This window comes from Eptatretus burgeri, chromosome 9 (assembly GCF_056783735.1).
Source record: "Eptatretus burgeri isolate ZD-2024b chromosome 9, Ebu_testis_v1, whole genome shotgun sequence".
NCBI classification, from domain to species: Eukaryota; Metazoa; Chordata; class Myxini; order Myxiniformes; family Myxinidae; genus Eptatretus; species Eptatretus burgeri.
Genome location: NC_140969.1, coordinates 27067243 through 27131951, shown reverse-complemented (window position 1 = coordinate 27131951; position 64709 = coordinate 27067243). Strand labels below are relative to the sequence as shown.

The following is a 64709-nucleotide window of genomic DNA, read 5'->3' as shown; positions in this document are numbered from 1 at the left end:
TGTTACATTGTATACTATACACAAGGAATCTGGATGAAGGAGGAGGCCATTCGACATATCGTGCCTGTGCCACATTAACACAGGAACAATTTATATAAAAAAGAAAAATGCAAAAAACAATTTTTTTTTGTACTTTTTCCTTTTTGGGGGGTGGGCAGTGGGCAAAGGCGGTTCGTCGGTGACAAACACGTAACATCAACCACACACCACCCCTTGATGAGACCGCCACAAACAACACTGCCAGATGCACACAATCACCCATCCATGCTCGAACTACCAAAAAGTCCTGCTAACAACCCTATACCCCTCTATCTCCATAACTTCCAGGTACCTATCTAATTCCAATTTAAACTTATTTACTGTTTCTGCTACCACTACCTTTCCAGTGAGTAAAAGACCCCTGTCTTATACCATCTTAACTCTCCTCTTCCTTACTCTCAGGTTACAGACCCTGGTCCTATCACTGTCTACTCTGCCTAATGATTAATCTGCATTTATTTTATCGATACCCTTCATTATCAAAAACATCTCTATCATACCACCTCGTAACCGCCCCCTTTCTCGTGTATAAAGCCCTGTCTCCTTCAACCACTCATCATAGCTGAGTCGAGCTAGGCCCAAAATCAATCTATATGGCATCTATGTCCTTCTGTAACTGTGGTACCCAAAACTGCACACAATATTTTAGATGTGCCCCTCATTAAATTCCTGTACAATGTTAACACCACCTCTTTTGATTTATAATTTATCACCCAACGATTACAAGCGAAATCCATATTTGCTTTACCTATAGCTGCCTGGCACTGTGCTGCCTGCTTACCTCCCATATCTATGACTACCCCCAGATCCTTCTCGTGTGTGACACGCTCCAAAATTACCCCTTGCATCATGTTATCTCTATTTTCATTTTTGTTACACATCCCCAACACCTTACACTTGCTCAGGTTAAACTGTATGTGCCAATCTTTTGCCCAATCTATGCAAGTATCAATACTTTCCTGAATTTGATCACCACCCCCTCTGCTATCCACCTTACCTCCAAGCTTTGTGTCACTTGCAAATTTGGAAAGCTTACTCTTCACCACACTTTCCAAATCGTTTTTGTAAATGATGAATAATAATGGTCCGAGTACTGATCCCTGAGGTGCCCCACTACTTACATACTCCCAGCAAGACATCCTCCCACTCACAGCCACTCTTTGCTTCCTATCACTAAGCCAGTTTGCAATCCAATTAGCTACCTGACCAGCAACTCCACAAACCCTCACTTTGGCTAACAACCTCCGATGTGGTACCTTATCAAATGCCTTCTTGAAGTCTAGATATACTATGTCTACTGCCATTCCCTCATCCACCCAATCAGAAACTGCTTTATAGAACTCTAAAATATTTGTTAGACAAGACATACATTTGGTAAATCCACACTACCTTTAATTTGTTTAAATGCTTCCTCATCTGGTCCTTAATTAATGGCTCCAACATCTTCTCCACAACTGAAGTCAAACTAACAGGTTTATAGTTTCCCAATTAATTTCTGGAGTTTTTCTTAAATAATGGTGTTACATTTGTTACTCTGCAATCCTCCAGTACCTGTCCTAACTCAAATTAAGGATTAAAAATATCCGTTAACATACCTGCTCGCTTACCTGCTCAGCCACCTTCCTCAATACTCTCAGGTGCTGTTATTATCTGGCCCTGGAGCCTTATCTACTCTTGGATTTCCTTGCTGACTGTTCTTGTGTGTAAAAGTTGAAGCAAAATACCTGTTTAATAAGCCCGCCATTTTACTTTCCTCACTAATCACTCTCCTGGTGCTATTCCTCAATGGGCCCACACTTATCCGAATCTGTTCTTTTCCCCTGATATATTTTATAGAATGCCTTGCTATTATCAATACAAACTAGTGTGGGCCCGTACGTGTGTGCCCATACGTGCGTGGCCGTACGTGCAAAAAAAGGAAAGAAAAAAGAATTGTGACGTCAATTGTGACGTCATAGCACCATGCACTGTCATTAGTTTGGTAAATAAATGGCCATAACTTGGGAACCACTTGTCCGATTAATATCAAACCTTGAAAAGGCACATCCACAGGGCCCCAGCAATATACCTGGCAAGTTTCAATTCGATCGGACCAGGGGTTGTCGAGAAACAGCTGTCGCAGACACACACACACACACACACACACACACACACACACACACACACACACACACACACACACACACACACACACACACACACACACACACACACACACACACACACACACACACACACACGCATTGCTGGAATTATAGATAGATAAATGGCTGTCTGTGTGTCCTCCATAACTCCAAAACCATAAAATCTAACATCCTGAAACTTTGCACGCATGCTCAGGGAACTCCAAGGAAGTCCATTTGTGAAAATTTGGTGTTTGGGTTCATTTAAACACTCCTTTTTGAAGATAATTAATGGCGTTATTTAGTTATATCCTTTATCAGGCACATCCTCGGCCACCTTACTATTTGGGGTGTTAAGCTGTCTCCTGGGTAACCACCTCGGGATGTGAAACCGCCATGCGTTTTTTGCCTGCTCAACCATGCCTTGACTTGGAACAGGCCACAACGATTTCTTAATGATAAAAAATGTTTTTTTTCACTTTCCTCACTCATATTATCGAATGCCTGTTCATCAAAGCCATGACTCGCTGTATACAACACGATTGTAAGTGCTGTAGTTTTCAAATGAGCAGCTTGGAACGATTTCATGCATTATATGATACGATTTTCCACGATCTACTCTCAGGAACAAATTAAAGTATATCATCGAAATATAATTTCGGTTTTGAGGATCGGATATCGTCCGGACTAAACAAGTGTCGAAATCTGGAGTGAAATCTGATAATTTAATGAAAGAACGAGTCTTATAACTCAGCCTTGACATACCTATTTACTTGAAGCAAGTAAGGCTGTGTTCCTTCCTCCTCCAGACATACACAAGAAAATGTGAAATTTCCAAATCATTAAACTTGTCTTTATCTACTGTTTGGAGAATTATATTGAGTGAACAAAAAATTTATGAATGTGCCAAAATTAAGCAGCTTCATTGAGCTATATGAATTAATGCATTCACTGCTAGACCTTGCCCCCTGTCCCCTAGAGGGACTGTTTCGTGCTCCTTCATCCTGAGCAAGTGCTTCGTGCTCCGTCATCTTGAGCGAGTGCTTCGTGCTCCGTCATCCTGAGCGAGTGCTTCGTGCTCCGCCATCCTGAGCGAGTGCTTCGTGCTCCGCCATCCTGAGCGAGTGCTTCGTGCTCCGTTTGGGTACTTGAATCACATAGGTTGTTTGTTACCTGAGTTACTAAGTACTGCATGGATTGTAACCTTTCCAATGAGTATAATCATGAATTTAAGAGTACATTTTGTGCCGAGGTTTCTAAATGAGAACAGAAGAGACGCCTGGATACACAGAAATGATATGGACTTGAGGAGTGCCATCTTTGCCCAAACTCTTGGTCACAATAAACATGTTTCAGATGTGAGCTGAATACCAGACAGGTGGCAGCTTAATAGGGAGGGATAAGGCCTATGGAATCAGTACTCGGACCATATAAGGGAAGCTTCGCTTAATTTCTTGAGCACGATTTATTCAAATGCTCGATGCCAGGCACCATTGGTTTGCATCAAAGCATGGATGTGCTATCAGTGCAGCCACAGCATGGCAGAAAAGCCACTTGTGCTCATTCTTGGTCAGATTTACTCCCGATGCTAATTGTTCATACTACTAACTTTGAAGAGCCACAGAACTCTCTTGACTTGGGCTCAATTGCCTTTTCACACTCTTCACACAAGCCTTCATGCTCTACTTCCCTCTGCTTGGTCTCTTTCTGTGCATGCTTTAACGTGGACTTGTATTGTAGATTCACTTTCTCAAGTCAACACTGCCTCAATATCCTGCCAGGAGGTCATCTTCATGCAGCTTTGCATGGACCGGGAGCAGCATGATGAAAAATTGAAGGTCTTTCACCTCTTCCTCCAGCTCTGATTGTAACTTCATCAGTTTCTTAACAATGGACCGACATATGAAACGATGTGAATGAAGGTAAAGATCAGAACAACGCTCCTTCCCTCATGCCGGGGTTGGGTGTGTCGCTTTGTTTCCCCACGTATGAACGTAGCAACATCTACTAACATCTGCATCTGTCATAATGCACTTTGATTAGACTTTTAAAAATAACAATATCTGTAGAGTATTTGTTCCAGCAGTGATGGTCTAAAACAATGGCTGGTCTTCAGTTGGTTGTGCAGTGAGCAATGGCACAAACTGTAAACTTAAGAACTTTCTGGGGTTGGTGCTGGGGAGGCATGATTGGTGACATGGCATCTTCCTATACCAAAGTTCCTTGCGTGTGTAACTTCATCTAGTTAAAATAATTCCTGCAAAACGGCACTGACAATTATCAGATTCATTTCCTCTGCCACCGAAGGTGGACGGAGGTTATGTTTTCACCCCTGTTTGTCTGTTTGTGAGCAGGATATCTCAAAAAGTTAGGGATGGATTTGGACAAAACTTTGTGAACAGGTTGGATGTGTGACAAGGACCAACTCGTTCGATTTTGGTGAGGATCCTGATGCAGGTTCGAGAATTTTAAAATTATTTTTAGTGATTCTTTACCATTGAGAGTTAGGGCCAAAAACAATATTTCTATAGCACGATGTTTCAAAAAGTTGTGGAAGGATCATGACAAAACTTGGTAGATGAGTTGGGGAGGTGACAAGAACAAGCTGATTAGATTTTGGTTCAGGTCAGCAGATCCAGCCTATCAGTGAGATCCAAAACGTAAACTGTTCAGCCTGGCAGAGGTATACGCTCTTCTGCGTGCCGTTCTAGTTTAACCATGTAATTTACTCATACAGTTATATTACAAAAAGAATCATACAGGCATATCACTCCATGAACCTCCCAAGCTCGTAACCACACTCGCGGCAAAGGGATTGAGCCAGGATACTTATTATATTTTTGTATATTTTATACCATTAATATTTTTATTTTATGGCTTCTGATATATCAACATTCTTTACAGTGAACTTGTTTTTAAAGCTTCGACTTTGGAGGAAGTTTCTGGCGCAGGAGGTGGCCTTTTGGGGCCAAGAAGCACGATGTTTTGCTAATGCCAACGCACTGAGTACATGGCAAGAAGCATGACCACAAAGGCCAAGATATGGCACTGAAAAAGGAACACATCTGTGTTTGCACAGCACCATTTGTTTAGACGACTTTGTTGAACTGCTGTCAGGTGAACTCCAGGAGCACTTCAGCAAACCGTATGTGGCGGCCGGGTATAAGGTAGCAAGCTAAAGCGGCTAAATATCTGGAAGTTGGCCAAATGGAGTTCTTATGTGTCTTTTACTTCACCGTCCATCAATTGAAAGCATCCAGGGAATGCTTAATATTGTATTTTATTATAAAAGAGAAAATCTTTCAGTAACTTTCAATATGAAACCCTTTTTTCATGGTCCAAGAAAAAGATATATATATATATATATATATATATATATATATATATATATATATATATACATATATATATATATATATATATATATATATATATATATATATATATACATATATATATATATATATATATATACATATATATATATATATATATATATATACATATATATATATATATATATATATATATATATATATATATATATATATATATATATATATATATATATACATATATATATATATATATATATATATATATATATATATATATATATATATATATACACTTATTAAATAAAAAGCTCATCACGTGTCAGAAAGAATATAATGAGAGGATACTACACTGTGGCCTACAGCACGTCTGTTTATCTCTGTACTTCTCTGTTCCTCACTTTCCATTTATCTTTTCTTTTCTCCTATAAATATCACTTGAATACATTCTGGGTAAGAACACATACAAACTCACACAGGTGCATGTCTGGACCTTTTAGAGTGGTTTGCATGTGCTGTTTTTTAGCCCCCGTTGGACTTAGTCTGAACCCGGGGCTTATGGATTTGGTCTCAATTTTCACAGGTGTGCGTCTGCAACCATATCTCGGACGTATATGGACCGATTTTATTTCTACTTGACACAAAGACAAAACATGATGGTATGTCATGCCATTTTCATTGTCACATGTCATTTTGTTTTGACACCAGATCCATGATGGCCGACCGGCAGCCATTTAAGTTGTAAAAAACAACTGGTGTCGAACACGTCCTCAAACATTTCTCGGACATGCATTTATCGATGTCATTCAAACTTGGCACACATAGAATGAATGATGGCTTACATAAGAACGTCATTTTTTTTTCTAGATCAGATCCAAGATGGCCAACTGACGGCTACTTTGTAACTTAAACATGTCCGGCCCCAACCATTTCTCTGACATGCATGGTGCGATTTTGTTCAAACTTGGCACAAGTACAGTACACAATGGCATACACTTGCACCTAACTTTATTTTGTGATCTGATCAAAGATGGCCGACTGGTAGACTGGCGGCCATTTTAGTTGTAAATAAATATGGGCTAGCCCTTTAACTCCATACAGCAAAATTACTAAAACACCAGGAGCTATGACATTTTATGACTTTTTTTTACTTGTTTATTTGATTTCTTGCTTTACCTTTTCTAAATATCATGGCTTATCGAAGAACATAATGGCAGGGGGCAATGGATTGACAGGAAAAATGTGGAAGTTGTTGGACAGCAAAACCAGTGGGACAACAACAAACGGATGCTGAGATGCATGAAGAAGGATGGAACATCTCAGCAAGCTCAACTGAGCAAAAGCTCAGTGGTGGGAATGAGAGAGACCATGAGTTGACCGTGCATATCAGACATGAAATCCTGGATGGAAGAGGTCGAGAAAACAGTCAGGAAGACCATCTAACATTCTAACAGAAGAGACAAGTCGTATGAAAGAAATGGATGTGTGTTGGGTTTATACTTCTTGGTAGAGCAAGAAGCTTTCAAGAATATTTCTAGAGAATAAAGCATGTTTTTTTCTTGGAAAAAACCCTTCCTTGAAAAACAGGCAAAACATGCTTCTTCTGAAGAAATGTGTTGAAACCGTGTCAAATCAAGAAGGTTCAGAGCAATTATGTTTGAAGAAAATTCACTTGATACGAATTTTAGGAATCCTACTAAATTAAACAAGAGCAAGAATTGCTTTGAAAACACGTCCCCTTCTGGTCCCAAGGAACGTTCGTTTATTTGGGTGGTGGATAATGGTGCATCCGATGCCACGAATAATAAAAAATAAACCGATGTACAACATGAAGCAAAAACATGCATACGGTTTATGTGTATCTATACGAATAAGTGTGTGTGTGTGTGTGTGTGTGTGTGTGTGTGTGTGTGTGTGTGTGTGTGTGTCTGTGTGTGTGTGTGTGTGTGTGTGTGTGTGTCCTCCGTAACTCCATAACCATGAAACCTCGCAGTCTGAAACATTGCATACATACTAAGGGAACTCCAAGGTAGTGCATGAATGAAAATTGGGTGTTTAGGTAAATTTGGACACCCCTTTTGAAGATAATTAACGGCCTTATTTAATTATAGTTTAGCAAGGCGTCATCCTTGGTCGTCCCTCTGTCAGCTTGCTGGGTCTTACTTCACTATTTTGTTCGAGCTATTCAAACATGCCTTGATTTTGAAACACAATCTACTCTCATGGACTAACTAAAGTATGTGATCAAAATTTTATATCAGATTTGAGAATCGGATCATGTGGACTAAATAACTTTCGAAATCTGGAGTAAAATCTGAAAATTTCAACAAATCAGCGATTTTTATAACATAGTGTATTTATTTAAGCAAAGCATTATGCTTATTTTTTTACTTCACCTGGAACATAGTTCCGGGGAGCTTATTGGATGGCATGTCGTCTGTCCATCCTGTCCATCCATAAACACTTGCAACTTCTTCGCTGAAACTCCACACACACACACACACACACACACACACACACACACACACACACACACACACACACACACACACACACACACACACACACACACACACACACACACACACACACACACACACACACACACACTTTCAATGAAAATTGACCACAACCTTCATCACCCAGTGTGTACCAAAGTTTGTGTTCACGGCATTAAAGAAAAAAAATTGGGGTCTGAGGGGGTCGAGAAACTAAGTTCCCTTCCCTCTCCACATACTGCCTTCCCTTCCCCTTCCCTCACGTTTTACTCCTCCCAAACACCCTCCACCACCATACAACTCTCACAACAGTCGAGGAGAGGAAACGGTATCAAAGAATGTGCTAATTAGAGGCACCAGTAGAGTCTCAAGAGTCCACGAACAGAGAACCAGGAGAAGCTCGTGTGAAGATGACGACAGGAGGAAGAAGCCTCGTGTAAAATCGATCCAAACTGGCATCACCCTGTGTTTTTAAGAGCCTGGAGGAAGGAGATGGAGGCTAGACCAGGAGGTCTCATCTAAAAAGGACAAAGGGGGGGGGGGCAGTTGGCCTGGTTGAAGGCCTACCCATCACTGGCTCTGTTCCTTACTGGATCTTGTATTGCAGCTCGTCTCTGAAGCAGACACCATCGAGTCCTGCATCCACCCTGCACATCAGATAAAAAGGAAGTCCTGCTTGCATTATTGTGTTGTATAAATGTGATCCGTGGTGCCTTGTGGGTTATGATGTGAGCTTTTATTTCTCATCATTGTATATAAGTTTTGCATATCCCCATTCCCCTCCTTGTGTCTTTTGACTCGCTTGGTTTGTTTGGTTTATGAGAGCATCTTGTCAACCCTTTTCCATATACTTTGCTTTTTATAATAATTCCTTTAAAAGGTAAGAAAGCATATTTCAGCCATCTGCTAAGCCTGGTGTTGGCTTGGCGGTTAGGATAGCTGGCTTGGGATCTTAGGAATCTGAGTTTGAGCCGCTGTTGGCCATTGAATTAACACCACATGGGGTTCACTCAGCCTGTCATCCTTCTGATGTCAGTAAAATGAGTACCAGCATACTTGTAAAGGGGCACAACATCAGTGGCACAGCCACGCTTCCAATAAATGATCGCTACCCAGCAGCCAAGTTGCCATACACAAGAACGGAGAACCAACTCCAGATGTGACAAAAACCTGGTGGCACCTTGTCAAGCCTATCTCTGGTGTATGCTTTCCTTCCATCCCTTCCTTCACTTCAAATGGCACTACAGCCAACTCAGCTCGTGAGAAGGCCAAATGCCTCAATTCTCTGTTTGCTTGAAAATCTTGTGTCCCTAACCTGTCTCTGTCTCTCTGTCTCTCTGTCTCTCTGTCTCTCTGTCTCTCTGTCTCTCTGTCTCTCTGTCTCTCTGTCTCTCTCTCTCTCTCTCTCTCTGTCTCTCTCTCTCTCTCTCTCTCTCTCTCTCTCTCTCTCTCTCTCTCTCTACTCACCCTTCCCAGTCATACCCAACTGCTGCTGAATTTTGTCTTTTGCACCTGAAACGGTGGAAAAGTTTCTCACAACCCTCGACTGTGACTCTGCAACCAGACCGGACGGCATCAGCTCATATGTCCCAAACACCTGCTCTGCTTCTCTTATACTTCCTCTCTCTGCCATTTTCATCCTGTCATTTGGCATAGGTCATCTTCCATCTGCTTGGAAATCGGCCAACATTGCAGCATTGCATACAAAGGTGCAAAAACTGATCACCTTAGCTGCAGATCAATTAGCTTACTTCCAATCATCAGCAAGGTCAGGAATCCATCATTGCAGTTGACATAAAATCATTCCTTTTCTCCAATAGCCTCATCTCAGATCATCAATTTGGATTCAGACCTGGTCACTCTACCTTGGACATGGTACTTCTACTCTCCCAACAATGGATGGAGGCCCTCAATATCAGACATGAGATCAGGGCTGTCTCTCTGGACATATCACGAGCTTTTGATTCAGTCTGGCATCCTGCCTTGATCTCCAAACTGTCTGCCTATGGAATCCAAGTCCAACGCCACTCATGGATTACTGACTCCCTCCACTATCGTAAACAACAGGTCACTCTCATCGGAACCTTTTCTTCTCCTCTCCCTGTCAAGGCTGGAGTACCACAGGCAGTGTCCTTAGCCCCAACTTATTCCTAATCTTCATCAATGATCTCACTGACACTATGGGAAAATCCTGTTTATCTTTGATGATGACTTCACTCTCTGTTGTGACGTTCCTCATCCCTTTGACAGACAGGCAGCAAAGCTGCCTCTTTCTTCTCCTCAGACTTTGACAAAATCACAAACTGGTTAAGCACTTGGAAAATGTATTTCAATCCTGAGAAATCCCTCACACTCACTCTCTTTCTCCGAAAGGACTGTACTGCAAACCCTTCCATCTACTTTCTCAACAACCCCCTCAAAGAGGTTCAGTCACTCAAACTCTTGGATCTCACTCTCAACCATGATTTCTGTTGGACAAACCACATTTCAAAATTGGCCTCCAAAGCCTGACACTGATTTGGCATCCTCCATCGTGTAAAGTCTTTCCTTGGCACAGTTGAGCTCATATCTACCTACAAGGCTTTCATCTATAGCTTTATGAATACATGCTGCTCTCCCCTCTGGGCTGGCACCCCTGCCTCAAATCTTGCACAGCTTGATGCCCTTTAAACATAGGCCTTCGATATCATTGGAATCTCTTCCTCTTATGTGGCGACTTCAATTGTCATCATGCCAGTTGGCTAGGTGTGGGTACCTCTCTCAGCTGTCATGGCACCTCAGCAAAAGCTTTCTGTGACTCATTGGGACTGACTCAATCGGTCAACTTCCCGACCCGGATCTCAACCAATGGGCCTCTGTCTCTTCTGGATCTGATTTTGACAAATTTCCCTGACAATATCTGCTGCTCTTCCTTCGCTCCAATCGGATCTTCTGACCACGTCCTTGTCAAAGTGGACATCTCTCTGGCTGTTATCAGAGAACCACCTCACCGCCGTCGAGTCTGGCATTTCACTCAAGCCGACTGGCAGGGTCTCCGAGCAGCCATCAAACTTACAGACTGGTCTCCTATCACTACTTTCTGAAACATCAACTCATCCTGGGAATTCTTTCAAAGAAACTTGCTCTGCCTCATGCACAAATCTATCCCCTCTCGTGTTCAGTTGCCCTACCCTTCCTCCCGCCCTTGGTTTACTGAAGCTTGTTGTGAGGCAGTTGTCCTGAAACAACTTGCCTTTGCCTCATGGAAAGCAAACCCAACTGAGGGCAATCTCAGTTCCTTCCAGAAAGCTCGGAACAAGTGTGTATCTACCCTCAGGAGAGCCAGAAAACAACATCTTTCTCATCTCAAGTCTGAACTCTCAAACCTCTCTCCCTCCTCAAAATCCTGGTGGCGTTTAATCAAACCTGTTTCTGGTGTATGTTCCCCCTCCACCCCCTCCCTTACCTCAAATGGCCGCACTGCTGATACCGCACGTGAAAAAGCTGAATGTCTAAACTCGGTGTTTGCAGCTAAATCTTGTGTCCAAAACCCATCACTCTCTCTACCCACCTTACCCAGTCTCACCCAACTGTCCGTGAACTCTGTGTCCTTTTCTCCTGACAAGGTGGAGAGATTGCTGTCAAACCTCGACTCAGATTCTACAACCGGTCCAGACGGCATCAGCCCACGTGTCCTCAAAGCCTGCTCTTCTGCTCTTGCTCACCCTCTCTCTGTTCTATTCACCCTCTCATTTGCTCAAGGTCATCTGCCATCTGCTTGGAAATCTGCTAACATCACTGCCCTGCATAAAAAGGTGCAAAAACAGATCCCTGCAACTACAGACCAATCAGCCTTCTCCCAATCATCAGCAAGGTTATGGAATCCATCATCGCTTCAGACATGAAATCCTTCCTCTTCTCCAATGGCTTGATTTCCGATCATCAATTTGGTTTCAGACCAGGTCACTCTACCCTGGATATGCTGCTTCTGCTCTTCCATCAATGGATGGAGGTCCTCAATGCCAGACAGGAAATCCGAGCCGTATCCCTGGACATATCACGTGCTTTTGACACAGTCTGGCACCCTGCACTACTCACCAAACTCTCTGCCCATGGTATTCAAGGCCATCTCCACTCATGGCTCGCAGAATTCCTCTCCTGTCGCAGTCAACGTGTGGCCCTAAATGGAGTTCTTTCATCCCCTCTTCCTGTGCAGGCTGGAGTTCCTCAAGGTAGCGTTCTAGGCCCTGTTCTTTTTTGGTTTTCATCAATGATCTCTCCAACTCTCTGGAAAATCCTCTATTTCTCTTTGCCGACGACTCCACCCTCTGCCGTACCATCTGTCATCCCTCAGACCGGCAAGCAGCAGCTTCTTCGCTCACTGCAGATCTGGATAAAATCACAAACTGGTCCAACACGTGGAACATGTCTTTCAATTCAAACAAATCTCACACTCTCACTATGTCTCTTCGAAAGGACCGTTTAGAAAACCCCCCCATCCACTTTCTCAACAATCCTCTGGAAGAAGTCTTTTCTGTCAAGCTTCTGGGTCTCACTATCTGCCATGACCTTTCCTGGGAAAGTCACATTTCCAACCTCGCCTCAAAAGCCAGTCGCCGACTGGGAATCCTCCGTCGTGCAAAGTCCTTCCTCGGCCCTCTTGAGCTCCTGACCACTTACAAAGCTTTTGTCCGTAGCCCGATGGAGTACTGCTCTCCCCTCTGGGCTGGTGCTCCTGCGTCCCACCTTTCTCGGCTCCACGCTGTCGAAACCAGAGCATTTAGGATCATCGGCATCTCCCGCAATGGAGCTGAGTCTTTGGGCCTCTCACTCAATCACCGCAGGTTGGTCGGTGGTCTTTGTCTTCTACCGACTCCTCTCCAGCCTTGCCCCCCCTGCTCTCTCTGCGATTTGTCCCCACCCCATTTCCACAGGGCGCTCAAGGTCTGCCAACAACCCCCTTCTGGTAAAACTACCAAAATCACGAATCACTGCTCATCTTCACTCTTTCATTCCTCTTTTTTCCCGCCTTTGGAATAAACTTCTTCACTCTATTCATTCCCATTCTTCCCTCCAGGCTTTCAAAACAGCTGTTCACCACCACCTCTTATCATCCCCCATCCAAATCCTCGATCTTTTCTACCCCCGATAATCCACCCAAGCCCACTTCCTTCAATTCCCCTGCTTTCCTTCCTGAAAGTCCCTGTAATGTCCATCTTCTCTTCACCATGTTCCCCGTCCCATCCCCATCCCTCTCCCTTCCACAGTTCACCGAATGTGTCTGTTCCCCACTGTTTTGTCCCTTCCACTCTCGCCCCTCTTGTCTCATGCCCCCTTGCTGTGAGTTGTGTGTGAGCTCTCATATGAGCCTTGACAAGGTATACAAAAAAAAAATGTCACAATGAAGCTGAGTCGATGGGCCTGTCACTTCACCATCCCCGACTCTGTCTTCTTCCGCCTCATTTCTGGACTTGCACACTCTGCCCTCTCCATGTTTTGTCACCCCCCCCCAGGTATCTACAGGATGCACGTGGTCGACCAGCAACCCCCTCTTGGTGAAACTGCCTAAAATCATCACTGCTCACTTCCACTCATCTATTCCTCTGTTCCCCTCCTGTGGGACCACCTTCCAAACTATCTTCAATCTCATTCTTCCCTCCAGGTCTTCAAGACAGCTGTTCCCCACCATTTCAAGTCACCCATCCCCTCCCCATCCAAAGTCATGATCTTTTCTACAGCCATTAAACCATGCGTGACCATATTCCGAGCCTCGAGAGACCTAAGTGCCAAACGGACGGCATCCTACTTTGGAGGTGATGTGTTTGCATAATTGATGTGCATGACGTCGGTGTCATGTTACATTTCAGGTCAGTGTGCTTCTTTCGATATGAACATATCTTTCGATATGTTCTTTCGATACTAATAGGACTCTGACCTGTAATTTACTTTCATTCTTATTTTAAGTAGTGAGTTTGTTGGATGCTATGATTTAAAAAATATATTTGCTCATCGTTTTCCATGGTCTCTTTTCTGACTTTATTCCACCCCCACTTTATTCCCTCTATCAATATGTAGAGCTTCCCCCCCCCTCCCACACACATTTCCCCACAACACACCCCAGATGTCACACTGTTTCAGAAACTCACACCCACTTTCCCTCCCAAATTAAAAGCTCAATGCTCACCACATTCATCTTGTCTTTGGAACAGATCCCCTTGCACCCATTACTTTGTGCCACCCCCTCCAGTCTGTGAAGAGTGCTACCCAGGATCATCTCACACTCTTCCCTATACCGATCCCTGCTTTCTTATAGTCTTACTGAGCCCCTCCACCTCTTAAGTTCCCCCCTTTAATATAGTTTTATGATATTATTGATCTATTATTTTCTTATCTCTTGCTTTTCCTGCCACTCAATGATCGTATTGTATTTTTGTCTCCCTGTTCCCCTTTTTCCTCCCGTAAAGTTGTTGCCCCCCTATCATTTCACTCCACAGTGAGCCAGGATTAAAAACAAACTCCAAGATTCTGGTCAGTTTTCCTTTTAAGTGCTGTAATTGTTTAAAATAACCTTTCTTGAGCAATAAGTAAGTCACTGTAGAGGGCTTCGAGAAGCTACAAATGAACTTTTCCATCAGACCTGGAAAAAAAAAAGGTCATTGATGAAAATCTTTCCACAAATTCAAACTCTCAGCGGATTGGAGATGAAGTTGATAGGCAAAGTTGTTTTATTTTTCCACTCATCCTTCAAAGAAAATATAAGTAACGTCCAAGCAATGAGGAAGTCACTTTGCATCATATGAAGCAAATTTAGGTCAGACATAGTTCCGAGGACAATGAAATAAAGAAAGCTTCACGTGGTGACGGAAAGTTTAATATATATATATATATATATATATATATATATATATATATATATATATATATATATACATGCATACATATACAATCACACACACAAACACAGTGTAGAAATTCTACTAAAGCCATTATCAAGTTAACAAGTAAGTCCTCAACACTGCGCAGATGGTTACTCCCCTAAATGTGACTTTCAAGCACGGAAACAAAACTGTCGCAAGTGCAATGTAACTGATGCCTCATGTCTCACAAGCCAGATTAGTGTCATCAAGTACAATGTCTAAAAAAGAATGACTCCAGAGACAGCAAGGTGAAAAGCTGTATGAGTTATACTTACTCCAGAATATTTATAACTTCCCTGAAATCAAAAACTTCAAAGTAATTTTTTGTTTCAGTTCCAAAAATGTAATGGAAAAAAAATTTCGGGAATCTTTCAACATGACCACAATAGAAAATTTCACTCGAAACCATGAGAAAGTGAGAATATATTTGAGTTGATGTAGTCTTCATTTGTGGAACATATAATATCATCATCGGCAGTTTGTTCAAGACATATGTTAATATGTCCTTCACCTGGCCCACCCAAAGGGATTCTTCCCTTCCCGGATTATGAGGAGCATTGAGAAATTTTGAAGAAGATACTCACAATTGTCCAAAAAACGTCATCGGCATTTTTTGTTGTTGTTGTTAATATGTAAGTGTACTATATAATTTAATAAAACGAAATATTTACATCTACCCTACCTCCCAAACCTCAAGTCCTCAACTCTTCCCCTCCCCCTCCCAACCACAGGGTGTAAGGTTCCCAAAGATTTGGAACACCTCTTCATGCAAGGCCATCTACTTGTATATTTAACAATGAAAAAGCAAGCATGCCTCAAATTATTGAATGTCATGCTCATTCGTAGAACCTTTTGATCTAAAGACATTTTGACAGCAATTGTTTGCTTTGTCATGCCAAGAGTGAGGGATGATTGGGTCAATGATCAAAACAAATCTCCAATTATTTCACTCGATTCACTTTTCACAAGGATTGTGAGAAAGCACTATGAAGATATCAACAGTATTCAATCATGCGCATCTCTTTAAGAATCCAGAACTTTGTTCTTAATCAGAATGTTTCCAGTTTATTCAACAGCCTTTTAGCCTGGAAGTTACGTAAGTGGGTTTTCAGTATGGCATGCACAGATGGAACGCATCAAGGAAACAATTACTCCTCAACAAGTGGTCCCAGATGCACAGACGAAAATGCAACTGAGAGAGAGGGAAGATGGTGAGAGTAGAAGAAAGAGAGAGACAGGAATGATTAAAGATAGAAAAGGAGACAAAAGAAGGGCATAAGAAGTGTGAAGAAAGAGATGAGAGAAGGAAAGGAGTGACCAGTGAAGCGAACAGTGAGGGTATGAAAGAATTAGAGTTTGGAGAAGAAAAAAAATATGAAAGAATACAATGATATCAACAGGTTGATCATATACAACACAGTTCACATCAATATACTAACTCATTAAAACAGTTTCTTCAAACTTTTAACAGAACATTATGTTACACCACAGACATCACACTTTGTCCGTATGCTCAATGGAGTGTGGTACCCTCCCATCAGGGCTGGGGCACCAGCATGACATCTCTCCTGGATTCTGTGGAATTTAAAGGTTTCCAACATTAATGGAATCTCCCACGATGATCCCAAGCCGGTCTGTTTCAGTGGCCTTTCTGTTTTTCTGCCTTTCCTCCAGTCTCGATCCCCCTGTCCTATCAACCCTCCCTAATCCCTCTCCCCTGAACCTCCCCAGCTACTTCAACACAGACATGTTCGATCAGCAACCCCCTCTCCGTGTAACTTCCAAAATTCAGGTTAACTGCACACCTCAAATATTTTGTTTCTATTTTCTACCTTTTGTAGAATTACCTTCCAGAGGCTGTTCAGTTACATTTTCCCCTTTTGGATGACAAGTAAACTGTGCACCACCATCGTGTGCATTCTCCATCCCTACCAGTGATCTTTTGTACTTCTGTTCACCACACATAGTGCAACCCTTAACTTGCAGGTTACTTCATTCTCCTTCCTCCAATATCTCTTTCTCTCTCACACTCTCTCACTCTCTCACTCTCTCTCTCTCTCTCTCTCTCTCTCTCTCTCTCTCTCTCTCTCTCTCTCTCTCTCTCTCTCTCTCTCTCTCTCTCTCTCTCTCTCTCTGTCTCATCTTTCCTATTCTTTTATTCCCTTGCTTGTTGTATCCAACTATGGCTCCAATCTCAGTTCATCACATTGTTCTTCTGATAATGTGGAATAACCGATATTGAACTCCAAACACAGGTCTTATAGACCGTGAGTAGCTCTAATTTTTCATGTAAATACCTGGATCAACAGAGGATGCCCTGTCTGCGGCTTTCTTTGGAGGTCAGCTTTGTGCAGTATGTGGTTCGCCCAGGAGAGGTCATGGCTGATGGGGACTCCGAGAAGTTCAAGAGACTGAAGCTCTTCCAGTAATTGACTATGAAAATAGATAGATGGGTTAGTTTTATAATCTTTCCACAGTGACAAGGTGAGACTGTGAGATTTTCCAACATTGAAAGTTTCCATTTATCAGAACAGCATCGAATCATTTCCAGATATGCAGTGAGTTAAGTACGTAGCTCGTCAGTCAGTGGGACGGTGTAACACAATGTGGAATTGTCTGCAAAAATGAAGAGAAGGTTTTCCAGAGTATCGGAGAGGTTGTTTATGTAGATGAGGAACGAGACTGGGTTAACTATGCATTGACTACATGAGAGAAGGGAGCCAGAAATCCAGGAATGAAAGTGGCCTTGTACGCCACAGGCAGCGGGATTGGCAAGCAAAGCAGGATGCCAAGCTTTATGGAATGCCTGAGATATGTCTATGGAGATGGTCCTGACCTTTTAATTTGTATAAAAAGATTTCCTATTAGAAGGTTTAAAGAAAAACATACATTTTTATCTCGAGGATGTCTATTTCTGCTCTACCATTGAATTCATCAGGTTAGATTTGTTTTAATTGATTTAAAAGGAAATTTTATTCTCTACAGTTTACATGGTCTCAACTTGAGAAGCTTTAAAGAAACCCCATTTTGGAGAATGTCTCTTTCTTCTACATAGGGTATTCAAAATGTTCTCGAAACCATAATACTCCCGATAGGTTTTTCTTTTCTTTTCTTTTCCAATAAAGCACACAGATTAATTAAAACGGCACACAATAGAGCACACACTTCCACCAGCCTGAACAGTTTACGTTTTGCATCCCACTGATAGGCGAGATCTGCATCCGGACCTGAAACAAAATTGAATCAATTCATCCTTGTCACGCACACACAACCTCTCCACAAAGTTTCAGCTGATCCGTCCACAACTTTTTGAGATATTGTGCTATTTATTATTTTTGGCTCTATGTCTCAATGGTGAAGAATCACTCATCGTTTTTTGGCCCCATCTCTCAATGGTGAAGAACCACTTGAAGAATTCTTGGATAAGGATTTGGATCTTCACCGAAATCGAATCAGTTGGTCCTTGTCACACACACAACCTGTCCACCAAGGTTCTTCCGAATCCGTCCATAACTTTTTGAGATATCGTGTTCACAGACAAGCAGACAGGGGAGAAAACATAACCTCTGTCCACCTTTGGTGGTGGAGGTAATTAAAACTTATTAAGAAGTACACATCATGAAATATTGGGGAATGCAGAGTTGAGCATTGTTGAATGATTGTGAGTACTGCAATTCGTTCTGCATATGTTTTGAATGCCACACACAGTGTTATGTTGGAGAATCATTGTTTATGCTCATTTCGGTCCATTTATCTGTGCCATAAATGCTTCTAATAATCATGACGATGGTATTAAAGAGATGCTAATGAAGGCAATTTTAGTAAAAGCATAATTTGCTATAACTAATGGTGAAAATTGTCAGTCTCTTTTTCAGCTCATACCTGAGCCAGGAAATAAACAAGATTGAGAGCAAATAATGTTCAGGTCGCTCTGCTCACCGTAGGTCACATGACACAAGAAAATGGACAAATAAATGGAGTGTTTCACAGAATATTGCCGTGGTAAAAATTGATATATTCAGCTGTGCACGGCAAGCCTTTCATTTCAATTTGAGCAGCAGCCGTGGAAGGTCATGCAGTGAAGATTGTGACCTTTTCTTCTATGTTTGACATGTTTTTGTGGTGCTTTGATCTTTTCTGTACGGATGGTGTACTGTGGTAAACGGTGTACTGTATATAAATATTTAGTACTTTCTAGATGCGGTGGAAAGCTGAAATGCAACTCGAAGTCAACATCCCAGGAAAAAAAAAAAACACAAAACAGTCTGAAAATATCCATCAACAAAAATATCCATGAATAATATTTGGCTGGTGCAGATTTACTCTGCTCATGGCAGGTCACGTGACCCAAGACAATGGAGCTCACAATCGAACTGGTTGCTAGGCAATGCTAACGCTCGACTCTTCTGCCTCTTATTTTATAACTTTTGCTGTATTTACATTAAAAATTACCATAACTCTAAACGTTTAAATTAAGAGCTCATTCTAATCATTAATTTATTGATTGACTTGAGTTGTATATCTGCTTGCAAAATGCAAGCACAATACATTTTCATGAAATATATAAAGTTTATCTTTTTTATGTACTTACAGCAGCGGTACCCGGTGTTTCCCAATGGGGGCCGAAACACTTCCCTACACCCACATCGGAATGGGGTCAGGTACCATTTAATATTACCTGTCACATCGTTACAAAGGTGTAGGCACAAAAGAAAGATAAAAAAAAATCCAAACAAAATCCAACTTTTTTTTTCAAAAATTAAAAAAACAACATTTTTTGGGGGTCTAAAACATTCCCCGACACTCACTGATAAACCTCTGAAAGTTATGATTTCCATTCAGCCATCTCTGAGAAAAATAGCGACATGCATAGACACACAAACGGCTCTCTAATAGTACATTAGATTCACGTCGGATTCACCCGAGCATTTGATTGCGGTGTGCAAGCATGCCACAATCGTATAATATAAGCATCGATATTTACTCTGATTTTGACTTCAAAAATGCCTTTTGCAATCGAATAATGTCAGAGGCAAAATATCTAAACAAGCAGGTACTGGTTTTTGTGCTCATTAGTGGAGTGTGAGTAGATACACAGACAACTCTGATAAAGGGTGCCGCTCGGCTAGAATTAGTTCCATCTATCTTCAGATGTTGATATTTGCTGAATAACCAAACGAAATCCCTTTCTCTGGCTAATAAAAGCACCTGATATGATATCTGATATGTTTGTTATACCCATGCCTTTTGAAAAAAAAAAAAAAACGGGGGAATATTGTAATCGGCTCCATCTGTCTGTCTGTCCGTCCGTCACACTATCTCCTCCTAAACGGTTGGGCAGAAATTCACCAAACTTGGTAGTTATGATCACAACATGGCAGGTGCAAGAGCAGTATCACTTTTGGCCCTTTCCCTCTTGAGTGGGGTCAAAAGGTCAAATCCCCAAAAATGCAATTACGGGCACATTTTAAAAAATTTTAAATGGAAACTTTGTATATGCAATCAACACTGGGTGATACATGAAATATGTTAAGATATTTTTGGATTTGACCCCTGCTTCATGCCCCAAAGGGGCATGGGTGAACTTAGAGTCACAGTGGTGAAAATGGGGGAAAAATTAACTCAATATTTGAGATCAACTCAAAAGGTTTCACCAGGTTATCCCTGGTGTAACCTTTTGCCATCTTTCAACATTGCTTGAGGTGGGAAGCGTGGGAATTTGCGATAGCATGCCATCGACTTCACTCTTGTACTTTAGTTCGAATTTTGATGCATTGAATCTTTGCCTATAGGTTACTTTGATATAAACTTATTGATAATACTACCCTCTCATATATATTTCATGTTCCACAATCTTTAACAGATAATTGGTGCTTCTGAAGCAGCTTATTGGTTAGGATTATGTGAGATGGTTTTCCATTGCCTTTCCATCAGTCATTCAGGGCAGGAATTTGCAATTTGTTCATTGTGCTGGTGATAACTAACTTACTATTCATGAAAGTCACTGTGGGCTCTTTAAGGTCCACTAACTAAAGAAGGCAGACACAACTCCCAGTTTAACATTGATCCGAGGGACGTTGCACGCATTGATACCTTGCCCTACATGTGAAATGCCAGGATAAAAGTATACAGCTGGGTCAGGATTTGAGCCCAGGCTAGACAGCTCAGAAGGGATCACTCTATGCTATCCTGTCAACCTTTTAATTTTTGCTCCACCATTTTCTGCAGTCCTTGAAGCTTTTGAAGGAAGATGTGGACAGGACCTCAATAGACATTAGTGTAGTTTAACATGAATTTCAAGGACATTGGCATCAATCATTGTACTTTAACATTAATTACAAGGGTATTCGTAGATTAAGAATAAATCAACACAGTAAATGGTGTTTGAACTCTGGATCCCAGCATCATGAGTGATGTTGAGATGGCATTACGAAACATTCCATTCCAGTTTTCTTCAAAATATCTAATGAAATGACAATATATTTCTCAAACTACCAATATATTATTCTAACAAAAACAAGTATTCACCAGACTCAGTGGTGTAATTTGTTACAGTGTCCACCTTAAGTCAGGGAGATCAGCAGTTTGAATCCCAGGAAAGTCATGCCAAAGCCTTTTTTTTTTAAATGGTACATGCTGCTTCCTTGCTTTATGCTCAGCATTTAACCTCATCTACATAAATAAAGAAACACATGGGAACAAATAATCTTTCAAGGAATGATGGATAAGCACAGAATATATAGGACTTCATAGAGGACAGGAAAGAGCTTCATCAAACGAAGCTGCAAGAAACAACAGATGAAGACACTCAAACATTAGCAGAGATATTTTTTTAAAAAACAACAACAATGCAGTAAAGTGCAGTACCAGGAGAGATAAGTGACAACAGTATGGTAAAAAAGCTGAAGAAGTGGAAACTGCTGCAAAGAAGGATGAGACAAAAATTGTCAAATGTTGAGAGATTTTGTAAATTGAAGTGTCATCTCAGCCCACCACCTCAATTAAAGCTTACGATGGAACCATCTTGGCAACAGAGGAGGAGAAAAGTAGGAGATTGAAGGAACCTTTTTAGAAATCGTTGACTAGATCCCTCCGCAACAAATACTGGATATTGACCCAGCTGCATTGCTCAATGTAAATGGCGAGATGTTTTGTCCAAGAGAAGTGGAGCAAGCAATCAAAAAACTGAAGGTTGAGAAATCACCAAGAGTTGACAAGACCATTGCAGATATGCTGAAAGCTGGTGGTACAACGGATGCTTGCAAATTGTTGAAGATATGCAACAATGCATGGATGGCAGAACATTGGCCACATGAATGGAAACAATCAAACAAAGAAAGGAAATCTCACAGACTGCAATAAATTGGTGGGGCATGACGTTGCTTGCAATTCCATGCAAAGCATTCTGTATTATCATCTTAATCTGTATTCGCTATAATGTAGACAACCAGTTTAGGGAGGAACAAGTGGGTCCTGCGGATCCTGCAGAAGTTTGTGCTCAGGGTGCAATAAAGCTCAGGCAGAGATAGGTTTTGTTTTGTGTCGCTCGACTTTCCCATCCTCTGGGAATCCATGGTTGGAACAGCATTGAACAAGGCAAAGCATTTTAAAGAGAAAGCACAATTAAGCCAGATGGACAGGTTGAAAAACAGAACACAAAACCAGAGAATTCTTAGAACACAATACTCCATGCTGTTGTGAGAAACAAGGACAGGAGCAGGGTCGACGAGTGGCAAATTTGATTTATCGTGATGATGTAAAATGTTGTAATAATTTGTATAAGTACTGCTAAACAGAAGGGTTTTGAAAGTCCTAAAAAGGCGATTTGTGTTCTACATTGTTCAAGCATATAATTAAATTTAAACAAATTAAAGATTTTTAAAGGTTGAAGAAAAAAATTGATTTACCGCCGCTGTGATGCATCATATTTTACATCACCTTATGTAACACATTACATAAATATTCATGCCTGTTGTTTGTGTCCTTTATGACATCCGTAAAAACAGTAAGTTTCCTGTTTGGAACATTTTAAAATTTTATTTGATTTTCAGACAGGCAGAGAAAGTAAAATAATTCCCTCTCCTTTTTGATCATGCGCAATTGGGTTGAATTCAGAGACAAAGTACAGTCAAACTGCAAGTTTGTTTTCTGGTTCATGTTCCGATTCGTGTTCAAAATATAACATTCAATTTAAATCAAGTTGTTCCTCGATCATAAACTGACGTTTGTCGACAGAAGAACAGACAAACAGACAGATAGAAGTGAACCAATTGCTTAACCCCACTTTATGCTATGCATGCGTAAGGTAATAAAATATCGACAAAAAAATAATCATCAAAGTAAAACGAAGGTACCTTGTGGTGAAATATGACAAAGTGCATCATTTTTGGTGCAAATTTCTTGGAAACTTTGTAATAGTTGAACAAAATTGCGACTCCTTAAATTCTGGAATGATACGTGAACGTAGTAAAGCTTTCAGGCATGCAAAACGATGTTGCACTGCATTATTTTCAATCTTTGCCTTTCTGGTTTTGTATGTTGCAAGTTTTTGCAGATGCCAAAATAAACTTTGCAAGGAGATACTGTGATTTATCTTCTTTCTTTATGAGGTGTCCAAAAATCAAACATGTTGGAGAAAAATGAAGCCAGAAACGTAATTGCAGAATTCTCACCAGCAAAAAAAAAAATGGATGATGAGGATGGGAATGCATATTTTTGTGAAAGACTGTTTCCATTTCACCACCATAGACAGTTTGTGAAATGTTGACAACAGAGCCCTAGAACTTGGTGCCCCATGAAGCAACCTCCAGCTTAGTCACCCACCAATCTTGGTATTGGGTAGAGATTAATAAAGAAGACTCCCACTGTGGATGGGCCGGCAAGGGGGAGGGGGTGGAACAAAATCACACCAGGGAGCGTCGAGCTGATCTGCAATTGCAATAAAATGGAGTGAATGGACAACTTGCAAGTATATGTCCTTCCTTGATAGTCCACAGAGAATACTCCAGCTGCACTAGGGACCTTTCTCATATTGTGCGTAGGTGGTGGCTGGGAGATATAGCAACCTTGTTGTTTGATTGTAAAAGCCATGAAAGTATTGGGGCAATCCTGAACAGTTTCATCACCATCACAAGGATTCTCCAGATTAGCCAAACAATCAGGAAGCAATGAGTTCTTAACATCCTTGAGTATCCTAAAAGGAACTCAGGTCATCTGTAGGCCTAATTTTACTGCAAGTTCCTCAGGTGAGAGAATGCCATTCTTCCCATCCTTCAAGAGATCTCTCTAACGGTGGATATACCCCTTTGGCAAGAGTTTCCTCCTTATGGTAAGGGAAGCGATCATTGTTGCCTATAGAAATGAATTGAGGAAAAGTGGCTCTTCTAGCAGGTCTTACCTGGGTGAGGACCATTTGTTCTTTTATCATCAAACTCCTGCTTTCCAGACCTTCAGCATTTCCTGATAAAAAAATAAGGCAATGGGACACTGCCGAGGCTTTTGGTGATGATGGTGAATATATGCCTTTTGTACCCTTGACTGAGCACTTTACTGAAGAAGGATGATGCCAGCATGCACCATCCATTGAGGTATTGGGTTCACATAAAAGAAATGCTGAATGGTTTCTGTAGCTTGAAGGCATAAAACATGGCTATGAAGGCAGGGAAAACCCTGTCCACCTTCAGCCAGAAGGAAACTCAAGATTCTGAAGGATACCCAATGCTTTCTATTCCAAAAGGAGTCCAACAACCTCCTTTGCATATTAGCCAGAAACTCATCTGGAATACTTATGCAAGAAAACTTGCACAACTACTTTGGAATGACAAATTGCTTAATGAAAACAGTTCTCCCATACAGAGACGGGATCCTCAGTAGCCCACTCCATTCTTTCAGCCGAACCAGTATTTTGTCCCCGAGAGTGCTCCAGTTGTGAATTTATGAGCATTTACGAGAGATGGACAAATAGACCCCCAAATATTTAAGTTCATCTCACTTGATCTTACTGGATATAGAGACATGAAGTGATGCTTATTTTCCACTCGTTACTCCGCTGTATCCTCATTGATAGGGTTGTATTTCAATGGATTGATGACCCAGTGCTGACTTGAATTGGTTGATGGATATTGCTTTAATGGCATCGTCAAGAAGCCCATTCCAATTGTTCATGCTCCTGACAGAGAAAGTATTTTGCCTGATTTTTTAATTATTTATCTCTTTCGTTATCTATCGATCGAAAGAGGAGTGAATTCTTACAGATATTATTCTGTAAGGCTCACATGGCTGCGCCTGGATAGGATCGATGGTTGTGGAGTAGCAGCTGAAACCCAAATCCTATCCAGTTTCCTCCTGATGACTCCATCTTTGCTCTTTACTTCTTCGGGTTCCTTCTTAGTCTTCTATTTGATTTAGTTCTGCAATGTTTCTCCCTCACTTTCTTGACATGGCCTCTTGTTCTTGAGTTCTCGTTCATTTCAAATCATTGTTGGGCATTAAGTTGACCAATTTCTTCCATTATCTTGAATATCCGGATGAGCTCCGCTGATTGCCTTCTGCAGACCAGTGTAGATAATTCAGTGCTCTCAGTCTGTCAGGATAGGATACTCTCAGCATATGAAATCTGTAATCTGCCTTGTTGCCCTCTATTGGACTTTCTCAAGTCGGTCTTCAGCATGTATATATACATATATATACATATATATATATATATATGTATATATATATTATATATACACACACACACACACACACACACACACACACACACACACACACACACACACACACACACACACACACACACACACACACACACACACACACACACACACACACACGTAGCACCACCAATATTCAAGAGTTGGTCTCACTATCATGGAATACGATTGATTGTATTATATATGTGGAGATCCATCCATTGGGACCATACCCCGTGCAGAGCGTTGATGATGCCTAAGCAGTCTCCTTGGCTATTGGACACAATCCTGGATGGGTTGCCACTCCGACAGAGATCCATCCATTATGTGGAGATGGCATAAGAAAAATGGCCGTCCATTCAAATGTGTACAAAATGGTACGCTTAACAACTTTTTTTGTTGTATACACTGTTGCGGCTCATATGAGAGCTAAACACAGAACATACAACAAGGGGAGCAGGAGGCAACGTACAACGAGGGTGGGAGAGGGAAGGAAAAAACAGTGTGGAACAGAGACATGAGGCGATGTGTTGGATGGAGAGGGATTGGGTGAGGTCAACAGGGTAAACAAGATGGACACTACAGGGACTTTCAGGAAGGAAAGCAGGGAATTTGGAGGAGGTGGGTTTGGGGTAGATTAGCGGAGGTAGAAAAGATCATGGTTTTGGATGGGAGAAGATAAGAGATGGTGGTGAACAGCTGTTTTGAAGACCTTGAGGGAAGAGTGGGATTGAAGAGAGTGTGGGACTTTGTTCCAAAGGTGCGAAACAAGAGCAATGAAAGAGTGAAAGTGAGCAGTGATTCTTTATTTTGGTAGTTTTACCAGAAGGGGGTTGCTGGCGGATCCTTAGTGTCTTGCAGAAATATGGGGGGACATATCTCAGACAAAGCATGGGGGCGAGGCCGAAGAGGAGATGGTAGAAGACAACAAAGACCATCGACCTGCCTGTGGTGAGAGAGCGAGAGTCCCAAAGACTCAGCCTCATCGTGGAAGATACCAATGATTCTAAATGCCTTGATTTCCAGAGTGTGAAGCCAAGAAAGGTGAGGCAGGAGCATCAGCCCAAAGGGGAGAGCAATACTCCATCAGGCTGTGGATGAAAGCTTTGTATGAAGTCATAAGCTACTGTAGAAACTACTATAGAATGAAGTCATAAGCATTTGAAAGGCACACATTTTATTCTCAAACGTTTTCATAACTAACAGGAATGAGTAATATGCTAAAATACATCACTAAAGCACTCTATCAAGAGATAGCAAAATCACCAATTTGTTAATCCTCAAAATGTTGATCAATGTCACTGTGCCGAGCACAATTATGGCTGAAGCAATTTCAATGATTCCAACTGAACAAAACGACATCCTCTCTTCGGTGTTGCACCCATATTGTAGCATGACATCTCAAAAAATTCATTTGATTCAAAAATTAATACACCACAAAAACGCACCGAAGCGATGACGTCACATAGGCATGACAACGCACGACCCGGATGTACTCCCCTAGAATTATGCGTGGAGGACGGGGGGGGGGGGACATGTCTCCCCACTTTTTTGCTGGAATATGACATAAAATACATTGCTCTGTGCAATCCACACAGGCCCGAATGCAGGATGTCCCCAAATCAATGCATCTTAACTTTACCCAAATATGTTGTTCTCCCTTTATAAATCCACACTGTGCTGGTGGGCAGTATTTAATCACAGAGACTGGTATCGGCTTCTACATGTCCTGGATTTCATTAGTTGGAGTAAGCATGTACTGCATGATGCGCATGCACAGAGAAGGTACACATTCTCGTTTCATTGCCAACTTTCGTTGTGGCGAGAGGTTTTGCATGTTTGTAGATCTTGAAGAATTGGGATGAAAAGTAGAAGTAACAATAAAAGTATGAAATGCATGCTTACGTCTGGTTTTTGAGCACAATAATGAATGTTGGCTCCAAAAAAAAAGCTCAAAATTAAAAGCACCCACTTTTATTAGTTAAATTTTTCAAAAAAAATATATAGCAAAGGTGGTCGGATTAAATGCTCACAATCCACCACAGCAAAGAGCGTCTCACATCAACAATGTGCAGGGGCTAGACTTGCTGGTCATCACTAATGGCTTCGCGATTTGCACTTGCAATGATGTCCCCAACGTTTAAGTCGCTGTTGACACTCATCCATAGGATATGGCCACTGTAGCTTTGTGAAGATGGTGCCGAAGGTGAAGGAGGTTATGTTTTCACCCCTTTCTGTCTTTGTCTGTGTTCAGGATATCTCAAAATGTTGTGGATGGATCCAGATGAAATTTTGTGGGCAGGTTGGGTGTGTGACAAGGACAAAGTGATTAGGTTTTGGTGAAGATCCTGATCTGAGAATTTTTAAAGTGATTCTTCACCTTTGAGAGATAGGGCTAAACTCATATATCGCATGACATCTCAAAAAAGTTGTTGACGGATTCTGATGAAACTTGGTGGACATGTTGGGTGTGCGACAAGGAAGAATTCTTTCAATTTTTGTGAAGATCTGGGATCCGGATCTGATATTTTTTTTCAGTGATTCTTCACCATTGAGAGATAGGAATAAACTAATATATAGCACGATATCTCAAAAAGTTGAAGACGAATTTGGATGAAACTTGGTGGACAGGTTGGGTGTTTGACCTCGACGAATTGATTCGATTTTGGTGAAGATCCGAATCCGGATTCGACTACGAGAATGTTTTAAGTGATTCTTTACCACGGAAAGATGGGCTCAAAAACGATATATAGCACGATATTTCAAAAATGTATTGGGCCAGATAAGTTATCGTGAATCAGGAATTACGGGGCAGAAGTATGTGCTCTACTGAGTGTCCTTCTAGTCCAGATTGCAATCACCAAATGGAGAGCCATAACTGCAGCATATATCGTTTTCCGAACGAACCGAGTGTTTATCAATGGTGGGTTGAACAAATGATGTGATTTATCACTTTTATTCTTCATCTTCCATCTCTTCAATTTATAATGTCACTTCCGGTTCTGGGTTTGGAGCGACGAGACGTCTCCTTCGGGGCTCTCTGCTGACGTCCTCAAAGTTAAGTTTCCGGTCGTTATTTGTCCCGTTTTAACTGTTTAATTTTCTCACCTACATGTTACTGTGTGTTCCTAGTTCGGTTTTGTTTCAAAAATCGTGCTATTTTGTGAGTTTTTGTCGACGTTCTTTTCGGGTGTTTGAGGCCTAGGCCTTGGCCTAGGCTTGAGGCCTACCGGTTCCCCTCGGTGTTCGATCGTTTCTTTTTCTCCCCATTACCTTAAATTTCGATCCTCCCCATTACCTTCAATTTCTATCCTCCCCACTTTCCTATTTCCCCCATTCTCCCAACTAATCTTTATTTCTTATCTCAAAAAAAAAAAAACAACAACAATACGCTCACCTCCTTCTCCTTCTCCTTCTTCCTCTTCCTCTTCCTCTTCCTCTTCCTCTTCCTCTTCCTCCTCCTAATCTGTTGAAAACTCTCTCAAACATGAATAATAATAACAAAAACGATCTTATAATGTTTCATCTTCCTCTCTCACACATGTGGTACTCTTTACTGTTTCATAATGCACTACTCTTCTACTATTTAAACAGACTGCTCTCAATTCGACCTTTCCTTCATACCTTGCCTAAAAAATCCAACTGTTACAGCGTTTCTTCTCTCCATTCTCCGAATTCGCCTTTATTGCATCACTCAAGAATTGTGTTAAATCGCATCTCTGAACTAAAACTTTTAAAACCCCAGTTTGCTATGAATGTTCGCTTTCCATCAACCATTCTTTTTTTCCAACTTCAGTGCCAACTCACCCCCCTCACCCCTCACTCTCAAAGCACCCATCCCACTCTTCTCCCTCCAAACCTCCCTCTCACCTCTCTCAAAGATTCGGCCCTCACCTTTCTCTCACCTTTCATACCCCTCAGTCATCCTTCTCAAAGTTTCCCCCCCTATCATCCACCAAGCTGCCTCCCTCCACTGCCCTCTCACCTCCATCTCTTCACTCCACCTCCTCAAATCCTCAACTGCCTTCTTCCCCCTCTCTTGTCCCCCCTCTCGCCCAGCACCACAGAGCCTTTTCTCCTCATCCGGCCCCCTCCCCTAGCTATTCTGCAATCCCCCACACATTTTCAACAACCCTCCTTACCTCCCCCCTCGTCCCTTGTCCTACCCTCCCCCTCCCCCCTACCTCTTCATTAAAAGTGTGGACCTCAAATATCCAGGGCCTTCGTCAAACCTTTCAGATCTTTCCATACAGGCTGCCACTGACAAACCAGACATAATCTGCCTAACAGAAACTTTCCTCCCCCAAGACGTGTCTGACTCCCAAGTGTCTCTCCCTGGTTACTCCCTCCTACGGTATGACAGACCTGAGCCTCGTCCTGGTGGAGGTGTTGCTCTCTTCATTAAAGACTCTATTCCTCACTCTCCATGCACTGCTCTCACTACCCCACACCCCCAGGAATACCTCTGGCTTCGGCTTCCCCTCCACTCCCACATCATGTTTATATGTGTACTGTACCGTCCACCTAACAGTGATGACTCCATTTACACCTTACTATCGAAAGCATTGACCATCTTCTATCTTCTCATCCAAACTCTCTCTTCCTCTTATGTGGCGACTTCAATTGTCATCATGCCAGTTGGCTAGGTGTGGGTACCTCTCTCACCTGTCATGGCACCTCAGCAAAAGCTTTCTGTGACTCATTTGGACTGACTCAATCGGTCAACTTCCCGACCCGGATCTCAACCAATGGTGCTCCATCTCTTCTGGATCTGATTTTGACAAATTTCCCTGACAATATCTGCTGTTCTTCCCTCGCTCCAATCGGTTCTTCTGACCACGTCCTTGTCAAAGTGGACATCTCTCTGGCTGTTATCAGAGAACCACCTCACCGCCGTCGAGTCTGGCATTTCACTCAAGCCGACTGGCAGGGTCTCCAAGTAGCCCTCAAACTTATAGACTGGTCTCCTATCTCTACTTTCTCAAACATCAACTCATCCTGGGAATTCTTTCGAAGAAACTTGCTCTCCCTCATGCACAGATTTATCCCCTCTCGTATTCAGTTGTCCTTCCCTTCCTCCCGCCATTGGTTTACTGAAGCTTGTGGCGAGGCAGTTGTCCTGAAACAACTTGCCTTTGCCTCATGGAAAGCAAACCCAACTGAGGGTAATCTCAGTTCCTTCCACAAAGCTCGGAACAAATGTGTATCTACCCTCAGGAGAGCCAGAAAACAACATCTTTCTCATCTCAAGTCTGAACTCTCAAACCTCTCTCCCTCCTCAAAATCCTGGTGGCGTTTAATCAAATCTCTTTCTGCTGTATGTCCCCCCTCCATCCCTTCCCTTACCTCAAATGGCCGCACTGCTGATACCGCACGTAAAAAAGCTGAATGCCTAAACTCGGTGTTTGCAGCTAAATCTTGTGTCCAAAACCCATCACTTTCTCTACCCACCTTACCCAGTCGCACCCAACTGTCCCTGGACTCTGTATCCTTTTCTCCTGACAAGGTGGAGAGCTTGCTTTCAAACCTCGACTCGGATTCTGCAACCGGTCCAGATGGCATCAGCCCACGTGTCCTCAAAGCCTGCTCTTCTGCTCTTGCTCACCCTCTCTCTGTTCTATTCACCCTCTCATTTGCTCAAGGTCATCTGCCATCTGCTTGGAAGTCTGCTAACATCACTGCCCTGCATAAAAAAGGTGCAAAAACAGATCCCTGCAACTACAGACCAATCAGCCTTCTCCCAATCATCAGCAAGGTTATGGAATCCATCATCGCTTCAGACATTAAATTCTTCCTCTTCTTCAATGGCTTGATGTCCAATCATCAATTTGGTTTCAGACCAGGTCACTCTACCCTGGATATGCTGCTTCTGCTCTCACATCAATGGATGGAGGTCCTCAATGCCAGACAGGAAATCTGAGCCGTATCCCTGGACATATCACGTGCTTTTGACACAGTCTGGCACCCTGCCCTGCTCACCAAACTCTCTTCCCATGGTATCCAAGGCCATCTCCACTCATGGCTCGCAGACTTCCTCTCCTGTCGCAGTCAACGTGTGGCCCTAAATGGAGTTCTTTCATCCGCTCTTCCTGTCCAGGCTGGAGTTCCTCAAGGTAGCATTCTGGGCCCTGTTCTTTTTCTGGTTTTCATCAATGATCTCTCCGACTTTCTGGAAAATCCTCTTTATCTCTTTGCTGATGACTCCACCCTCTGCCGTACCATCTGTCATCCCTCAGACCGGCAAGCAGCAGCTTCTTCGCTCACTGCAGATCTGGATAAAATCACAAACTGGTCCAACACGTGGAACATGTCTTTCAATCCAGACAAATCTCACACTCTCACTATGTCTCTTCGAAAGGACCGTTTAGAACCCCCCCCCCATCCACTTTCTCAACAACCCTCTGGAAGAAGTCTTTTCTTTCAAGCTTCTGGGTCTCACTATCTGCCATGATCTTTCCTGGGAAAGCCACATTTCCAACCTGGCCTCCAATGCCAGTCGCCGACTGGGAATCCTCCGTCGTGCAAAGTCCTTCCTCGGCCCAATTGAGCTCCTGACCACTTACAAATCTTTTGTCCGTAGCATGATGGAGTACTGCTCTCCCCTCTGGGCTGGTGCTCCTGCCTCCCACCTTTCTCGGCTTCACTCTGTCGAAACCAGGGCATTTAGGATCATCGGCATCTCCCGCAATGAAGCTGAGTCTTTGGGCCTTTCACTCAATCACCGCAGGTTGGTCGGTGGTCTTTCTGTCTTCTACCGTCTCCTCTCCAGCCTTGCCCCCATGCTCTCTCTGCGATTTGTCCGCACCACATTTCCACAGGGCGCTCAAGGTCCGCCAACAACCCCCTTCTGGTAAAACTACCAAAATCACGAATCACTGGTCACCTTCACTCTTTCATTCCTCTTTTTTCCCGCCTTTGGAATAAACTCCCTCACCCTATTCTTTCCCATTCTTCCCTCCAGGCTTTCAAAACAGCTGTTCACCACCACCTCTTATCATCCCCCATCCAAATCCTCGATCTTTTCTACCCCCGATAATCCACCCAAGCCCACTTCCTACAATTCCCCTGCTTTCCTTCCTGAAAGTCCCTGTAATGTCCATCTTCTCTTCCCCATGTTCCCTGTCCCATCCCTCTCCCTTCCACAGATCTCCTAATGTGTCTGATGGCCCCTGGCTGTGCGTTGTGTTTTAGCTCTCATACGAGCCTCGACAAGGTATACAAAAACAAAAATATAAAAAAGGAGTGAGATCCAACAGTACCAACCTTCTGCCCTGCATTGACCACGATACTCCTCCACTTACTCCTGTCATCAGTCAACTCTGTCCACTCTCAAACCACCCTCACCTTATTGATGTCACTCCTCACACAGTCTTCCCATCTCAACCACGATCTACCTCTTTTTACTCCTCCCTTGCTCCCTCAACCTATCCACTCTCTTTGCCATTCTCTCTTCCTCCATCTGCACCAAGTGTCCAGCCCACTTCAGTCGGCTTTTTATCAACCTCCATATCAAGCTCATCTGCACACTAATCTCTTCCCTCAGTTCATCTATGGACCGTTCGCTTTACTCCCGCAATCCTCCACAAACAGTTGCTCTCGCAGACCTGCAACCTCTATTGTTCTCTCTTTGTGCCACTGTTTCGAGACCATAAAGGTAGGCCGGCATCACACAAGAACCAAAACTTTCCCTTTCAATCACCCTGATATCTTTATGTCTGCTAATATTATTCCATCAAAACAAATTCAAAATTAGTGCGAAAAATTGACGTCGCAGAAGTTTCTAATCTTTTTACCACTACTAAGCCAAAGTAATTCCCGTTCTACATTAAAAATAAAAAAACAATGTCACCCGCAGGGTGACCTGTATCTTGCCAAAAGGTGACCACGTGTGACTTAAGGTCACACTGAGGTGAACAGAGCTGCTATCCACCAGGGGCGATTCCTTGAGGAATATCTGCCTACGAGAGATTCCGATGAGAATCGTTCTACAGAGTAACCATGAAAAATATGCGTTTGCCTCATAACGTCACCAAATGACGTCATAATGTCTCAAGCGTGACATATCTAGAAAGCACTCATCGAGGTGTTCAATTTTGAGGTACTACACGATATGGTTCCTAAAACTTGAAAATTTGACCTTGGGGTCAAATATGTTTGACCTCAGGTGCTAACCATGAAGGTCAAGGACAATCGCCATCAAAAATTAATCAGCTGAGTGCCAGACCATGAACTATATTCCCATGAAGTTTGAAGACGATCCCATCAAAATTATTCAAAAAATAAGGGTTTCGTCGACTCCCCTGATTTGCGACAGTGACCTTGACCTTTGACCTTGACCTTCAAAATTTTGTTCACTGAAAGGGACCTCTATAGGCCTCTGATATGCGAAGTTACAAAAATTTCCAATGATAACTGTGCTCTGCAGGATTTTTTATGTGATTACAGACAAAAAAAAAAAACATACAAACTGACTAACATATCTTGCAAAAACTTCGTTTTGGCAAGATAATGATACAAGTAGCGGTACATTCAAAGTACACCATCCCCACGCCAAATAAATAAATAACAAAGTAAGTTTAACCCTTACCAATTAACTGATGCTTTTTTTTTTGATGATGCTTTCATTGAGGTTCACATATCAGTTCTTAAAAACAGCATTCTAAAGTCACATTTCCATATACCATATGCGTACTATTGTTCAGGCAAATTGTGCAGGCGCTCTTCCTTGTATAAATATATGTGACCATGTGACCCCTTTATAAGGAATCTATTTATTGTACTTTCACAGGGTAGGGATGGAAGAAATTAGAAATGCCAATATTGAGTCAAGTAACAGAAGGGAAGAGGATAGGAATGGAGGTATCTCTATATTGTGTACTTATAGATCGGGGGTAAATTTAGAAAAAGAAGAGAATGTATGATGGTCAGAGAAAGAAAGTAGCTGAGTGGAGTTTGGGAGAGGAGGGATGAAAGATTGGGGATGATATAGGAGTAGGGGACAGAATAGAAGGGAAGGAGCAGGGAAAGGAAAGTAAAGAAAATTCTGTTATGTTGGCATACAAAATAAATAGATGACTCCAAAATTGAAGTCCAACAAGGTCGCAGAGTGTCTGAGTGGAGACAGAATGGATGGGAATATTGAACGGGACATTAAGGGAAGAGACTTGTATGAGATACTAGTGGGGTATGCTTACACAACGTAAGCAATAATGAACCGTGCTTCGTACATAGGTACATAATTAATAGAAGCTATATGATTATAGCTGAGCATCATTCACCTCCTGCTAGATATCAATTGAGATTTATATTTCACTGTTTGCAGTTACATAAATTACAATACAGTTAAAAGTTAAAGAAATTAGAATTTTGAAATGCTAGATATCAACTGATGATTGTATTTCACAGTTTACAGTTATAGAAATGTACAAACTAACATTTTAATTAAAGTATACACATTGTAAGCAATAACGAACCGTGCTTCCCCATTGTCTCGGGTCACTCACATGCAGTGAGCACAACAAGGCTACACATATTTTTGGATATTTTAATTTACGAATGCTTTCCCATGGTTCTGTGATTTTTGCCGGTGTATCTGCTTCAATGTCCTATGGTACGTACAATTTCAGCTTTCTACGTCACTCGGAAGAATGATGCCGAACATTAATATCAGTGAGTGAGTGAGAGTGGTTAGAATGAACTTTATGTATTAGATATCGCTGAGAGGATGTGGGGTCAGAGGGTTCCCCATGTAGACGCCCCTCAAAATAATTTAATATATGATGACATCATTGGTGCCCAGATTGTTAAACAAGGTAGGAGAAACATTTTATAAAAATGGAAAAACATGTAGGGATGGAATCTCCAGAAAACAACCAAACAAGGTAGGAAAGAATGACAAGGTAATGTATCTAACATGTGAAAAGCAACACCATAATCCTTTTTTTGGATTGCCATCGTGATATCTTTTGACATTTTTGTTAAAGACAGCAATAGTAACAATTGTATGAAGATGTCTATGTTATAGGCAGCTGTAGCTTTATAGTGTGGGTTGGTGTAATTGTGCATTTTATTTGTTATGGGAGACGGAAAAAATGTCAAAAGATGGCGTGATGGTAATCCGTAAAAGGATCGTGGTGTTGCATTGCGGTGTCACTCATACCTTGTGAATTTGGTGATTTGGGGGGGGGGATTCTATCCCTACAGGGTTTTTAATTTTTATAAAATGTTTTTTTCTAACTTGTAGTTTTATTCAACTTGAGCAGCCCTTTCTTCCCCAATGCTGAGAATGATCTTTTGATGATTCCAACTTTAACATTCACTCTCCTCATTACATCTGCAGCATTAGAGCTGAATGACAAATTTGTGTCACACAAAACACCCATGTCTCTTTCTTCATTCTTGTATTTTATTTCACCTCTGCCTGAATCACTTTCTATGGTGTATGCAAACTGATGGTTTCTCCTCCCATATTGGACCACTTTGCATTTGTTCTCATTGAATGGAACCTGTCATTTTCGGGACCACTGTGTAACTGCATTCACAACTTCTTGCAGGTCTCTGCTTCAGCCTGGGTATCAACGGCCCGAAACGTCAGCTTTTTGAAAAATTCACGGTGGATCAATTACCTTTTAAAGTATTGTATTTCCTATTTGTTTTGAATGAAAGGAGGCATATATCAGATAAGGTGTGGTGCTGGCTCAATAGTGAGTGTGGTGGACTTGGGATCATTGGGTCCTGAGTTCAAATCCACTTACCCATTTAATTAATACCAGGTGGGGTTGACTCAGCCTGTCATCCTTCGGAGGTCGGCAAAATGAGTGCCAGTTTGCTGGTATCCTGGGTCAGAGTGACAACCTGTCCAGGATTGTGCCCAATAGCCAAGGAGACTGCTTAGGCAGCACCAACGCTCTGCACAGAGTATTGTCCCGATGGATGGATGTATGGATGGCTGGTTTAAGATCCAAGGGTCTATTGAATAACACCAGGTAGGGTTGATCCTATTAAGATCCTATTGAATAACACCAGGTAGCCAGGTAGGATTGACTCAGCCTGTTATCCTTATACATACCAGCTGACTGGGGTAATAACCATTTGTGGTTACCTGTGTTGGAATGGTGAACTCCTTGGCATCTCTATGTGCCTTACAATGTGAAGGAATGGAATTGTTATTATTAGTAGATATTATAATCTATGTCGCAAGGCTTGAAAGTGGCTCTACTTGTACAAATAACCCTCTGACAACAATGCTATTCTAAATCATCTTATTTGCTGCAGCCTCGGATTTAAGGAAGAACAGCTATGCTGTACATCTTCGAGGCTACAATTATTGCTGGTGAACCAACAAACTTAGCCATTGCACTCACATATGCTTGCATTTGGGTAGTTTGGCCCAATGTGCATTTCACACCATGTTTCTTTGTCAAGGACTGAAATGGGTGCACGATGCTGCTCAAGCCGCTGTCACACCTTGACGTTTAAGCCAGCGTATGGCAAGGTATCAAAATGTATGTAAAACGCTGGCGTACGCTGAACTATTCATGTTTTTTTTTTTCCAGTTTTTGACTTTTCATAACGAGTTGGACATATGCATAACGTATTAGTTACGTACATAGAACGCTTCAATCACATATAGATAACTTATACCAACGAATGCTGAGCGTGTTGTCGGCATTCACAACCTATGCCCAACGATAGTCTAACTTATGCATAGCGCGGCAGCGTATCGCCGACAATCACGAGGCATAGCCATTAAAAGGCTGCGGCTCGACGATTCAAATCATAACCGCAGTAGACATTGAAGTGTCAAGCCGCTGTCACACCTTGACGATTTAGCCAGCGTATGCCGACGTATGAAAAATTTGTCTAAAACGCTGGCACACGTAGAATACGTTATGGGTAAGTTTTGTATATGTTAAGAGCACACTGGCATACGTCGTAGTACGCTGACATACGTCGTAGTACGCCAAGTACGTCGACAAATTTTCAGTATGTTGAAAATTTCTCGACGTACTCGGCGTATGACACACGTTCCGCATACGCTGGCATAAGTTGTAGGCACGCTACGCGATCGTTGACACACATTGACACATGTTACTTTTAAGTTATTCATAAGTCGAAACACATCGAGGTAATGTTTAGCATACCCGAAACTTATTTCTAACCTATGAGTAACGTGTTGTAGGCACATTACGCGATCATTGACACACGTCGACACACGTTACTTGTACGGTACTCATAAGTCGAAACACGTCAAGGTAATGTTTAGTGTCAGTGTTCCAGACTCCCTGGGTTTTATTTTTATGATCTTGCCAAAACGAAGTTTTTGCAAGATATGTTAGTCAGCTTGTATGTTTTTTTTGTTTGTTTGTTTGTCTGTAATCACATATAAAAATTCTGCAGAGCACAGTTAGCATTGGAAATTTTTGTAACTTCGCATATCAGAGGCCGATAGAGGTCCCTTTCAGCGCACAAAATTTTGAAGGTCAAAAGTCAAGGTCACTTTGTCGCAAATCAGGGGAGTCGACGAAACCCTTATTTTTTGAGTAATTTTGATCGGATCGTCTTCAAACTTCATGGGAATATAGTTCATGGTCTGGCGCTCAGCTGATTAATTTTTGGTGGCGATTGGCCTTGACCTTCATGGTTAGCGCCTAAGGTCAAACATATTTGACCCCAAGGTCAAATTTTCAAGTTTTAGGAACCATATCATGTAGTACCTCAAATTGAACACCTCTATGAGTGCTTTCTAGATATGTCAAGCTTGAGACATTATGACGTCATTTGGTGACGTTATGAGGCAAAAGCATATTTTTCATGGTTACTCTGTAGAACGATTCTCATTGGAATCTCTCGTAGGCAGATATTCCTCAAGGAGTCGCTCCTTGTGGATAGCAGCTCTGTTCACCTCAGTGTGACCTTAAAGAAGTCACACGTGGTCACCTTTTGGCAAGATACGGGTCACCCTGCGGGTGACATTGGTTTATTTTTTTCTTCGGTATGACCGTGATGTTGACACTTCGATTTCTAGTGCGGTTATGATTTAAATCGTTGAGCGGCAGCCTATTAATTATATTATATTATAACCGCACTAGAAATCGAAGTGTCAACATCAACGTCATACCGAAGAAAAAAAACCAAAAAAAAACGGAGTCTGGAACACTGACGCTAAACATTACCTTGACGTGTTTCGACTTATGAGTAACTTACAAGTAACGTGTGTCGACGTGTGTCAACGATCGCGTAACGTGCCTTCAACTTATGGCCAGCGTTATGCAGAACATATGAGTCATACGCCGAGTACGTCGAGAAATTTTCAACATACTGAAAATTTGTCTAACAGCTCGGCGTACTATGACGTATGCCAGCGTACTATGACGTATGGCAGCGTACTATGACGTATGGCAGCGTACTATGACGTATGCCAGCATACTCTTAACGTACACAAAACTTACCCATACGTATTCGACGTGTGCCAGCGTTTTTGACAAATTTTTCATACGTCGGCATACGCTGGTTAAATCGTCAAGGTTTGAAAGGGCCTTCACACCTGCACCAGAAATGGCAGCAACGACATTAGTCATTCATGATTCAGAGACATGATTCGAAAATAATTACCGGTATACAGCACCTCATGCCTGGTGTTGACTTAGTGATTAAGGTTGCTGGCTTGGGATCTTAGGATCTTGAGTTCAAGCCCCTGTCGGCTGTTGAATTAACACCAGGTGGGGTTGACTCAGCCTGTCATCCGTTTGAGGTCTGTGAAATGAGTACCAGCACACTGGGGTAATAACCATTTGGGGTAACCTGCGTTGGAGTGGTGACCTGTCCAGGATGGTACTCTTTGCCAATGAAACTGCCTTGGCACTCATATGTGCCTTTACAGCACGAAAGGAATGGTATTATTATTAGTAGTATTATTAGTGTTATTATTAATACGAATGCATGCCCATACGTGTGTGGCCGTACGTGCGTGGCCGTATCTGCAAAAAAAAAAAAAAATTCAAACTGCGTGCCAGAAACAACTACACAGGCTGTTCCTTCGCTCTCGCATGCCCGTACGTGCGTGGCCGTACATGCAAAAAAAATTTTAAAAACAAAAAATCTTTCAAACCACCACTCAGGCCGTTCCTTTGCTGTCGTAAACGATGACTGGATTGGGGCATTGTGTTTATCTATAAATGCGCATAAGAAATCGAGAAATTATTAGAATACACTATCCGGAAGTCTGTACATTGTAACCCCTAATGGGGAACGCGGCTGAGAATCTCTTCCCCATTGGCCACGCCGACGCAGCAACGTGTCCTGTCATTGGTTGGTAAATAAATGGCCATAACTTGAGAAGCACTTGTCTGATTAATATCAAACCTTGAAAAGGCACATCCACAGGGCCCCTGCAATATACCTGGCAAGTTTCAATTAGATCGGACCAGTGGTTGTCGAGAAACAGTGGTCACACACACACACACACACACACACACACACACACACACACACACACACACACACACACACACACACACACACACACACACACACACACAGATTGCTGGAATTATAGATAGACTAGTATGTGCCTGTACGTGCAAAAAAACAAACAAACAAACAAATTCAAACCATGAGCCAGAAACAACTACACAGGCCGTTCCTTTGCTCTCGCGTGCCTGTACGTGCATGGCCGTACGTGCGTGCCTGTATGTGTGTGGCCATACGTGCAAACCAAAATATAAAAAAAGAACTTTCAAACCGCGAGCCAGAAACAACAACCACACAGGCCGTTCCTTTGCTCTTGCATGCCCGTACGTGCAACCCCCCCCCCCCCCAAGAAAAAAAACAAAAAATATTTCAAACAACCACACAGGCCGTTCCTTCGCTATCGTAAACGACGACTGGATTGGGACATTGTGTTAATCTATAAATGCGCATAAGAAATCGAGAAATTATTTGAATACATTAAGTCATCACTATCCGGAAGTGGTGCGTGCCTGTATGGAATGTTCACATCATTCCACGAATTATCGCTTGTATTGAAGTAACAACTGCTGTGATATTTACACACACAGAGTTAATTAAAATCAAGTTTACCAAGCTGTCTTTGCTCGCCTTGACATTCGCTGCCATTGACCATTGCCACTCCTACGCCACGGTAACTAAGGCGCCGATCCCCATCAAAACCGGCACGGCACATGACGTCATCGTCGGTCGGCTGCGCAGCGACGCCGACGCAGCAACGTGTCCTGTGATTGGTAACTAAATGGCGCATCAGCCACGCCTACGCATCAACGTGTCCTGTCATTGGTTGGTAAATAAATGGCCATAACTTGGGAAGCACTTGTTCGATTAATATCAAACCTTGAAAAGGCACAAACTCAGGTATCCAGCAATATACCTGGCAAGTTTTAATTAGATCGGACCAGTGGTTGTCGAGAAACAGCGGTCACACACACACACACACACACACACACACACACACACACACACACACACACACACACACACACACACACACACACACACACACACACACACACACACACACACACTGCTGGAATTATAGATAGATACAGTACCTCTTGTGGACAAAAAGTACAAAACCATGTTATTAACAAAAGAAATACTCTCACTCGTTCACCAAATTTTGCTAATTTAGCAGAGGAGAGGGTATGTCGTCAAAAAGATTAGAATCTCCAAGTATATTAGCAATAACACCACAGTCGGGCATGACTCGTCCCATGATCCAGCCAGTATCACGGCTCGACCTGAACACAAAAAACACCAATCAAGTCTAACAGAATGTGAAAATAAAATAACCACATGAACCAACTTGGTTAAATTACACTGGAAGTAGTAGTAGTAGTGGTAGTAGTGGTAGTGGTAGTAGTAGTCAGACTGAACAAAAGTCAGTTTTGCTTCTTTGGATTTCTTTCTGATGAAAGAAATAAATGTTTACATTTCTTTGACGACTCTTAGTGAGTGTGTCATCATGATCCGATAAATTATGAACGACCCTCGTATTTCTGTTATGTAGCAAATGTAATTCCTGATCAGATCATTCAACCCCCCGAATCAAAACACACACTCTTCGAGAGCATTGAACAGGCTGCTCAATTCGAATACAAAGAGAAATATTTGTCTTTTTGGGTTCACCATCACTCAAAGTCAAACCATTGCCCCCTTTTCAGCAGAGTTGAACAGTTCAGTTCAACTTATCTTCAAGAAGGAATAAAAAAAAACCACTGTCAGACTGATTTGCAGACAGAACAGCCACTTGATTAGACAGTAAGAAACGAGCCTGTTCCGCTCAGTGTAATTTGAAATATCATCCACTTGGTGATAAAACAAATGAAGTTTCCTTCTCTGAACCATTTTTCTGAGTAAGCGAACACCAGCCAGATGTGTGGCAAACGGTACTAGCCAAAGGGAATGCGTCAAAGCCCTCAATCCTTCAAGATGCTGGTCCCCAGACACCTGCTGTCTTGCTCCCGAAGTGATGAACAGCCACACAAGGGGGGTGGAAGGAGGTGTTGGAGAGGGACAGGCAGATTACATCAGTACTTTAACGGGATGCCTGATGGGCGTCGATACAGCAGTGGAGAGCAGCCATACCTGGTTGTGGCTTTGAATGGAAGATTCTTATGAAGATGTGCACTGACAGATTTACCTTCAGCTCTTCAATTTCATGTGAACCAGAGCTGTGGCCCGAAATCATTTGGTGTTCACTGGAGGAGTACTGTCTGTACAAAACAAGTTCATTACACACTCCATGATTATTACCTCCATCACTGAAGGTGGACGGAGGTTATGTATTCACCCCTCTCTGTCTGTCTGTTTGTTTCTTTTATCTGTCTGTGAACTGGATATCTCAAAAAAGTTGTGGATGGTTTTGGACAAAATTTGGTGGACATGTTGAGTGTGTGACAAGGACGAATTGATTCTATTTTGGTGAAGATCCGAATCTGGATGCAAGGATTTTTAAATGGATTCTTCACCATTGAGAGATAGGGCCAAAAACGATATGTAGCATCATATCTCCAAAAGTTGTTGATGTATTATTATAAAACTTGGTGGATGAGTTGGAAAGGTGACATGAACAAGTCGATTCGATTTTGGTTCAGGTCAGCAGATCTGGCCTATCAATGGGATCCAAAACGTAAACGGGTCAGCCTGGTGGAGATTTGCGCTCTACTGAGTGTCATTGAAGTAATGCAAATGGTTTTTTTTGGCTGCTCTTCATTTTTTTGGGGCTTTTTTTGACTTCATCCAAATCCAACCTCAGTGCATGAGATTTCTATGCACCTTTGGAATCTGCACCATACCTTCTATTTACATGTACACACCATTATATGTGGACAAGCGACTTGTTGGTGAGCTCGTGATGTTGATGCATTACAAGTTCAAATGTCAAATACTGCACCAATTGATTCTCCACTTGTAATTATGTTCTACTTGTGATTCAATTTCAGAGCTCAATGATGTCTTCCTCGTGTCTTTGTCCCATTTGTGATGTGTGTAAGGCCGTGATGAGGATGGGATACCTTGATGAAGCTGAGACTTTTGTACATACAAGCTACTCAGATGAATAATGAGATTTGTGAGATGCGTAATAATAATAATAATTTTTTGAAACCCCACTTATCTCCCTATCCAACTGTTGCATCGACAATTTCATTTATTTTGATTATTTTTATTGTCAACATGAAACATGGACATTTTGCATCCACTAGCAATTCAATTCAAACGAGAATGGCACTCGGAAGGGCGCATACCTCCAAGGCTGAACAGTTTACTTTTTGGATCGCACAGCTTGGTCTTGTCATCCAACAAATTCAAGCACTAAGTTTTGTAATAATCTGTCCACAACTTTTTGAAATATCATGCTATACTCAATATCTTTTTTGGCCCTTTCTCTCAATGGTGAAGAATCACATAAAAAAAAAAATCCTCGCATCCAGATTCGGAACTTCACCGAAATCGAATCGATTATTTTGTCACACACCCAACCTGTCCACCAAGTTTCGTCCATACCCATCCACAACTTTTTGAGATATCGTGCTATGTATAGTTTTTGGCCCTATCTGTCAATGATGAAGAATCAATTAAAAAATTCCATTGATTTGTCCTTGTCACACGCCCAACCTAGCCACCAAATTTCATCCAAATCCATCCATAAGTTTTTGTATTGAGAAATTCTACTCACAGACAAATAGACAGACGGGAGTGAAAACATAACCTCTGTCTGCCATCGCAGACGATGACGCAACTATATAATGACATCACACTTGTCTACAAGCTTCTGAACTTCATAAACATTTCCATGGTTATCATTCATTCTGAACCCACTAATTAGTGTATAGTGTATCATCAGCATGTTTGATAACACTACAATTAGGACTTGAACAGCTCCAGCTTCTCGTATATAAAGAAATCAAAATGGGGGGGGAGGGGGGGGAGACAACACAACATTGTGGTGTGCCTCGGTTCCTTGACCCATTATGGCCCACACAGATTCCTACGTGTTTCCTGCCTTCTGGGTGATGCTTTCCTTTGAAAGACTTCACATTAACACCTTTTTGTACTTGGCAGGACAAGTCAGAACCTCAGTGCAAACAAGCGAAGCTGTGAGGCAGCTGTCTGCATGTCCATGTGTCATTGTTAAAACGTGGAATCGTCTGCTCCAAGTCTGCCTGCAGCATTCCAATCATGAAGTCAGCCATTGATGTGCAACAACAGAATGAATTTAAGGAACTGGAGATTGAACATAGTTTTTTTTCCTGCCTGAGGGAATTTGCTCATGTTTATAATTGTAGCACAACATGCAAACGTTTAAGTATGCCCAGAAATAGATTTTGAAGTCCATTTGGGACAAGTCATTCAATGCAGGAACTCACAGTCTGGAGGAGTAGGTAGGTTCATAGCAATGGGTCTTGACACGCATAAGCATTCACGGTGAATTGCACCTCATTTCGGTTAAAAATAATCTCTCAAAGTAAAACTATGCTGAACAGATGCTGTCGAACACTCAAACCAAAGGCTCATACTTCAAAGAGGAGCTATATTTATCGCGTAGTACATGGAGGGGGTGGTGGAGGAGTATGTGTCCCTGGGAATAGAGATGATTCCAGCTGCAGGATACGTCAGCGATGAAAGTAATGGTGAGCTATCCCATTGACCGTTAACAATCAGTTCTATTCCAACCCCAGACCAAGTCAAGGAAATTTACAAGAAAAAGGAGTAGAGCAGCCGAGAAAACGGATTCGAGATAGTGACGAGGAGCAGGGAGACGACGGCCATGAGCCAGAAGACCGATGCTGAGCATCAGCAGGTGTTGATGAATCCTCCCAAGAAGGCTGGTGGATTGAACCACTGGTCTCCAGGCTATGGTTTCTGTGTAGCTTGTTGGCCCGGCCGTAGCACAAACCCAGCAGCTCTGAGCGCGTTTGTCTCTGGAGGCCAAGGGCTCCCGTTAAATACTCTGTACTATGAAATTGAATTCTTTGTTCTCTCTGCCAACTCTTCGCAGCGTCTACCTCATCCTACCCAGAAAGCCATGGCCAGGAAGCTTTACTCTTATGTGGAGAGATTGAGGCCGAAATTGCTCTCATTCGTTTACAGTATACTGATGTGTACACCCAAAAGAGAATGTCTGAGGTCACTGCCAATGTAAACCATGACATGCTTGTGGAATCATATCTGCAGGCAGCAGGCAACCACATCTCTGGCACAGGCATTGCCTGGAAGCGGTGGAGATAATCCAGGGGTTGACGTAAGGCAACAAGGCCCCCATCAAGACGAGCGATGGTTGCACTCGATTCTTTGGTCTTTGAAGTGTAAAATGTCCAACCCGAAGAAAATGTATTCAACTTCAGGCATGCACTTTCAATCCAAATTACATAAGAAGTTGTTTGTCAGGAATGTTCACCATCCATATTCATCCCATTAAACCCAGGTTTTTAATCCGAACAAAGAAATATAGATTTGATACATTCCTGGAGATGCAGTCAACGGTGAAACAAAATTGATGTCATAAAGATTCCTTTCCGTTGATAAAGTAAACTTGTAGGAATTAACAATGGGGAAAAGTGGCGTTAAGTGAAAACCTATTTTATTTATGTTCGAGGGACACATGACCAAAGATAAAAAAAAAATCTCCATGACATCAAAACTTCCCACTGGAAGAGTCATGCAGTGATGGGAGGCTTTTGTACATCCTCCCTGAGTAACACTGTAGACGGATGGAGACACCACGGGATGGCGGTTTAACATCTTTATTGCGGTGTAGGTTGTCCAGTTGACAAACTGCCCATGCAATCGCTCTCTTACCTCTCCTCTCACAGATGGAAACAGAGTGGTTCCAAAAGAAAGGAAACGCGTGTTTATAAGCCATCCTTTTTCAAACGTTTTTGTTTTTAATCTCATCAATCTGTACTTTAGCAAAGCATGCATTTCTGGAGCGGTCATGTCATGATCGTTTAGATTCTAAGATGCTTTACGTGTCATTTCAAACTACATTATGGTCTTGTAGACTTGAAACTGTGATGATGATTCCATGAAGCAACTAGGAGGGCACTCGAGAGAGCGCCTACCTCCGCCAGGCTGAACACTTTAGGTTTTGTATCCCATGAATGGGCGGATCCGGATCTTAACCAAAATCGAATCAGCTTGTTCTTTCCCACTACCCAACTCATCCACCAACCAAGTTTGGTCATAACTCGTCCACAACCTTTTTGAAATATCATGGTACGTATCGCTTTTTTTTTGGCCCTATCTCTCAATGGGAAAGAATCGCTTAAAAAAATGGTAAATTCTCGTATCTGGATCCAGATTTGGATCTTCACCAAATCGAATCAATTCGTCCTTGTCACACACCCAAAATGTCCTCCAGGTTTCGTCCGAATCCGTCAATAACTTTTTCAGATATTGTGCTATATATCGTGTTTGGCCCTATCTCTCAATGGTGAATGATCACTCAAGAAATTATAGTATCCGGATCAGGATCTTCAGCAAAATCTAATTAATTCCTTCTTGTCACACAATCAACCTGTCCACCAAATTTCATCCAAATCCGTCTGTAGCCTTTTGAGATATCCTGCTAAGTGCTCACAAACAGATAGAGAGACAGACAGACAAACAAACAAACAGATAGGGGTGAAAACATAACCTCTGTCCACCTTCGGTGATGGAGATAATGATGACGGTGAGTACAAAAAAAATTGCTGACATCATCAATGCAGGCCTAATACAATTGACACAGGATAGGATGGTGGTGGGACAAAGCCGAACACTTATTGAACATATTTCACTTTGACGTTTCCATAAGCAGTGAAATGAATTTTATTTATCTTTTTTTTTTTATGTGGGTCATCAATAACAAACTCCAAAATCTCTCCAGCCAAGGGAAACAGCAGTTTCAGATAGGCTGCCAGTTCGGCCTCTGTGTATCGAGCTTGCGGGTCATGCAAGCATGCCAAGAATGGTCTAAACTCGAAAGGAAACAGTTAATTACACAATGGCACAAGAACGATGGCATTTCTGATACAACGCCAAACACAACTTTATGTCATAGGGAAAATGATTTTAATTCAAATGAGAAGTTATCTTCAGAAGAGAAGTAGAAGCGTTGCCACCCGTGAAACATTCATTTTTCACATTACCTTACTTCCGCCCAGGTGTCGCGAGTGATCTTCATGTGATAGCTCACATTTTCCCTTTCTTTATTGGGTGGCTCATGAATCCGAAATACCTATATTCACCAAATAATGACAAACAATCCACATGCAAGGTCCACAGAGCTTGGTTGAACCAGCTCCAGAGAGCCTAACCTGAACCAGCTGCAGAGAGCATGACCTGTATGATTACCTGAAGGAGCTCCAGGGAGAGCATGACCTGAAGGAGCTCCAGGGAGAGCATGACCTGAAGGAGCTCCACTGAGTATGTATGACCTGAACCAGCTCCAGGGAGAGCAAGGCTTGAATGAGCACCAGGGAGCATGACCCCAATGAGCTCCAGAGAGCATGACCTGAATGATGACCTGAACGAGATCCAGGGAGAGCATGACCCGAAGGAGCTCCACAGAGCCTGCCCTGCCCCTCCCTTTAACCTACTTTTTATGAAAAGCTATCATTGTTTGCTAGTTGTTACCCATAGCCCATGAGTGTTTGTCTGATCATATATTGTGCACGATCTCATATTGCTGATGAATTTTTCAAGGCTGGGAAATTATTATTATTGTTCTTTAAAATGTTTTGAATGCACCATGCACTATCATTCTCAAATCTTGTCCAATAATTAAAGTAATTCTCATGTGGCTTAACCAGGCCAATAGCAGCCAAGCCGATCACACTAGACAGGAAGGGCACAGTCGAACGGGGCGGCCGTAATATGGCTCCGTATGGGCTGAAAAACTTATTGTGCAAGAAAACTAAAATTTATCCTGGATTTGATTTCTGAGTTGTTCGCTCATATCCAAGTAGGTAAATCCTCCATCGATGTGTCACTTTCTCTCCCAACAGCATTGAGGTCATCATAGACATGATGAGGATTTGGTACAAAAATTCCAGCCATTACATAAACATCATCGCATTCATTCCACAGCTCTAATGGTTACTCCAGTATTGTAGTTTTACAGACAGATTTAAATCTTTGTACACCCATTATTACTTTGTACACACATTATTACTTTGTACACCCGTTATTACTTTGTACACCCATTCTTACTTTGTACACCCGTTTTTACTTTGTACACCCATTCTTACTTTGTACACCCGTTTTTACTTTGTACATACATTATTACTTTGTACACCCATTCTTACTTTGTACACCCGTTTTTACTTTGTACACACATTATTACTTTGTACACACATTATTACTTTGTACACCCATTCTTACTTTGTACACCCGTTTTTACTTTGTACACACATTATTACTTTGTACACCCATTATTACTTTGTACACACATTACTACTTTGTACACACATTATTACTTTGTACACCCATTATTACTTTGTACACACGTTATTACTTTGTACACCCGTTATTACTTTGTACACACGTTATTACTTTGTACACACATTATTACTTTGTACACACATTATTACTTTGAACACACATTATTTCTTTGTACACCCATTATTACTTTGTACACACATTATTACTTTGTACACACGTTATTACTTTGTACACACATTATTACTTTGTACACCCGTTATTACTTTGTACACACATTATTACTTTGTACACCCGTTATTACTTTGTACACCCGTTATTACTTTGTACACACATTATTACTTTGTACACACATTATTACTTTGTACACACATTATTACTTTGTACACACATTATTACTTTGTACACCCGTTATTACTTTGTACACCCGTTATTACTTTGTACACACATTATTACTTTGTACACACATTATTACTTTGTACACCCGTTATTACTTTGTACACACATTATTACTTTGTACACACATTATTACTTTGTACACACATTATTACTTTGTACACCCATTATTACTTTGTTCACACAGTATTACTTTGTACACACATTATTACTTTGTACACCCATTATTACTTTGTACACACATTATTACTTTGTACACACATTATTACTTTGTACACACATTATTACTTTGTACACACATTATTACTTTGTACACCCATTATTACTTTGTACACACATTATTACTTTGTACACCCATTATTACTTTGTACACACATTATTACTTTGTACACACATTATTACTTTGTACACCCATTATTACTTTGTACACACATTATTACTTTGTACACACATTATTACTTTGTACACACATTATTACTTTGTACACCCATTATTACTATGTACACCCATTATTACAATGTACACCCATTATTACTTTGTTCACACATTATTACTTTGTACACATATTATTACTTTGTACACCCATTATTACTTTGTACACACATTATTACTTTGTTCACACATTATTACTTTGTACACACATTATTACTATGTACACCCATTATTACTTTGTACACACATTATTACTTTGTACACCCATTATTACTTTGTTCACACATTATTACTTTGTGCACACATTATTACTTTGTACACACATTATTACTTTGTACACACATTATTACTATGTACACCCATTATTACTTTGTACACACATTATTACTTTGTTCACACATTATTACTTTGTACACACATTATTACTTTGTGCACACATTATTACTATGTACACCCATTATTACTTTGTACACACATTATTACTTTGTCCACACATTATCACTTTGTTCACACATTATTACTTTGTACACACATTATTACTTTGTGCACACATTATTACTTTGTACACACATTATTACTTTGTACACACATTATTACTTTGTGCACACATTATTACTTTGTACACACATTATTACTTTGTACACACATTATTACTTTGTGCACACATTATTACTTTGTGCACACATTATTACTTTGTACACACATTATTACTTTGTACACACATTATTACTTTGTACACACATTATTACTTTGTTCACACATTATTACTTTGTACACACATTATTACTTTGTACACACATTATTACTTTGTACACACATTATTACTTTGTACACACATTATTACTTTGTACACACATTATTACTTTGTACACACATTATTACTTTGTACACACATTATTACAAGCCATCTTGTGCCGAAAGGTTTGAAGAAAGAAACTCACCAACCATGCAATGCAGAGTCCATGTGCCAGTGGTTGTGCTGATGACTTGCCACAATGGTTCAAGTTTGAGTGTACGTGTGTGTGTGTGCGTGCGTGTGTGTGTGTGCGTGTGTGTATGTGTGTGTGCGTGTGTGTGTGCGTACGTGTGCGTGTGTGTGTGTGTGCGTGCGCGCGCGTGTGTACGTGTATGTGTGTGTGTGTGTGTGTGTGTGTGTGTGTGTGTGTGTGTGTGTGCGTGCGCGCGCGTGTGTACGTGTGTGCAGAAGAAAGCTGTTCCTGTGTTAATGTAGTAGACTGAAGCATGCCAGTGGGATTCATCTGACTTTATGCAACATGTGAGAGCAGACAGTTGTCACTACTTGTCATTTAGCTGACATCTTGTACGACAGCAGCCATGGCTGTATGCCGAGTTCTCATGAGGTACTTGTGAGAGCACTCTGGTTAAGGAAAGAATGGGCCAGACAAAGGCACAATGATTTTACTCGTGACAAATGGAATGGATTTCACATGTAGTCTGGCTGGAGAATAATCCAAATATGAACGAACCTTTAAATAGTGAACACTGTGTAGAACATGTACATAATTTAACAGGGATAATAAATAGGAATAATTCATCTCATTAGTCACTTCCACAGAACTGGACAGCATGAAACTACACTCAGGTGTTTCCTGTAAATGATTGCAGGAAGATACAGTGGTTCAGGGATATTGTAAACATTTATTAATTATTCCATTTTCCTTACATAAATATCCCATCAGGATTCATCTCAAATGCAGCTTGGATCAATATACTCTGTTCGAAGGTGTGAGCAGTGGAGGAGGTGAAGTGGGCTCAGGAGGGTTTGATGAGCTTTGCTTTGTTTTGAAAGAAGGAAATCAGGCTGTTTCCTGTTAAATGTTAAGAGATAAAGCAAAACCACAGCAGAGAATGGGGTCATATGGATCTCTTTTCATTTAGCAGGTTGTGATGTAACAAAGATAAAATGCTGTGCAACATCCATGACAATTCCCAAGGTGAAACGGTTCAAAAGGAAATAAATGAAAACATGGAGGGGGGATTAAGGGAAAGGTTCAGTCACACCTCACTATGCGTGATAATTAAAAGATTAACAAATGCATTAAAATACCTTCATCACATCTCGACATTGTCAAGCACAAGATCCTGTTCACCCCAGAGAGGGAGCATCCATGGACACATGTTTCAGGCTCGTTGGCCCTCATCAACGTGGAGCAGTCCCTGGAGTGAAGGAGCAGAAATTATTGGGGACAGAATATAATTTTTTATCTTCCCAGTATTGGCTACAGCACTTGTCCTCTGAAAATGATGAGCCTGGTGTGGCTCAGTGGTTAAGACGGTGGCTTGGGATCTTTGGGGTCCTGAGTTCGAGCCCCGCTGGCCACTGAGTTAGCATCAGGGGGGTTGACTCAGCCTGTCATCCTTCCGAAGGTCGGCGAAATGAGCACCAGTATACTGGTAATTATCCCTGCAGGGTAGAAGGTGACTAAAGGGTTGGCTTCAGGAAGGGCATCCGCCCATAAAAACATTTCCACAAGAAAGGGTACCATGATTGGAGCCCACAAAAAGCTAACCCGTGCCCAGGGATAAAGGCTTTCAAATGGTGTGATCATGATGACTTGTCCTCTGAAAATGTAGGGGGCTGTAGCTCTGCTAATCTCATGCCGAATTGGCGAAGCTTATGCAACTGTTGAGCCATCGGAGCCTTTACATACTGCACCTCTATATGACAACAAACATGTAAACTATTTACATTTCTAATTTTTCTGAAAGGTCGCCCCCACAAAGTAGTTCAAATAATATGCACAAAACAGCTCTGATATTCATGACCCTGGAAGTATGGTAGCTTGCGATGTGTTATGAGTGTCAGGGAGTAATTAACACTTCTATTGTTCTGACTGACAGTTTTGCTAACTACTATAGTTGATTTTGCTTTGCCTTGTACTCCAAATAGACTTATCTTTGAATGAAGGAAAGAAAGATGGGGGAAATTAGCCAATTTGACTTATAGGTTAAAAAAATATGGGATTACCTGGAAACAAAGAACAAGAGGAACTCAACTAACCTTACAGAACTGTGGAATGCACTGCAGGATATTTGGTACAATATTCCTGTAAGTATTTTAATCATATACAGGAAGCATGGGGAAAAAGAGTGATGACACTCACGAAGGCAAATGGCAGACACAAAGTATTGACTGATACTATAAGATGACACTGTTCTTGTTATCTACTGAATCAGTTTGTTTCAAGCACATTTATAAAGGAATAATAGTAGGGGTACCCGGCATTGCCTGGTATATTTTTTGTGGAGGCCTAAAACACTTCCCTACATCCACTAAGGAATGGGGTTGGGGATCATTCAATATTACCTTTCACATAGCTACAAAGGCTTAGGCACTATGGAGAGATTTAAAAAATGCCCGACTCGGTCGCTTGTCCAAATCACAATACCGTAATATTTGCGGAAACCCTGTGGATTTGTAACTCAATTGTGTCCATGACCATGAGACCCGAAACGAAGAGATCGTAAAATCAACTTCGCACATAGAGAAATGTACTGTACCCCAAAGGATGGTCACAGAGTCCCATTATTCCCCCCCCCCCCTCATCTCCCACCCCCCAGCATTATCTACCCTGATACGTTTCATATATATTCATTTTAATACTTTGGTTTTTATGATGATAAAAGTTTTGTGGATTGATAGCTTACATTTATACCTCTTGTGTGTTCATTATATTGATTTATCCAGTTCTGCGGAGGGGGTAATGGGACTTTGTAAACACCCTGTAGATTATTGGCTAAGAGGCATTGTAAAAGTGTTACCTTGTAAGTGGAATTAGATGTTGGTTATCGAATGGATGTTCATGAATGTGCCATTGATGTTTCTGGGTTAAGTTTGACCTCGAGCTATAAATATGGTCCTGTTCAGGAGGAGGAAGAAGAAGAAGAAGAAGAAAAGAAGAAGAAGAAGAAGTACTGCTAACTTTGGTTCTGGAAGTAGTTTATTTGTATTTAAATGTCTTGTAATTGTTTTGTATTTATTCATATGTCCATCCCTCCATCCATTGGGACCATACTTTGTGCAGATCGTTGGTGCTGCCTAAGCAGTCTCCTTGGCTATTGGACACAATCCTGGACAGGTCGCCACTCCGACACAGAATACCAGCAAGTTGGCACTCATTTTGCTGACCTTGGAAGGATGACAGGCAGAGTCAACCCCACCTGGTATTAATTCAATAGATAAGCAGGATTTCAACTCAGGATCCTTGGATTCCAAGCCCACCATCCTCACCATTAAACCAACACCAGGCATATATGCACGCAACTTAACGATATTTTTTATGTCTGCATTTGTTCGAGGAACAGAGAGAGAGACAATTGGGGATAACAAGATGCCCCTCCACCCCCACCCCCCCCATGACCTGGTGTGATGGGCTGCAAGTGAGGTGAAGCGATGATTGTTGATGATTCATGATCGATGACTCTAACCATTAAGCCACCAGGCATTCATATGTATGTGTACTTCAATATAACTCTCAATCAAAAAGACTTCAGCACTGTACAACGATTAAAAAAAATTAAAAACGAACTTTTTTCAGGATTTTTGCACATTTTTTGGCATAAAACACTCCCCGACGCTAACCGATGAACCTCTAAAAATTTGACGAAGATCCGTTCAGACATCTTTGAGAAAAATGGTGACACACACAAATGGCTCTCTTATAGTATAGATGTTAATTTACAGTCATAAACACATATAACTGGTGTCACTCATAATTTGATGAATTTACCAAAAAGTAAAAATATCATTGAAATAACTCAAACTTTTGCACAATACTGTATCACATATATCATTCTCTTGGCCATTTACATTCGTTTCAAGCTCTTCCATATTATTATTTAAACTCCAGGCGTTGGTGAAGAATATTTTATACTTTTATTTTTCCAGTAATTATTTTTTCCTGCCTTAACTGACCAATCATGTTATCATTAACATTTCTATTCTGTGTCGGAGTGGTGACCCATCCAGGATTGTGCCCAATAGCCAAGGAGACTGCTTCGGCAGCAACAACGCTCTGCACAGAGTATGGTCCCAATGGATGGATGGATTAACATTTCCTTCATTTTTGCCTCTCCACCCTACTCAAGCCTAAAAATGTATTCATTCCCTCCTCAATTCCCACTGCAAACCTTGCGACCCCCTTTCTGTTTAACCTATGACCATCATTCTGGAGCGAAAACATTCTGACAATGTCATCTAAGGAGTGAAACTGTGACACTCCTTTTCCTCATGTGTATGCATACGGAAAATTGTTGGTGAAAAAAAACTTAAAAGTGACGAATATTAAATTTTACGTTTAATTTAAACAAATTTATCACTTTCCATGGAGCTATGAAATATTTGATGAAGAGTGACACAAACCTTTACCGATTTCCCGCCCTTTTACACGCGATCGCCCATGACATCCACACCCATCACTCCATCAATGAAAATTCCTGAATCACACTCACACCATATTAAACCAGTTTTTTGATCGGGATCCAGTGCCCGAGGAAAAATATCAGCCTCACATCCACCAAGCAGAGACTCGCTCGCGCGTTCCTTTCTGGAAACATTAATAATATTCCTTCAGATTGAAATGAACATGATCATTTTCAAATGCGTGTGAAAGTCTCCAAAAACACCACGACAAATACAGGAAATGTTTTATTTAAGTCATGCATGATGCACATCAGCCAAACTACTCCTCCACCCCTGCCTGTAGTAGGCATTGGAATTTATTTGTTTCCGCAATTTCATATAAAACTGAATCCCCTCAAGTGAAGTATCAAAATATTGGTCACACCAACTTTTAAATTTCAGGGAGGACATCAGGTCCTGCATTTAACTGTAATCTTGTATTATACACAGCTTTTTGTTTACAGACAGACATCTATATCCCTGGGCCTGGTGTATATGTAAAAAAGGATATTCATCCCAGTGAGTACATGTTCCAGCGGCAGCATCCAATCATGAGTAGTAGTTCTGTCGAGGTGATTGGTGATACAAAGTATAGCTCGTGGAATGTTGATAATAAATTGGGGTGATACTAGTAGGGTTTTGGGACACGTTTTAACCATTCTCCTTAATGAGGCTCTTGATTTCATTTCACAATTTTGTCCACTTATTCCTTCCTTTATTTGGCCTGTTGAGTATGGATGTTTCAATGAGAAATCGGTATGTATATGCATGTTGAGTCGAACCAAGCAAGTCCCTCCTCCCCCCCCACCCCACATCCAACCCTCCACCAGGAGTGAAGGTTCAGGATGCTGAACCTTACACTCTAGAGGGCTCTCTGGTTTATGGTGTTGTGGAAAATTCAAATGGAAAATATTCAGTATGCTGAACAAAAGAACTGGGGGGATGAGAGGGGTGGTGGGAGAATCATCTTGTCCCACCTTTCTTGCAAAGGACATCTTGCTAACCTTTCTTGCCAACGGCATATTGCCCCACATAACTTTGTTTTTTTTTAATGTGAACGGTGGTGGTTTGCCTGAGAGTGGGTGTAAAGTTTCACCTTGATCTGTTTAGCCACTTCAGAGAAAAATATTTTTGAAAGTTTTTTTATGTGGGTGGGGGGGGGGGGGCGCGGAGATTTTTTGGAGAGAGTTATTCAGAGTGTCATGGAAACTTGATAAACACATCGCAAACACCAAATGAGAAAGAGCGATCAGAGATTGCAGACCCTCGTCAGAACTTGTTTAGTGTGGTGTTTTTGTAGTTTTTTGTGGTGTATTTTGTGTAGCGTTTCTGTACTGGTGTGTTATGTAATTAATAAGACACAGAAGGAGGACTGCCACTTTATAACTGCTGGCAGTGATGACCGGGTACCAAGACGTCCCGCTTCAATGCAACCCCGCTTTGATTGGACACCTGACCCTGACCCATGACATTTTCATTATTATTATTCAATTGAATTTAGAATGTGATTAAAATAAATTCAATTCAAATCAAATGGAAGACCAAATAGGTACAGTCCTGCATTGGAATCATAGGAAGGATCCCGAACAAGCAAAAAGCAAATATGAAGTCATCAGAAGGAGGATAGGATTCATAAAAATATAACGAAAAAAAACAAAAAGAACCCAGATCAAAAAAATTACATAACTGGCTGCCAGACCAAGTTGTGTCCGATCAAGTTGAAATTCAAAACATATATTCCTCATCACTACTAGATCTAAATTGTGAAGTTTCATGTCGATTGATGAAGTGGTTCCAGAGAAAACATTATTTAATATTTTCTTCAATCCCGTATGGCTGCCAAACCAAGTGACCCATCAATTATTCCTTAAACTTGTACACCCAAAACTTGGGGAACATTTGTGTGAAGTTTTCCCTCGATTTGTCAGGCCATTCTGAAGAAGAAGATTTTTTTAGTAGGTTTTAGGGTAAATCCAATATGGCTGCCAAACCATGTGACCAGTGACATCATATGTGTGAAACTTTTGTTCCTCATGGATAGGCACTCATTCGTGTAAAGCTTCACCTTGATCTGTTTAGCCACTTCAGAGAAAAATATTTTTTAAAGTTTTTTTTTTTTTATGTGGCTGCCGAATCAAGTGACAGATTACATCATCAATTTTTTTTCTGTCGATATTTTTATCCCTCGATGACCCTAAAAAAAATTCATACTGATCAGATTTAGCGTTCTACATATGCAATTATGACATAATAATGAGGCCACCTATGCTGTCATTAAAAAAATCACTTATTCCCCATGAGGAGTACTTGCCATGGACCAAGTTTCAATATTTTCCTTGGTGCAGTTTCAGAAATACAAAGGTCCAAAGTTTTTGTTATTCGAAAATGGCTGTCACACCACGCGACCTATGATGTCATACATATCATGAAATCATTCTACATGAGTAGTCACACCTATGGTGAAAATTTCATCTCAATCCGACAAACGGTTGCGGAGAAAAACACGAAAGTTCGTGCAGACAAACAAATAAAGAAATAAGCAGTCATAGACGGGTACTTATGAAATCGTCAACTTAACCTCTGACCTTGTCTAATAAAAGCTTTCTCTAGAGAAGGTAGCGACACAAACCAGAAGTTTCTACGATGATTCTGCACCAAACCATCAAAAATCGTAACGTCGACCGAAGCAAAAATCTCCATTTCTCCACGCAATTATTTAATATTATTTTATCAAAGTCACAAAACCGTAATATTTGGACATCCACCAACAATCTTAACATAATCCGACGGGTTAGCGAGTCAGGCATGCGAAGACAACCTTTATTGGGATAAAAAATGACTTAAACACCATCTTTATCGAAAACACCGTCAGCGCGCACACGCAAAACCTTTACGTGACTCAACGGCGCGTCTGCTCGAGCGCGCTGCACCACGTGACGAGCCGTGACGCGGCGAGTGAAACATTTTTTATACAATCTTAAAACGTCTCCAAAACATCCGATTTTTACCAGAATTTTGACAACCGAGTGTTAAGCGTCCTAAGCGATCACAAAAACTGAAGACAAAATTAAAATCGAAGTTTAAACGAACTCGTAACGTCGACCGAAGCAAAAATACTCCATTTCTCCACATGAATTTACGGAATTATGTTTGACCTCACTGTGGCCTTGACCTTTGACCAATTTTGACCAAAATCTAATCAGCGCTAGCCATCACCCTCCTGAATCACGTGGTGTAATTTGACATTGGTAGCTTCTTCCCTTCTCGAGTTATCGTGCCTACAAACAAACACACAAACACACAAACAGAGGACGGAAGTCATCAATATACTTACGAAATCTAAAGATTTCATAAGTAACAAACAAACAGACTCAAAAGCAACACCCTCTCTTTTGGCGAGGATAATAACATTGCAAACACCTTTCACATCTTGTTTTGTAATTGATAATAAAGACATAAATAAAATTTAAAAGTGTGGTTGAAGTTTCTATGCTATAATTATCATAATCATTCCTGTATGTCTTCAAACGTAGTCTCTGGGATATGATCATAAAATTTACATTCAATTACACCATGTATAATATACATATGTACATATAATAACTATCAATTATGGTGTAATAGCATTTTTGAAAGGCTGGATGAAAGAATCAGTTATCTTTGTTTTTGTCAGTAAAAGTAATACCAGCGAAAGAAAAGTCGTTTATCATTTCGTTGCCAGTTAAAAAATACCAGCTACAAATTTGATTACCATTTTGTTACTGACAAATAACACCAGCTACATAATTGATAATCATTTTGTAACTGATAAATAACACCAACCTACAAAATTGATTATCATTTCGTAACTGATAAATAACACCAGCTACAAAATCGATTATCATTTCGTAACTGAGAAATAACACCAGCTAAAAAATCGATTATCATTTTGTAACTGATAAATAACAGCAGCTACAAAATTGATTATTCTATTGTAACTGCTAAATAACACCAGCTACAAAATCGATTATCGTTTTGTAACTGCTAAATAACACCAGCTACAAAATCGATTATCATTTTGTAACTGTTAAATAACACCAGCTACAAAATCGATTATCATGTTGTAACTGATAAATTACACCAGCTGCATAATCGATAATCATTTTGTAACTGATGAATTACACCAGCTGCATAATCGATAATCATTTTGTAACTGATAAATTACACCAGCTGCATAATTGATAATCATTTTGTAACTGATAAATTACACCAGCTGCATAATCGATAATAATTTTGTAACTGATAAATTACACCAGCTGCATAATCGATAATCATTTTGTAACTGATAAATTACACTAGCTGCAAAATCGATTATCATTTTGTAACTGATAAATAATACCAGGTACAAAATTGATAATCATTTCATGACCAGTTAATATTATCGGTTAGAAAATCAAATATCATTTACTGAACGATTGAAATACTGGCAACGGCACAATCATCAAATCACTTTCAAAATATATTTTCCTGCTTTTCATAAACATTACAGATCATATTATATAAACTTCCTCTTTCAATATTCATGGTTCATTACATCATGTCCAAGTTTTCATCATGGTGTCTCGAACATTGCGTCTGATTAGTAATAACAGAACTATTGCACAAAATGAAACACAATCAGCCATTGGAGGGAAAAGTAAGATACGACTTGTGTGAAACTAAAAACAACTCAAACACAACTGCGACTACAACTAAAGTGCGTTGTTCATCCTCTTAATCATCCACAATGTCACACATTCTTATAATCGTAAACTTGCATCACGTTTGTGTTTTTATAATGTCATGGTGCAGTACCACATTATAAATACCACCATTGTTAAATGGACAATTTATGGTACTGATTAATACTATAGCTCCTTTTTCCCTGTTTATATTTGACTTGATTTTGATGTACCGTACTCCTCACAGAGCGTTGGTGCTGCTGAAGCAGTCACTTGGCGTGGGTTACACAAGGTAGTTTGCCATTGCCTTCCCAGCATTGTTTGCCCATGCTCTATCCTTTTAAATGCTGAAGATCAAAAAAGGAAGCAGCACGTACCATTTTTAAAGTCTTTGCTATAATTTGGAATGGGATCAAACTTCCGACTTCCCAGAGTAAGAGAGAACTTTCCAACCATTACACCACAGTCTGGTTCCTGCTTATGTAGAACTGGCCAAAAAAAAGTGAATTAAAAACTGTTACTAAGTGATAAAACTGATCAAAAGCTCCTCATTTGTATTTCCCTCATTTCAGTTACCTAGTTTTATCTAAAATAGTTATTTTCATCACAATAGCATTTTAAAATACTCCCTCCAAGTGTGTGTGTGTGTGTGTGTGTGTGTGTGTGTGTGTGTGTGTGTATGTGTGTGTGTGTGTGTGTGTGTGTGTGTGTATGTGTGTGTATGTGTGTGTGTGTGTGTGTGTGTGTGTGTGTGTGTGTGTGTGTGTGTGTGTGTGTGTGTGTGTGTGTGTGTGTGTGTGTGTGTGTGTGTGTGTGTGTGTGTGTGTTAAATTGTTATGATGTAAAACTTTTACAATAATGTGCGGCCATTCCTCCCTATAAACAAAATTGCCAGATAAAACAGGTGGTCACAAAAACAAGTGGCTGCTATGTGAAAGGCATTTTGAGTGGACAGCCCTATAACTCTGACGTCAAAGGCTTTAATCATAAAATGCTACTGTGGATATTAAAGACTTTTGGAAAAGTAAAAACAAACACAATTTTTTCAGTCTGCCATCAGAATAACATACACTTCGCACGGCATATTGAAAGGTAATTAACAGGCGGGGAACTTGCCTTCCCTTCGGGCATTCAGACAGTCTTCCCTGGGCCTGCCAAGACATACTCTCGGGCTGGGCAGCTCTGTCACGCTAAGCCTTTTCATAAAATTTCCAAAATTATTTTCGCAGCAACAACTCTACGCTCCAAACTCCAATGAATATATAATCCAGGGAAAGGCAAGTGCATGTTCATACATTCACGTTTAAATATGTGTTCATTCATTTGCGTTTCCTGCCTCATCGACTGTCTTCCACAACTATGCACGTGCGCACGTACACACACATACACACACTCACGTGGATATTTTGCGACCTGGTAGGTCTCCATTCCTTCTCCTGAAACCCACCATAGCAGCTGACAACAGCAACTTGCACATATATATATATATATATATATATATATATATATATATATATATATATATATATATATGCGTGTGTGTGTGCGTGTGTGTGTGTGTGTGTGTGTGTGTGTGTGTGTGTGTGTGTGTGTGTGTGTGTGTGTGGGCACACTCGTATATACATGCACACACAAAGTTGGGGACTTTGAGACCAGGGAGGGCTACGTTCCACCTTATCAAACCCGCATATGGAGATAGCAACCAGCAGCACCCACACACCTTCTTCAATTATCCCAAGTAAACCTTTTATAACATTATTTATTTCACTGAACAATGACCATTATTTCTTTCCTGATTGGTCGCAGACTTGTTGATGATCCCTGACACTTTCCTTGACGATTTTGCGCACTCGCTGCTGCTGCAGGTGACCAAAGAAAGATGTTTTTGTGTGAGGTCATGCCTTGGAGGCAGATAGTCTGGCAAATCATCAAACAAGGGAAGCATTTGAAAGTTGTTCTCTGTTCAAGTACAAGTATTTCCTCCAATGCATTACCCCAGTGGTCAAATTCCTGAATGAAGCTTTTCACTGGTATCTTGCTATTCATCATGGCCATGTCCCAAAAGCGATACTGCAGCTGTTCACTCGTTTGTTCTGCTCGAGAGACTGCTGCTTGTGCGGCAGGTAATCCACAAGGAAAAACACTGAACACGTAGATCTTGCACATAAACGTATGTCCGTTTCCTCCCGGACTCACGTGCACTCTTCGAGCCATGGCAGAACCGTACAGGCATATGACCTCATGTGTATCCTCAAAGCAATCATGACCTGCAGCTGGTCGATTTGGGGTTGTGCAACCCATGTCCTCAACATCATCACATGCTCCAGCAAGGTTAAGGCCCATGGTCCTTGCAAAAGGTGGTGATGCCCTCGATAGGGTTGGTGCAGAATCCACACTGCAATGCCTTGGTGGCAATCCAATTTATCAGGTTCTCAGAAAGCCGAGACTGTTTTATCTGTCAAACGGGTCCTGTCCCCAATTGTTTTGTCTGAGGATCCACAGAAGGGATTCAAACACAAGAATTCCAGATGGCTGCCACAATCCCCTGGGTCTAGGTGCCCAGTCAAACGGACCGGACATCAGGCTATCAAAAGGAAGCAACTGGCCTAAACAAGGGGACTTGCCAATCAGATCATCATGGCATAATATTCTGCATCCTGAGAGATGCAGGAAGGACAAGTGGGAATTTTGGTTTGTTTTTGTTGATTTCCTGTTTATTTGTTTTCATTTATTTATTCCAGGTGCAAATGTTGAAGCATCTTTTCTACACTCGTGAATCAATACAAGTATTTTTTTAGGAACATTTTTCATTTTATTCACCTCAAGACATTTCTGATTGACAGTAACACCAAAGTATTAGGAACAAGAAGCCTCCTGAAACCTTATATCTGTGGGGGTTGTCTCCACATTCTTACCATTTGATTGCTCAACAAAGAGTAGTTTGTAAAGAAAAAAATGTATGTTTCATGAAGATCAAAAGATTAATCACACAGCATCGATGAAATGCATGTGATCATGTAAAGAAGAGCATCAAGGTTCAGATGACAGATATTTGAACTATGGCCCAAAACGACTTTCAGAAAAGGTCACTTGTGTAGTTAGGCCATTCAATACCATGAGACAACAAGGAATCAGATTTTTCTGTCTGACATCAATCCATCCACCATCATCGACACATTTCCGCCAGCCCATACCCTCCTCTGCACTTCTGCTGAGACCTACCATCCTCAGTAACTGATCCCCCCCCCAGATACGTAAACCTATTTCCCTGTCTGATCTTCTTCTAACCTGATATTCATTTATTTTTTCTGCTGCTCGACCCACATCACTTCATGCAGTCTTCTCCATACTCATCTTCAGTCTATGTTTCCCAAATGCCTCATTCCACTCACACAGTAGCTTATCTCCCTCCTGCATCTCATGTTTACTCTCCTCCACAACAGCCAGATCGTCTGCATACAACATCCTCCCCTATGCTTACCAGATCCATCACCATGATAAACCTGAGTGGGCTGAGAGCGCTTCTCTGCCTAAAACCGATGTTCATGCTTAACTCCTCCGACATCCTCGGACCAATCACCATATCTCTTGGGACAGTGTTGTCGGCCTTCTCCAGGTCCACAAATCCCAATGCCATCTCACCTTGCACCCCAACCTTTTCTCCATCAATTGTCTCAGTGTGAACAAGCAATCTGTTGTCCCCCCCTACCCTTTCTAAACCACTGCTGCTCTTCTCCAGTTTCCGTCTCCACACTCTTCCTTATCCTCCCATTCAGAATCCTCTCCAGTATCTTCATGACATGACTTCAGAGTGTAATGTCTCTGTACTTCCTCAGATCTTGAACATCGCCATTCCTCTTCCCTATTGGCACAATTAACCGTGTCCTATCCTCCGGAATCGAACCCTCTCCCAGACATACTCATACATCTCTCTCACATCAAATACCTTAAACAGGGTACTTGTTGCTTCCTTGCTTGATACCCATGAGCATCTGTAAAGGATAGAGAGCGGACAAGCAACCATAGGTTGGTAATACTAGTATAGGCTTTGATGGACCTTCTGGTTAAGGCATTGAAGTTCATTTGGAAATGAACATATGTTTAAAGACTCATGATTGGCTAAAAAAGAAATCTTAAGATCACACTCATCGCACAAGAGTGCACCAGTTTTACCCAATCACTTAATTGCATAATATCATGGAAGGTTAACCATCTTATTCTCACCAGCACCCTGGCCACATTCCAAATTCCTGCCCCAACCTACAGAGGACACAGCATCAGCAGCACAGCCACGCCCTCAGCCAATGATGCTGTCCCGCAGCCTTGTGCTGCCAACGACAGAAGAAGAAGAAAAAGAACCATGCCCTTGTTAAAAACATTCATAAACCTACCACGACAGCCCACCTATAGCAGGGGCTTCCCCACAACTTAATATGCAGAAGACATTGCAATTCGTACTCAGAGAAGGTTTCATTGAAGCTACCAGCCAGTGGATTGAAGGACCATGTCTGAAATCACAGCTAAGAGCTTTGGAATCATGATACATTCTCTCAGGGAACAGATACTAATATGTGGTCCTTCGATCCATTGGGATAGAAAAACAGATAAGCAAAGAAATACTTCCATGTAACAGTATTTACGCAAAGTCTTTCACGAATGGGCTGGCCAGGCCTGATGTTTGATTGGAGATGATTTTGGGAAGGAATTGGTCATCTGTTCAGGGTGCCGACGATAACTCACCTAATCTTCGTTTAAGGCACCGTGGGATCTTTTACATCCACCATCGGTTGCTGACAGATGGGACACCTGGTTTAATGTCTACCCGATGGACGGCACACTTGGTGATGCGATGTTCTGCCAGTCTGCCTGTGAAGCACCAATCCGACAGTTTAGAGTTGTGTCGAGAATCGAGCCCAGAAGAGACTTCTTCATTGTAAGTGCACTACCTGCACACCATCCTGTCAGACAGCAGCTTTGTGATATTAAATACTTTTCAAAGAACTCCCTTCACTGCTGCATTGCTTCCTCTCTCCATCCCAAAGGAGTAATTTGATGAAATGTGACTCTCCAGTCCCCTTCGCCAGGATTTCCCAAAGGGGGGGTTTGGGTGCGGATCCAGAAAACCAAACAGCGTTTTATTGTCCCAGCAATACAGTGGGCCCGGATAGGGGGGTCTTGGAAAATGAGTTGGTAAAATAAGGTTGGTAAAATGAGTACCAGCTTACTGGAAATGGGGCAC

At 41.4% G+C, this 64709-nt stretch overlaps 2 long non-coding RNA genes across 3 annotated transcripts; both read right to left on the bottom strand.

The window, feature by feature from the left end:
- Nucleotides 1-8030: 8030 nt before the first annotated feature.
- Nucleotides 8031-50553, bottom strand: LOC147019772 (uncharacterized). Its single transcript, XR_015061512.1, has 3 exons — nucleotides 50290-50553; nucleotides 17189-17324; nucleotides 8031-8642 (listed from the first exon to the last, which is right to left on the bottom strand). It is a non-coding gene; the product is annotated as an uncharacterized LOC147019772 (long non-coding RNA).
- A 152-nt stretch (nucleotides 50554-50705) lies between these two features.
- LOC147019771 (uncharacterized) lies at nucleotides 50706-55867 on the bottom strand. Of its 2 annotated transcripts, none has more exons than XR_015061510.1 (3): nucleotides 54732-55867; nucleotides 51417-51526; nucleotides 50706-51177 (listed from the first exon to the last, which is right to left on the bottom strand). It is a non-coding gene; the product is annotated as an uncharacterized LOC147019771 (long non-coding RNA). The 2 variants fall into 2 exon arrangements; XR_015061511.1 differs by lacking the exon at nucleotides 54732-55867 and adding an exon at nucleotides 53132-53713.
- Nucleotides 55868-64709: the final 8842 nt, after the last annotated feature.